Below are 72,089 nucleotides of genomic sequence, written 5' to 3' on the forward strand. Positions count from 1 at the left end.
CTTCTCACTCATCATTATTCACGATTCTTTCAGGACTATCTGTAATCATGGTAGCATCCACATTAATGTAGAATTGTTTAGAAACATATTATATTCATATTTACAATAAAAGTGACTCCAAAATGACAATAAATTATTTATCATTAATTTCGATTGGACACAAAATAATCTGAAACAACCAAAACAAACAGGATTCCCAAAAACAGAACAAACTACCAAAAAACTACCAACACAAAATTCTAAAAATAAACTAAACTAAATCAAACAAATTTTCAGTTTTAAAAAATGTAAGAAATCTGATCCCTACACAGGTTCAAGGGTCTTCTGGCGCCAGTACTCCTTGCAAGTCTCAGATGTAAAATCCTGAAGTCCCAAAAACATTTCTGCCGCAGCCACAATAATGTCCAGTTTCTTAGACTTCTTTGAGACTTGTGCCATTCAGTTTACAACTGTGGCAATGAACGCCACAAAATTCATATTTTTAACACACAGGGTATCTTTCGACTGGCAGCAAAAATGTACTATAGGCTGTGGTGCATCCACTACCATATCTTTACTAGCATCACTTGTTCGCTCAATTATTTTAATGACCTCCGCATAGGACATTAAATTGACCGCTCAAACTTTTGTCACCTCAATCTCCTTTACCCTTACAGGGCATTCCAGGAACTCGGGATCATGATCCCCACCACAATTGCAACACTGTTGTCCTTCTACACACCGTTCTTCAGTATACTCTGTCCATCTGCACATACTTGAAACATGGCCAAATTCTTTACAATTCTTACACTGCAGTGGTTTGGGGACGAAAGCCCTTACAGCGTATCTTACATACAGTAACCAAGCTTCACATGAGTAGGTATTTGCTCTTCATCAAAAAACAACAGGACCGACAGACTTTCTTCTTTTTCCCATTCACCTAGCTGGTCAGACGTCGGGCACGAACCACAGGAATTATCTTCAGGTATTCAACCTGTACATGCGTTGTCACCCCTGAGATGACTCCTTTGACGGGTGCTCTACTCCGATGTTCAAAACACAAAACTTCTGTTGTCCGGATTCTTTTGAGGCTCACTGCAATCATCCTCTGTTCTTCAGAAATACAATTAATCAAAATAAAACCACTCCTGATCACTCTGACAGAACCCACTTTTCCCAACGCATACTTCACCATTTGACACCTCAAACGGGTCTCCCACATATGCATCCTTACTCAAACACATCCCAACAAGAAGCGATTCATTCACACGTATCCTCCACTCCAATTTTAGACAATCTCCTTTTTGTTCCAGTTTTCGATACTACTGTTGTCCATTCAGAACATTCGTCTTCACCAACTTTGCTCGACGCGCTGCTTGATTCGAACTCAGCATCCACTTCCGCCATCTTTCTCTACCTATCCTCCAGGCTCCTCTGTCCACCTCTCAAAATGAATGGGGAAAGAATAGGGTTTTGTAATAAACGCCGAAAATAAGGTCTGAGGTTACCACAGACCGTATTTTCGGCCTTTATCCAAAAACCCTACAAAAACTGCATTAATTTTCCCATAGACTTTGTTCAACGAACCATGGCGGAATTAGTGCCTACAAAACGACACCATTACTATTGCTCTCTATTACTCCTCATCAAAACCTGCTGCTGCCCCCTAGGGATGGGATGTGGAAGTTTACTGTCTACCTGTGCCAAATGAAAGACACATGAAACAAAATGTACCTTTTATTTTCACCTCTTTTGGCAGTAGTTCAGAAAAACAAACCATACAATGTTGACCATGGTCATTTTAGATTTTATTCTGTCTCTCACTGTTCAAATAAACCTACCATTAAAATTATAGACTGATCATGTCTTTGTCAGTGGGCAAACGTACAAAATCAGCAGGGGATCAAATACTTTTTTCCCTCACTGTATAAGAAATCCCGCTATGCCCTCTGACGAACCATCAAACAGGCAAAGAATCAATACAGGCATAAGATTGAATCCTACTATACCGGCTCCGACGCTCGTCGGATGTGGCAGGGCTTGCAAACTATTACGGACTACAATGGAAGCCCAGCCGCGAGCTGCCCAGTGACAAGAGCATACCAGATGAGCTAAATGACTTCTATGCACACTTCGAGGCAAGCAACACTGAAGCATGCATGAGAGCACCAGCTGTTCCGGACTAATGTGTGATCACGCTCGCCATAGCCGATGTGAGTAAGACCTTTACACAGGTCAACATTCACAAGGCCGCATGGCCAGATGGATTACCAGGACGTGTACTCCGAGCATGCGCTGACCAACTGGCAAGTGTCTTCACTGACATTTTCAACCTGTCCCTGGCCGAGTCTGTAATACCTACATGTTTCAAGCAGACTACCATTGTCCCTGTGCCCAAGAACACTAAGGTAACCTGCCTAAATGACTACCGACCCGTAGCACTCACGTCTGTAGCCATGAAGTGCTTTGAAAGGCTGGTCATGGCTCACATCAACACCATCAGCCCAGAAACCCTAGACCCACTCCAATTTGCATACCGCCCCAACAGATCTACAGATGACACAATCTCTATTGCAATCCACACTGCCCTTTCACACCTGGTCAAAAGGAACACATACGTGAGAATGGTTTTCATTAACTACAGCTCAGCGTTTAACACCATGGTGCCTCAAAGCTCATCACTAAGCTAAGGACCCTGGGACTATACACCTCCCTCTGCAACTGGATCCTGGACTTCCTGACGGGTCGCCCCCAGGTGGTAAGGGTAGGCAACAACACATCTGCCACGCTGATCCTCAACACCGGGGCCCCTCAGGGGTGCGTGCTTAGTCCCCTCCTGTACTCCCTGTTCACCCATGACTGCGTGGCCAAGCACGACTCCAACACCATCATTAAATTTGCCGACGACACAACAGTGGTAGGCCTGATCACCGACAACAATGAGACAGCCTATAGGGAGGAGGTTAGAGACCTGGCAGTGTGGTGCCAGCACAATAACCTCTCCCTCAACGTGATCAAGACAAAGGAGATGATTGTGGACTACAGAAAAAGGAGCGCCGAGTACGCCCCCATTCTCATTGACGGGGCTGTGGTGGAGCAGGTTGAGAGCTTCACGTTTCTTGGTATCCACATCACCAACAAACTATCATGGTCCAAACACACCAAGACAGTCGTGAGGAGGGCACAACAATGCCTATTCCCCCTCATGAGACTGAAAAGACCTAGCATTGGTCCTCAGATCCTCAAAAAGTTATACAGCTCCACCATCGAGAGCATCCTTACTGGTGCATCACCGTCTGGTATGGCAACTGCTCGGCCTCTGACCGCAAGGCGCTACAGAGGGTAGTGCGTACGGCCCAGTACATCACTGGGGCTAAGCTTCCTGCCATCCAGGACCTCCAGGCGGTGTCAGAGGAAGGCCCTAGAAATTGGCATCATGATGAAGGAAAAGTAGGTGGATATATTGAAGCAACATCTCAAGACATCAGTCAGGAAGTTAAAGCTTGGTCGCAAATGAGTCTTCCAAATGGACAATGACCCCAAGCATACTTCCAAAGTTGTGGCAAAATGGCTTAAGGACAACAAAGTCAAGATATTGGAGTGGCCATCACAAAGCCCTGACCTCAATCCTATGGAACATTTGTGGGCAGAACTGAAAAAGCATGTGCGAGCAAGGAGGCCTACAAACCTGACTTCGTTACACCAGCTCTGTCAGGAGGAATGGGCCAAAATTCACCCAACTTATTGTGGGAAGCTTGTTGAAGGCTACCTGAAATGTTTTGACCCAAATTAAACAATTTAAAGGCAATGCTACCAAATACTAATTGAGTGTATGTAAACTTCTGACCCACTGGGAATGTGATGAAAGAAATAAAAGCTTAAATAAATCATTCTCTCTACTATTATTCTGACATTTCACATTCTTAAAATAAATTGGTGATCCTAACTGACATAAAACAGGGAATATTTACTAGGATTAAATGTCAGGAATTGTGAAAAACTGAGTTTAAATGTATTTGGCTAAGGTGTATGTAAACTTCCGACTTCAACTGTACATATTACCTCAATTACCTCAACTAACCTGTACCCCCGCACATTGACTCGGTACCGGTACCCCCTGTATATAGCCATGTTATTGTTGTTGCTCTTTTATTTGTTTATTTTATTTAGTAAATATTTTCTTAACTCTTATTTTTCTTAAAACTGCATCGTTGGTTAAGGGCTTCTTAGTAACCATTTCACGGTAAGGTCTACACCTGTTGTATTCGGCGCAAGTGACAAATACAATTTGATTAGATTTTTGTGAGTGTGACACATTTCTGGGATATTTTGTTTTCGCTCATGAAACATGGGACCAACACTTTACATGTTGCGTTTATATTTTTGTTCAGTATACTTTGCACTTAATATTATATGTTTAAAGTCGAAATAGAATGCAGTGTGCACTTAAAATTAAAGGTATTCATTAGCTATTATGTTAGGTGGGCTGCACTACTAATAAATAACCAGGTATCAAACATTGAGCACCCGAGACCATCGTCTTGGTGCTTTTATAAAGTAATTATCATATCTATACAAATGCAGAGTAGGCAAGGAAATTATGAGATTGAGAAATTATGAAATGACAACCAAAACATTTAAGGATTATGAAAATATATGAATGGAAAGAATATGAACGATAGTCCAGAAGTAGCAGGCACTGTGCATTAACCTGGTTACCTCTCAGTAATATAAACTCACTGTAAACTTGTGCCACCATTACAAAAAAAGGCCCTGTCACTACTATCCCAATGATTGGCAGTTGAATACAGATTGGCCAAGGGCAAATCCACACATTCAAAAATCAAATCAAATCAAATGTTATTGGTCACATACACATTTATAGCAGATGTTATTGCGGGTGTAGCGAAATGCTTGTGTTCCTAGCGCCAACATTGCAGTAGTATCTAACAATTCACAACAATCTAAAAGTAAAAGAATAGAATTAAGAAATATATAAATATTAGGATGAGCCATAACAGTCAAGCCATAATGGTAATTAATAGAGTTTATTATAAAAAATAAAATTTACTGACTTATGAATGATACAACAGCATCGTATTGCTACTTGATATTTCTTAAGCATTCCCTGGTGAAAACAGTGATATTGGTCACAAACCGGACAGATTTGGAGAACTACACTACTCTGAGGAGTCATCTCTCTCTTTCTCCCTATTTCTCTCATTCCCTTTCTCTGAAAACACACAAATAAAAACAAACCAAACAGAGTCAGTGATCAGTCCTCATCTCTTTGCCCTCTTGGAGTGTGTGGGTGGGATCAATTATTGATTCATCCAGTTTATCAATAGAGATTTACCATTCAAATAAATGACTGCCATTATGTTGTTATGTAGTTACATTGGTAAAAACAAAGTCAAATTAATTGATTGGATAATTGATTCATTAATGCATTCATGGCTGTCTGAATAATTTGACATCAAATTTCAAATGTAATGATATTGAACTCAAAACGTGCCCAACGATTGAGTAGAGCAGTTCCTGAGTTTATCTGTCTGGATCAAGTGCCATTCTGTGACTTTGGCTAATTGTCACGACTTCCTCCGAAGCTGCCTCTCCTCCTTGTTCGGGCAGGCTTTGGCGTTCGTCATCACTGGCCTTCTAGCCACTGCCGCTCCATATCGCATCATTCCATTTGTCTTGTCTTGTCAATTACACACACCTGGTTCATATTCCCCTCATTAGTACATGTATAAGTGTTCCTTCTGCCCCCCTTGTCCTTGTGGGTGATTGTTATTTGTGAGTTGAGTGTAGCTCGGTTGAGCTACCCGTACCTTGTATTTCCGGGGATATTGTTCCCCGTGTGCCTGTATTTTGTTGTCGCTATCCAGCGTAACTGTGTCCTACGGAATAAACTCTGTATTCGGTGATTTACCCTCCTGCGCCTGACTCTCACACTAATACAGCTTTTTTTGCTGTCGTATCGTTAAGGTGTCATTTTGGTATAGAGTATCGTGATGGTATTGAGTATCGTGATGCTAACCCTTTTATCGTTATTGAAGTCAAAATTCTGGTATCGTGACTACACTTCCTCAACCTATCCAGTAAGAACTCATTTATTTTTTAATTTTAAAACGTTTAACAGCAACTCTGGAGTAAACAACCTAAACACAGAACACTGGGTTGGGATGAAGCGTGAGGCCTATAGTAGAACTAAATATGACAACTCATAGGACCATGATCCAGAGCTTTTCTTACTCTCTCTCCTTGACCTCCTGGCTGTCGTTCACGTCAAACACCTGGTAGGGCTGGATGGGCCAGCCGAAGTTCGCCCTTCTCTCTGCGGTCTCACTGAAGAAGGGAACAAACACTTAATATTTAACACAGTTATTTTTACCACAATATTTTAACACTTAATTTCTTAACACTTATTTTTGTAACACTGAATGTTTTTTTTAACACGTAATATTATTGAACACTTAAAATGTAACACTTACTATTGTTTACCCCTTAATGTTTTTTAACACTTAGTGGTTAACACAACACTTTTACTCAATGACAGGTGCACTACATTGGAATTACATATGGTTTAGAATCTCTCAAGCTTTAGGAACATGAAAACACGACAATAACTACACCATTAGTTCCTATCGAATAATGACAGTGTGTTTAAACGGGGAGGGAGGGGGAGGGAGCCTACTTGTCGGTTTTGAGGGACTTGTGGTAGATGTGCTTGGAAGGGAACTCGCAGATGTTGGGGTGCATGCGGTACTGGTAGCTGAGGAAGCCCACTGAGCTGGGCATCTTGTTCTCCTTACAGGAGTGATGCAGGTTGGTCACCAGCGGAGCCTTCAGAAACTGGCTATACTTCAACTCCCTCGCCCTCTGACAGAGGAAAAACCATAGATATAAATGCAATTACATTAAGTTAGTTCTATGGAAAAAACAAACACCCAGAAGAACACACTGTCATTATTTCATTATCAGTCACAATCATTAAACTGTAAGCATCTCTTGTAGGTGTATTGGAATTTAGAATGTTAATGTTTTGAGTTGGTATTCTAAGGAATTTTCTCGTTTTATAGTTCAACCAAATTACAAAATGACCATTGTTTCCATAGACTGCAATTATTTTGCAATTTGGGTGAACTACTCCTTTAAAAAAGTAAGACCATGTTTGGAGATGTTGACATGTTCAACATGTCAACATACTGAAAGTGAGAGCTGCAGTACCTGGGAGATGACAGTAGGGGGCAGCTGATCGGATTCTCCCACAAGGATGAGGGATTTGCAGCGGTAGAGCATGGGAATGAGTGTCTCCGTCTCGGTGGTCTGCCCTGCCTGCACACAGTGCCATGGGGACACAGCAAACACAAAGGCAAGTGGTTGGTCCTCACAGTCATACAGAGCGAGTAGAGGAGATGCAGTCAAACTGGGTAAGACTGGGGTTCCACAGGGCTTGCAAGCTTTTATTCCAATCAAGTACTATACACCTTATTCAACTAACCATCAAGCCATCAGTTCGTTGAATCAGGTGTGTTACAGCACTGGACAAGAACAAAAGCTTGCACACCGTGTATCACCATGACCACATGACTATTTAAATGCAGCCAAACTAAAGGAGCTACAAATTCTGACCTCGTCCACGATGACGCAGCTGAAGGGTTCATGTCCCAGGCACAGGGCTGGGTCTCCTGTTTCCTAATGCGAGACTATGGGAGAAAGACAGGGAAGGAAGAAGAGGAAAGAGGTCAAAAAAAGAGAGACGGGAAATAGAACAGAACGCGAGAGAGCTGAGAGAAAGAGGCATTTCTAATGAGATTTCTCTCCCCAAAGCAGTTTTTTTACATCCCCTTCAATTCTGAATAATAATATCTCTCCTCTTATCTGATAAGCCCTTATACGCATGACAAAGTTGCTAACATCTGTATGCATATAATGGTAATGTGGTACAGTGCCTTACCTGTTTGAGCTCGTGGCTGAGTCTGTCTCTTTCGGAGCAGTCTGGACTTTGCTCTGCCAGCTCATGGTACTACACACCAGCCAATAAGGGAGGGAGGAAATGAAAGAGAGAAACCATGAACAACAACTCTGAACAATGCAAAACCAAGTATTAGGATATTAATGGGATTTGCAGTTCCTAACACATGTCTGAGCCGAGGTCCACATTGATTATGAGTAAGACCAAAGTGTATGACTAGAGCTTTGAATAGTTTTGGTAACTGTAGGTCGGTGGCTAGCCCTCTAGCGGCCCCTGCTGGCGAAAGCCTGTGGTTACCATTTGCTCAGTCTGGCAGTTTGGGCAACATCTTGGAGATCTTCTTGATGCTCTCAACTAGCTGCACTCTGCGTTGGTGGACGTCTGCGTCCTCTGACATCAGTGCTTTGATTATACAGAGGAACACAGGGAAATTATATCAATGTTTATATTTAACAATGCTTTTAGCCAAGGTTGTGTTCAGTAGGAAAGGAACAGGAGCAAGCTGAAAAAAATAGAAATGTCCAGAAACAAGACAAACAGCGTACCTCAGAGAAAAGATTTTGCAGCAGGCCCACAATGGTTTTGCTCTTTCCTGTTCCTGGGGGTCCGTGTATCAGGCAGATTTTAGGGGTGCGCTGCTGGTTTCTGATGATGGACATACTGGTTCTCACCGCCCTCATCTGGCCTGGGTTGTAACCCTGGGACAAACATATCATATAGACGTATTGCTTACATACAATTACTAGGAAACCTGTATACAAGGCAATTATAACACATGCATGGGCCACCTGATATAAAAACAAAACATTTGACAGATTTACAATTGGCCATGTCATATTTACAAGTAAAGAAACAACGCAAATTCCAATTATTTGCATGTCGATAAAGACTCACTGGAGTCACACAAATCCTCTCTAGTTGGTTACCCAATAGTTCCACAAGGGAATAACTTAACTTTTAAAAAACGCCAAACTCTCCCTATTGTAGGGGGGAAATGAACATATTTACCTGCCTGTTTACTATATATCGATAGATAACAACTATATGCTTAAACATTGGTAAAGAGGTTTTCATAACTTGCAATACTGTGCTTCTGAGAAAGGATGGTTCTCTCTTTCTGCTCCCTGCAGCTGGTCTGGGCCTATCGTCAAGGACATGGGGCGACTCAGAGATAACCTGCCACTCGAGATAGAGATAAACTTGAGGAACAGATAGACCTGTATTGTTTCTATTTCTCTTTGCTTCTGAGTAACCTGGTCACACGGCATAAGACAAAGAGCCTCTGAGAAGTGACCACAGTGTCTCAGCCCATCCTGTTTCTTCTCATACAGTGGGGAGAACAAGTATTTGATACACTGCCGATTTTGCAGGTTTTCCTACTTACAAAACATGTAGAGGTCTGTAATTTTTAACATAGGTAAACTTCAACTGTGAGAGACGGAATCTAAAACAAAAATCCAGAAAATCACATTGTATGATTTTTAAGTAATTAATTTGCATTTTATTGCATGACATAAGTATTTGATCACCTACCAACCAGTAAGAATTCCGGCTCTCACAGACCTGTTAGTTTTTCTTTAAGAAGCCCTCCTGTTCTCCACTCATTACCTGTATTAACTGCACCTGTTTGAACTCGTTACCTGTATAAAAGACACCTGTCCACACACTCAATCAAACAGACTCCAACCTCTCCACAATGGCCAAGACCAAAGAGCTGTGTAAGGACATCAGGGATAAAATTGTAGACCTGCACAAGGCTGGGATGGGCTACAGGACAATAGGCAAGCAGTTTGGTGAGAAGGCAACAACTGTTGGCGCAATTATTAGAAAATGGAAGAAGTTCAAGATGACGGTCAAGCCAAGCCAGCGCATGTCCAGGCCCGTCTGAAGTTTGCCAATGACCATCTGGATGATCCAGAGGAGGAATGAGAGAAGGTCATGTGGTCTGATGAGACAAAAATATAGCTTTTTGGTCTAAACTCCACTTGCCGTGTTTGGAGGAAGAAGAAGGATGAGTACAACCCCAAGAACACCATCCCAACCGTGAAGCATGGAGGTGGAAACATCATTCTTTGGGGATGCTTTTCTGCAAAGGGGACAGGACGACTGCACCGTATTGAGGGGAGGATGGATGGGGCCATCTATCGCGAGATCTTGGTCAACAATCTCCTTCCCTCAGTAAGAGCATTGAAGATGGGTCGTGGCTGGGTCTTCCAGCATGACAACGACCCGAAACACACAGCCAGGGCAACTAAGGAGTGGCTCCGTAAGAAGCATCTCAAGGTCCTGGAGTGGCCTAGCCAGTCTCCAGACCTGAACCCAATAGAAAATCTTTGGAGGGAGCTGAAAGTCCGTATTGCCCAGAGACAGCCCCGAAACCTGAAGGATCTGGAGAAGGTCTGTATGGAGGAGTGTTCCAAAATCCCTGCTGCAGTGTGTGCAAACCTGGTCAAGACCTACAGGAAACGTATGATCTCTGTAATTGCAAACAAAGGTTTCTGTACCAAATATTAAGTTCTGCTTTTCTGATGTATCAAATACTTATGTCATGCAATACAATGCAAATTAATTACTTAAAAATCATACAATGTGATTTTCTGGATTTTTGTTTTAGATGCCGTCTCTCACAGTTGAAGTGTACCTATGATAAACATTACAGACCTCTACATGCTTTGTTAAGTAGGAAAACCTGCAAAATCGGCAGTGTATCAAATACTTGTTCTCCCCACTGTATCTTCCAAGGGCACAGCTGTGGAGGCTAGCTTGGTAGAGAAAGGAGTAATGGAACAGCCGTTTTCACTTGTTTGTGGCTATAACCTCACACACCCAATACACCTGGCCACAAGAAGAAAACAAGATAGCTTATGATGCCCTGATCTTCCGGGGAGGGGTGGAACCAGCCATGACTAAGCATTTCTAGGTCTGCTATACAAGGCCCTGTATTCTCTGTATGATTTTAAGCCTCGGTCTCATGCTCAAGAGTGTGGGGTCGACCAGCTTCCTTATTGCAATTCGTATAATAAAGTATTGATTGGTTGATGAATTAACAAAGTCTCTCCTTATTGGTTAGAATTTCCACAACATCCTTCAAATGCCTATTATAATGAAGTTCAGGTTGGGGAGTATGAGACCTGTGGGATGAGGAGGGGTGGGAGTATGGAGCTACCTTTGAGCAAACAGATAGCCCTGTACTCCCTCATGGTGCTGACCAGGGAGCTCACCACGTCACAGTGCACCGCCTGCTTGTTCACCGACGTCACATTGCCCCGGGTCCTTATCATCAGGTTCAGGGTGGGGCACTGGCCTGAAGGGCAGCAGAGAAATACATCACACCAAGCTTTAAATAAAGTGCATTTAAAATTCTCAACACACTAACAGTGTAAAACAATACAATATGTTACATACAGTACAGCATAACAATACAATATATACGTCCATATACAGTACCAGTCCAAAGTTTGGACACACCTACTCATTCAAGGGTTTTTCTTTATTTTTACTATTTTCTACATTGTAGAATAATAGTGAAGAAGTCAAAAGTACAGGGGGGGGGGGGGGGATAGCCCTATTTGGTAAAAGACCAAGTCCATATTATGGCAAGAACAGCTCAAATAAGCAAAGAGAAACGACAGTCCATCATTACTTTAAGACATGAAGGTCAGTCGATACAGAAAATGTCAAGATCTTTGAAAGTTTCTTCAAGTGCAGTCGCAAAACCATCAAGCACTATGATGAAACTGGCTCTCATGAGGACCACCACAGGAATGGAAGACCCAGAGTTACCTCTACTGCAGAGGATAAGTTCATTAGAGTTACCAGCCTCAGAAATTGCAGCCCAAATAAACGCTTCACGGATTTCAAGTAACAGACACATCTCAACATCAACTGTTCAGAGGGGACTGTGTGAATCAGGCCTTCATGGTTGAATTGCTGCAAAGAAACCACTACTAAAGGACACCAATAGGAAGAAGAGTCCTGCTTGGGCCAAGAAACACGAGCAATGGACATTAGACCGGTGGAAATGTGTCCTTTGGTCTTGAGTCCAAATTTGGGTGTGGGTGAACGGATGATCTCGTCATTTGTAGTTCCCACCGTAAAGCTTGGTGGAGGAGGTGTTATGGTGTGGGGGTGCTTTGCTGGTGACACTGTCTGTGATATATTTAGAATTCAAGGCACACTTAACCAGCATGGCTACCACAGCATTCTGCAGCAATACGCCATTCCATCTAGTTTGGGCTTAGTGGGACTATCATTTGTTTTTGACCCAACACACCTCCAGGCTGTGTAAGGGCTATTTTACCAAGAAGGAGAGTGATGGAGTGCTGCATTAGATGACCTGGCCTCCACAATCCCCAACCTGAACCCAATTGAGATGGTTTGGGATGAGTCGGACGGCAGAGTGAAGGAAAAGCAGCCAGATGTGGGAACACCTTCAAGACTATTGGAAAAGCATTCCAGGTGAAGCTGGTTGAGAGAATGCCAAGAGTGTGCAAAGCTGTTATCAAGGCAAAGGGTGGCTACTTTGAAGAATCTCAAATATAAAATATTTGAATTATTTCAACACTTTTTTGGTTACTACATGATTCCATATGTGTTATTTCATAGTTTTGATGTCTTCACTATTATTCTACAACATAGAAAATAGTAAAAATAAAGAAAAACCCTGGAATGAGTAGGTGTGTCCAAACATTTGATAGGTATTGTATATGATGAGGATGGAGGAATAGAGTTAACAACAGAAAATAACAAAGGAAGAAGTTAAAGAAACATGACAGTCTTATATGTAGAGGATATTTATATTCAACTTGTCTTTCCATATCAATACAACCCCGTTCCCTCTTTCCATGTAAGCCTATCCCTCCCTGGCCTCTTAAACACAAATGTACACTCACCCACACCTCTGTTGAAGACATTGGATCTCTGCACATAGCCAAAATATTCCTGGGGATCCAGGAAGCTTGTGCCGTTAAGCACCTGTATTCAGGGACAGCCACAGAATGACCAGGTTATACTCCTTAGGGTACAGCTGACGGGACTCATCATTGGCAGTAATGCTCGCGGACAAAAATAAGTTTGTTGCTTGGATCAGCCTTGGGACACAGCATTACAAATAAACACAATTTATATTTTTTGTATCATCAAATTTGTATCATCAACATTTATAGTATGTAGATTCTATTGCAAGCTTCAAGCTTTGTTGTTTTTAAGGTTAGCGTAAGCAATATAATCTGTTACTTTAGTAAGCTTACCTGTAAAAGTGACATTGCAAACACTGTGGCTGTACTCATTTGCGAAAACTTTCAAATTCTGATACCACCTTTCCTGATTCCTTGTTCTTTAGCCATTCACCTGAAAGCTTTGATGAGAGAAAGGAATTTAGCGACTTTAATTTAAGAGAACGATGCTAAGAGATGGCCATTTCCAACAGCTTCATGACTCATTACTCAAAACTCTAAAGTTAGCCAAAATGTTAATGCTCTTTGTAATGCTATATTGACTATCGTTTTCAGTTGCCAATAGCCTAAATGGATCATAACACAACTAAATTCACACCTAAATGAGTTACACAATCTACACCGAACAAAAATATAAACGCAACATGCAACAATTTCAACGATTTTACTGAGTTACAGTTCATATAAGGAAATCAATCAATTGAAATGAATGCATTAGACCCTAATCTATGGATTTCACATGACTGGGAATGTAGATATGCATATGTTGGTTACAGATAACTTTTTTTTAAAGTATGGGCATAGATCAGAAAACCAGTCAGTATCTGGTGTGACCACCATTTGCCTCATGCAGCGTGACACATCTCCATCGCATAGAGTTGGTCAGGCTGTGGATTGTGGCCTGTGGAATGTTGTCCCACTCCTCTTCAATGGCTGTGCGAAGTTGCTGGATATTGGCGGGAACTGAAACGCGCTGTCGTACACGTTGATCCAGAGCATTCCAAACATGCTCAATGGGTGACATGTCTGGTGAGTATGCAGGCTATTGAAGAACTGGGACATTCCAGGAATTGTGTACAGATCCTTGCAACATGGGGCCATGCATTATCATGCTGAAACATGAAGTGATGGCGGCGGATGAATGGCACGACAATGGGCCTAAGGATCTCGTCACGGTATCTCTGTGCATTCAAATCGCCATTGATAAAATGAAATTGTGTTCGTTTTCCGTAGCCACCGCCACCATGGGGCACCCTGTTCACAATGTTGACATCAGCATATCGCTCGCACACACAACGCCATACTGCCTGGTACAGTTGAAACCGGGATTCATTATGTGCAGAAATTCTTCGGTTGTGCAAATCCACAGTTTAATCAGCTGTCCAGCGGGCTGGTCTCAGATGATCCTGCAGGTGAAGAAACTGGATGTGGAGGTCCTGGGCTGGCATGGTTACACATGGTCTACAGTTATGAGGCTGGTTGGACATACTGCCAAATTCTCTAAAGCGACATTGTATGGTAGAGAAATTAACATTCAATTATCTGGCAACAGCTCTGGTGGACAGGCATGCAGTCAGCATGCCAATTGCATGCTCCCTCAAAATTTGAGACATCTGTTGCATTGTGTTGTGTGATAAAACTGCACATTAGCATTCTGGCGCCGACGGAGATGGCGGCCTCGTGACTAGCTCTTAGGAAACTTGCGGAATTCAGTTTTTTTATATTTTGTGTCATTACATACAGCCGGGAAGAACTATTGGATATCAGAGCGGCAGTAACTCACCAGAACTACCAGCATTACGACCAGGAATACGACTTCCCCGAAGCAGATCCTTTGTTCGCTCTCCCCAGAGCAATTTAACTGATTCCAGCGGCCGACCCAAAACATCGCCGGCGGAGGAGAGGCACTCGAGGCAGCCTGCTGGTTCAACTTAGGAGACGCGCACACCACCCACCGCTAATGTTCAGTCTTTGGATAACAAAGTTGATGAGCTCAGGGCAAGGATTTCTTTCCAGAGAGACATCAGGGCCTGTAACATACTTTGTTTCACGGAAACATGGCTCTCTCCAGATACTCTGTCAGAATCGGTCCAGCTAGAGGGATTCTCAGTTCATCGCACAGATAGGAATAAATATTTCTCTGGGAAGCAGAACGGCGGAGGTGTGTGTTTCATGATTAACGACTTATGGTGTAATTGTAGTAACATACAGGAACTCAAGTCCTTTTGTTCACCCGACCTAGGGTTAGGGTTAGGGTTAGGGAATACCTCACAATCAAATGCAGACCGTATTATCTCCCAAGATAATTTTCCTCCGTTATAGCCAAGGCCATGTACAGTGGGGAAAAAAAGTATTTAATCAGCCACCAATTGTGCAAGTTCTCCCACTTAAAAAGATGAGAGAGGCCTGTAATTTTCATCATAGGTACACGTCAACTATGACAGACAAAATGAGAATAAAAAAAATCCAGAAAATCACATTGTAGGATTTTTTATGAATTTATTTGCAAATTATGGTGGAAAATAAGTATTTGGTCAATAACAAAAGTTTCTCAATACTTTGTTATATACCCTTTGTTGGCAATGACACAGGTCAAACGTTTTCTGTAAGTCTTCACAAGGATTTCACACACTGTTGCTGGTATTTTGGCCCATTCCTCCATGCAGATCTCCTCTAGAGCAGTGATGTTTTGGGGCTGTCGCTGGGCAACACGGACTTTCAACTCCCTCCAAAGATTTTCTATGGGGTTGAGATCTGGAGACTGGCTAGGCCACTCCAGGACCTTGAAATGCTTCGTACGAAGCCACTCCTTCGTTGCCTGGGCGGTGTGTTTGGGATCATTGTCATGCTGAAAGACCCAGCCACGTTTCATCTTCAATGCCCTTGCTGATGGAAGGAGGTTTTCACTCAAAATCTCACGATACATGGCCCCATTCATTCTTTCCTTTACACGGATCAGTCGTCCTGGTCCCTTTGCAGAAAAACAGCCCCAAAGCATGATGTTTCCACCCCCATGCTTCACAGTAGGTATGGTGTTCTTTGGATGCAACTCAGCATACTTTGTCCTCCAAACACGACGAGTTGAGTTTTTACCAAAAAGTTATATTTTGGTTTCATCTGACCATATGACATTCTCCCAATCCTCTTCTGGATCATCCAAATGCACTCTAGCAAACTTCAGACGGGCCTGGACATGTACTGGCTTAAGCAGGGGGACACGTCTGGCACTGCAGGATTTGAGTCCCTGGCGGCGTAGTGTGTTACTGATGGTAGGCTTTGTTACTTTGGTCCCAGCTCTCTGCAGGTCATTCACTAGGTCTCCCCGTGTGGTTCTGGGATTTTTGCTCACCGTTCTTGTGATCATTTTGACCCCACGGGGTGAGATCTTGCGTGGAGCCCCAGATCGAGGGAGATTATCAGTGGTCTTGTATGTCTTCCATTTCCTAAAAATTGCTCCCACAGTTGATTTCTTCAAACCAAGCTGCTTACCTATTGCAGATTCAGTCTTCCCAGCCTGGTGCAGGTCTACAATTTTGTTTCTGGTGTCCTTTGACAGCTCTTTGGTCTTGGCCATAGTGGAGTTTGGAGTGTGACTGTTTGAGGTTGTGGACAGGTGTATTTTATACTGATAACAAGTTCAAACAGGTGCCATTAATACAGGTAACGAGTGGAGGACAGAGGAGCCTCTTAAAGAAGAAGTTACAGGTCTGTGAGAGCCAGCAATCTTGCTTGTTTGTAGGTGACCAAATACTTATTTTCCACCATAATTTGCAAATAAATTCATTAAAAATCCTACAATGTGATTTTCTGGAGAAAAAAAATCTCAATATGTCTGTCATAGTTGACGTGTACCTATGATGAAAATTACAGGCCTCTCTCATCTTTTTAAGTGGGAGAACTTGCACAATTGGTGGCTGACTAAATACTTTTTTTCCCCACTGTATGTATACATTTATTAGATCCATCTTCTGCTAAAGTGAGGCGTGAAGGATTGGTAGAAAGCACATATAATTCTCCAACATGCTTGGTTGAAACAATAGCTAATGGAAAGGCAGTCTTGGACTGAGCACTCACATAGCTCAAGTGAAGACAGGAGCTCAAATGGTGATGGCTGCCATATACACTTTCAATGTAGATGGGGATATCCCTGCAGCCATAAGCTCCTGGAGAAAAGTAAAAAAAAGCGAAGTTGCGCAGGAATATGGTGATTCTGCATGATCAACACACCACTTCCTGAACACATTCCACTTTTAGGAATACAGCGTTCACATTGAGGATGCCCTGAGTGCCTGACTTGTATCAATTACCAAGGAGGGCAACCCTGCATGTACAAGGCGGTCAAGTTCAGGGGCCACACTCACAACTTCAGTATGCTGGGTTTGTGGTGCCAAAGCTTGCCGTTCGCTTGTGACAGGAAGTCCGCTCAAAGAGGGAGTGAACATAGTTGGGAGGTTGTCAGCTGTACAAGGTCTGAAAACCAGTGATGCTATGGCCAATGTGGAGCAACAAGTAGAAATGACGCGCTCTCAAGACTGATCTTCCTCAAGACCTGAGGGAGCAAGGGAATTGGTGGAAATGAATACAGCAGCCCCTTGGCCATCTGTGTAATACGGTGTCGACCCCGAGTGGGCCTGCTGCACCCTTTATGGAGAACCAAATAGGACAATGGGTTGAGTCTTGCGATGCGAACAAATCGCAGATGGCCGTTCCGAATCATGCCCAGATCATCTCCACTACTGTGGGATGTATCCTCCAGTCTGAAGGAAGAGGGCCTCTGGAGAGGTTGATGTATGCAACCACGGTTGTGTTGTCTGTTTGTATCTGTAAAAATGGCCCCAGCTCATCTCCTTTCTAAGACCCCAACTTTCTTTTGGTTTTCTTAATGAAATAAGGTCACGTCAATCATCCTAATTTTATTAGCCAATCAGCAGCCTTTTTTCCCGGGACTTACTGTAATACCCGACCAGGCAGGGCCTCAGGCAGCCTGTAGTTTCCACTCTGATGACCAACATGTTTTTCTCTCCTGCTTAGTCTACCTCCTTAGCTTTTCTTTCTGATGTTTTATTGTGCGTGCAGGTAAATGTAACTGCCAAATCCTGATGTTTTTTTGTTAAATAGTTAAATAGTGTCTGTTGTAAATATGTACCATTACTATTTAGCATGCTTATTAGCGATTAGCATTTGTTAACATTTGTCTGTGGTGCTAGGCTATTTTCGGTTGTAGATCGAAAATATTTTATAATGTGTAGATATTTCTACATTGCTATTGTTTCTTTGTGCATCTAGCATGTGTTTGGGTCCACATAGCCTGTTTAGTTTGTTGACATGCAAATAGGCATATTTTTCACATACTGTGCTATAGCCTAAGTTATCCTCTTCTTCACAGAACCACAATTAGTATCAGAGAAAGTGGTTTTGTATATGTGTGTGTGGATCTTCTTGAAACCCTTGAACTGGAACTAATGCTTCCTTGTGTTCTGAATGAACACCCAGTGGTGGTTGCTACCGGTCTAAAATCCAGCACCTATGTTTTTTATCCCTTTTTATTGGTCCTTTGAATTCATAAACAACCCATATTTTTCATGGTCTTTCGAGCCGGATGCAGTAACTGCCAGAGTCCAAGGATGCCAGTCACCAGAGAAGATCCTCCACAAGTTGTGGTTCATCCCCGCCATTAGACTCGCCCCCCACATCGTCTGGTCGACTATGAGGTAAGCTACGAGTCAAGGCAAACACCACACACAACAACACACCACTCCAACAAAGGACCACGAGCAGAGGGCGCTGTAAGTGGAATAAATTACTCTCACAACAAGACCAGCAGCAGCTACCCTCCTGTACAAGATGAGAGAGAAACCCGTTCTTCTTCCAGAACATGTGCCTGAAGCTGATAGGAGAGGAAACTAAGGCACTGCATCTCAGTGCTTGAGGTGCGTCACTACTTGAGGCGGCCGTGATTGGGAGTCCCATTGGGCGTCGCACAATTGGCCCAGCGTCGTCCAGGTTTGGCCGGTGTAGGCCGTCATTGTAAATAAGAATTTGTTCTTAACTGGCTTGCCTAGTTAACTAAAGGTTAAATAAAATAAATAAAAATTACAAATACAGTGCCTTGCAAAAGTATTCATCCCCCTTGCCGTTTTTCCTATTTTGTTGCATTACAACCTGTAATTTAAATGGATTTTTATTTGGATTTCATGTAATGGACATACACAAAATAGTCCAAATTGGTGACGTGATATGAAAAAAAGAACTTGTTTCAAAAAAATTCTAAGCAATAAATAACAGAAAAGTGGAGTGTGAATATGTATTCACCCCCTTTGCTATGAAGCCCCTAAATAAGATCTGGTGCAACCAATTACCTTCAGAAGTCACATAATTAGTTAAATAAAGTCCACCTGTGTGCAATCTAAGTGTCACATGATCTGTCACATGATCTCAGTATATATACACCTGTTCTGAAAGGCCCAGAGTCTGCAACACCCCTAAGCAAGGGGCACCACCAAGCAATTTGAACATCCCACGGAGCACCATTAAATCCATTATTAAAAAATGGAAAGAATATGGCACCACAACAAACCTGCCAAGAGAGGGCCGCCCACCAAAACTCACGGACCAGGCAAGGAGGGCATTAATCAGAGAGGCAACAAAGAATCCAAAGATAACCCTGCAAAGCTCCACAGTGGAGATTGGAGTATCTGTCCATAGGACCACTTTTAAGCCGTACACTCCACAGAGCTGGGCTTTACAGAAGAGTGGCCAGAAAAAAAGCCATTGCTTAAAGAAAAGAATAAGCAAACACGTTTGGTATTCACCAAAAGGCATGTGGGAGACTCCCCAAACATATGGAAGAAGGTACACTGGTCAGACAAACATTGAGCTTTTTGGCCATCAAGGAAAACGCTTTGTCTGGCGCAAACCCAACACCTCTCATCACCCCGAGAACACCATCCCCAAAGTGAAGCATGGTGGTGGCAGCATCATGCTGTGGGGATGTTTTTCATTGGCAGGGACTGGGAAACTGGTCAGAATTGAAGGAATGATGGATGGCACTAAATACAGGGAAATTCTTGAGGGAAACCTGTTTCAGTCTTCCAGAGATTTGAGACTGGGACGGATGTCAAAATTTGAGACATCTGTGGCATTGTGTTGTGTGACATAACTGCACATTTTAGTGGCCTTTTATTATCCCCAGCACAACGTGCACCTGTGTAATGATCATGCTGTTTAATCAGCTTCTTGATATGTCACACCTGTAAGGTGGATGGATTATCTTGGCAAAGGAGAAATGCTCAGTAACAGGGATGTAAACAAATTTGTACACAAAATTTGAGAGAAATACACTTTTTGTGCACATGTTAAATTTCTGGGATCTTTTATTTCAGCTCATGAAACATCGGACCAACACTTTACATGTTGCGTTTATATTTTTGTTCAGTATACTTGAAAAGAAAGTCTACTGAATTGAGACTTTGTCCTTGTGTTTCTTGGGTATTTACATTGTTTTGTTCAAAACCTAGGTTGTTTTTCAATGTTTGAGTTTCAACTGCTAAGGAAGAGAAGCAACCCATATACTAGTCAGAATCTCACAGGCACAAACATGACTCAAGTCACGTTACCACGGTAAACTCCCGCAATTTTTGTCTCATCTGTGATATTTTGGTTAAAAGACTCCGGTCACAAAAATGTTTATGAAATTAAACAATATACCACATTACGTCTTACTAGTAATACATTTGTTTTAGAAACATTACAAAGCATGCTCATAAATTTGTTTTGTGTTTTGTTGGTGTAATTTTAGCAGAAACAGTGGCTGGTGGACCAAAAAGTTCATTTTACGCCCTGTTCATGGTCATGCTGGTCATGGCTATGAGGGCTCCAGCTTTTGTCAAATTAAGGTCAAAAGTTGACATTTATTGTATTTTAGCTAACCCTAACCCTTTTCCTAACCTTAACCTAATTATCCTAACCTGCTACGTTAATTCTCCTAACCTGCTGCGTAAGTTCGCCGAACCTGCTACGAAAAGTCAAATCTGCTGAGAAGTGGACCTAATTGATAGAAAAGTGGGCCTGACATTTAGTACTCCGACTCAGGGATTTGTTCTTCATTACACAAATACACATGAGAAAAACAACGACAGAATAAATATCATTCATGATGACATGTCCAAGTAAATTGATACATTGACAACTAGGGCTGAGTTCCCCAAAACCATTGTAGCACTAAGCTCATTTAGTTTAAATGGAATTAAGATGGACGAAAGATGTGATCTTAATGCTACGATGCTTTTGGGAAACAGCCCACCCTGCCAACCTCTTCACCCCTTGACACATCACATCAAGATGGGAAGACCATGATCATTTTATAGAGTGCAAATTTGATAACAGGCAAGGTGCAATTCAGGTTTGATTCATGCAAATTGTTCACTGGGGGATTTGAATTTGATTGGCATAGTAGATGATTGGGCCGCAAACAACCCCTGGTCTAACAGCCATAATGTGGTTTCTTACAGTGCATATCTCCTGAACATAGTCATGTTAACAGGAGTTGAATATTTGTATTTCTGTGACATGCTTGTATATGATCTCTGTGCAGGTAGGTTCTACCTAAATGTCCAAATAATCCAAAATGACCTCCAGGATTTCCTAATGATTCTTACATGGACCACCTTTTTAATTTACTATTATTCACTGAAGGATTGGAAGGGGGGGAAAAAGCATACAATTGTAGATAAACACTTTATTCAGCCTGATATGGGTTACACAAAATGATCATCTAAGAGAACTACTTCCCTTTATGGAGCTAATGACATGACAGTTCCAAATCAACTTTTAACCCTCACCAGACAGCCTCAAACATAAGCTCTTGCATTTACGACAAACACAGCATTATCACATGCTACAGATTGACCTGAGGTTAAAAAATCAAAATAAAACGGGTCCCCTCAGCAGTCATATCATTTGTTTTTTCACCAGATGATATGGAATGTTGTTTTGAAAAGGCAGGTAAAAAGAAAAAGTTAAGAAAGACAAGTGTTAAGCCACTGTTTCATGTTCTCTAGAACCGCAAATAATATAATAATAAATAAATACAAGTCCCAGGTTTCTGCTCCTGTCAGACATACAGGGAGAAAGGGGTTCAGAAAACACTCCTTCACTCCCTTTGTGGAAGAGGAGCGGGAAAAGAATACAGCCCCTTGTGTTATGGCTCGTTTCTCTTCTTCTGCATCATCTCAAACAGAAATCCAGACCTCGATGCTCAAGTTGTACAGAAGGTACACTTGTACAGTATGTGAGGGCTTAAACGCCTGCAAGTCCATTTTGGAACCGAATACATTGGGCTGACAGTCATATGCAGTGACAGAGGCAAGAGGTATCAGAGGGGGAAACGGGGGTCTTTCAAATGTAAATAGTGTTAAACTTCCCCCCCCACCACCACCTTTTTCTATAATTTTAACAAAGTGCACATTTTTGTTTATATATTACATGTTTTACCAGAGTTTTAAAAATAGTTATATTTTCTGTCATTCAAAAAAAAAGATTTAAAAAAGGGTTTACCAAAAATCTCATATTTACCCCCCCAGCAACCCCAAAACTAAAATAAAAGAATCACAAATTTCATGCTGTATTAACACCAGCCAATGTTTTGTTACTTGACAGAGCCCTCTTTGTTGGCTTTCTGAAAATCTATTTCTTACAGTACACGGTTAATGTCTGTGTGTGTGAGTTTACAGTTAAAATATATATTAATTTATCATTAAATAGTATGTCTCTTTTACGGTCTTGCATGCGTCGGGGGAGCATTTGGGCAAGCTGTACAAGAAGGAGAGGCATGTGGACGGACTTGCTCAGGCTGTAGGCTCCGGGCCGATTCCTGGCACTCTTTTGGTCCACCTGTAAACGGGTTGGCCCTTTTTTCATCGCAACCAGGTCAGTCCAGAAGATGATTCTCCAGTGTGTTTTTTTATGAGCGAGTGTGTGTGTGTGTGCATACGTGTGTGGTCCTTTACTCAGTTTCACCAAGGAACTGCTACGATCACTGAAGTTTTGTACCAAGCTTCCGTTGTCTGTTTCTGGAGGATAAGCAGACATTCAAACCATTACTAAACATGTGAACATAGTTGAAAACATCTCAATATGGAGTTACACAGATTGGCTTCCCACGTAATGTGGTGATTAAAATATATAACTCACCTTGCCTCTGATCTGGTCACCGTGTACTCAAACCACAGGATGTTGGGGATCAGGCTTGTGTCCCTCACCAGAAAAAACTCTGATATCGGCCTGTCAGCAGTCAGGGTTTTTTTTTTTTTGGGAGAGAGGTGGGACAAAGTTACAAATGGAGAAACAATAGAAAAAGTACATCATATCAAATGAAAAACATCAGAGTCACTGAGAATATGTAGCTACAGTGCATTCTGCCCAGATCTGTGCCAGGCTCTGATGGCTCACTTCCTGCTAAGCCTGTGTGCCCCCCTGAGAGATGTCCCGGTTCTTTACCATGCTGCCATCTTGGGGAATAGCGGTGTCAGCACCTCCTGTGTGAAGACGAACCAGACTACTCCAATGGTGCTACCGGTCACTCCCCCATAGAATACCTGACTCCAGGTGTGGTACAACAGGTAAACCCTGAGAAGAAGAAAAAAAACACAATTTAGTCATTGAGCATTGTTTTGATAAATATTCTTGTGCAATTTTTGGGTTGAGCTAGTTACGACAGTTATTAACGGCAAAATGATTTGAGGAGTTAGGACCAAATTGAGCAACTGTGTCATGCTCTAAAAATACATTCAACTCAAGAAAAAAGGTAATTATTTTATTTTTACACTAAGTCTCACCCTCCCCTCCATTGTCCTCCCTCCCTCCCTCACCTGCTGTATGACACGGATAAGGCCAATCCCAACAAGGTGATGGACAGTATGTGTCTCCACAGCAGCTCCACACAGCGAGCGTTGTTCGTTTGATGCATTCTAGACACGGGCAAAGTGCGTCAGCCAACATCAAATGTCATGTATGCAAAATGACTATGGAAAATAATCACTTTCGTGACCATTGTTATCATTTATTTTTTCGAAACATAGTCTGGGAGAGAACAGTCACTCACCTTAAATAAAGAAAAAGAAAGAAATAAACAACAAAAAACCAGATGAACTGGGAATGACTGGAGGGCATCCCATACTCCGTGGTCAGGGTTGCGTGAGCTCCTGGAAAAAGATTGGGGAAGAGAATGGACATGAAATTCATCACAAATAGCCGCTTTAGGCAGACATATGGATGATATTAAACGGATGAAAAACACAAATGCCTTCGTCAATGTCCATTATTGTCCATCAAAAGTTTAATTGAACTTTTGATGGACAGTCGGGTGAGTTACGCATGTTTTAACAACGGGCAAAACTGTGGATACTTCCTATTCCCTCCACTGTCCATCAACATATAGGCACCATAGAAAACCCATTGGCTCATCTGTGTTAGACAGATACAAAATCTGTGTCTGGCCGCGACCTAGTGTATATTTGATGCACAGACAGACACTTATTATTGGTGTATGTACTAGGTCACTACAGTAAGTGGCTTGTCACTTTCCTCACCTTCACATGGGCGGGGCTCCCTTAAAATATGCTTCAGCAGCCAGTTCACCCCTTCGTTCAGTACGAGCCCACCAAAGAAGGAGATCTATGAAAGAGGAATGGGAAAAGGATTAGGTGTCCACACTGTGAATGGATACAGCTTTTAGAAATGTGCTTACAGTAATGTATCTTGCAATATTACCCTAATCTTTCATATTAATGGCCAATAATAATCTCATCTATATGACCTTGTACAAGCATTTCTTTAGGTAGAGGTTTAGCGTGCGTCATGTGTGAGTGTGACACGTGTCCTGTCCTCATTTAGTAGTCCAGCATGGATTTGGATAGCCCCATTTGGGACCTCCTTTCTGGATTTTTGTAATAGAGTACCCATATGGGGCAAGGATCTGGGTTACATTACTTACCGTGTGCAGTTCACGCTTGAACACTATGAGGGTGACAAAGCCCACAAGGATCGCTATTGGTAGCAGGCTGGTGTAGGCCAACAATTGTCCTGTCAGATCACCTTTGTGTAAAAAAATACAATATACACAATCCCTTTGCAAGACAGACAATTTGAACATTCAGGGGAACATGCTGCGGGGCATGGGGGTATATAGGTTGTGGGGTGGCTACCTATCTAGTTATGACTCTCAGGTGGAAGGTGAATATGCTATGGCGAGTTCTCATGCCTTTACCTTTCCAATGCACTTACTGTCAGATCAGTTATGATTGAAGGAGAATGGGCATGCATCAAGCAGCAGTTACATTCTCAATGCCTGGATCTTATACAGCTAATTGTTAAGTTAATATTCAAACACCATACATTTAGCTAGTTTAATTGCATGATGAGATTCATTTTGTATCGATACCACCGGGTGCAGGGTTAGTTTGCCAGCTAGCTAGTTGGTTGGTTACTACTATAGCGAGCTAACTTAGCTAACTAGGTAACTAGCTAACGTCAAAGTGTGTGTACATTACAAATTATCAATTTGCGTGATAAAGGTAACACTATCCACATACGTTTTGTCCATTTTTAGGCTTGGAAGGCGTAACCTTTACTAGCCAACTTACTACCGTACAGTGTCTTTCAGCTAACTAGCTACTTTGCGATCAATAAAAACTAGTTGGCTATACTGGGCCAGTAACTAGTCAAGTAGGAAACTATACGCGGCAAACTACATTTTATTCTGGCCATACGCTGTTTCATGACCATTTAAATGCAACATTGTATGTAGCAATGCAAGCTCGAAGTAGTTATCTTTGCATTGTGGACAATTTTTCCAACTGCGCATGCGGAACTGTCACACTATTTGGCAGTTAATGTTAGCTACGTTCCCTGCGAAGCTGTGTCTACGCTTTTTATTGTCTCACTATTTGGCAGGTCACGTCGGTCGTGCCCATTCAGTTGCAAAACATCCCACGATATCTTGCACATTACCAAAGCATCGAGCATTTATCAGACAAATGTAAAATAAGAATGATTAGTCAATACACTTACCAGCAGGGAACTCTACGTGGGTTAACGATATCGACCGCCATCGAGGTGGTACCGAGCAGTGTTCTTCCGACGCCATTTTACCCGGACACCGGGCAATGTGGATCGACGAATCAAAACGTAATACCAAAGTCCGTCTAACCAATACGAAACACGGTCCCTTCAGTCATTCACGAGAGTAGAAAAAAACCTGTACTGGAATATAAAGGAGGAGTTATCGTCCAAAGAGGGGATTCGATTAATCCCGTCCGGGGCCCGTGTAGTCGTGTTTTGCATCTGCTGAAAGTTGATAGCGTTCGATATGGAACCGGGCTGCTTCCTGGAAGTGAGCCAGGTGCGCTGTTCACAGCCCATCGCGAAGTCGGCTCTAAACAAAAGTGACGTAATTAAGCACGTGTAGTAATGCCGCATTCAAAACCACTGGGAACTCAGAAATCTCGGGAAAAAACGAACCATGACTGGCAAAATTCGCTTTGGTCATACATCTCGGAATTCCAATTCGGGAACTCTGGGCACTTTCTAGAGCTCGACTTTCTGACCTGAAGATCACTGACATCATGGTTCAACCTTGTTATTTTTTATGAGTTCCCAGTTGTCTTGAAAGCACCATTATTACTAGGATCCCGTGTTTCCCATGCAAAAGGGATTGCTTTTGTTAAAAACGCTTTATCTGTCATCCCAATGAAAACGAGTTACTATATGGAAACATTTATTATATGGAAAAGTGATGTATGTTTCTGGACGATGCACCATGCTGCCTTGTGACAGAGCGGTGCAGATTATTGTTCGATTTGAGAAGGGTGCGCCTCCCTCCCCACTTGCGCTCGATGACGTGACAGGCCTATGCCCAGGGCCCCAGGCTCAGCATAATCAAATCCGCCAAATGATCATGGTGCTATTGCTCGAGTCTTGTCCAATCACAGGGGCACAACTTTCACTGGGGACAGGGGGGACATGACCCCCCCCAGTTTTATAATTGTACTGTGAAACAAAACACAGCTCCAATGTGTTTTAGGACCATGCGGATGCCGCAGAGCTGTCGGGTAGGCTGTTTTCCGGCAAAACAGAGCATGCGGACAGGCTGTGTGAAGGCAAAGCTTCTGAAAGGCTGGTGTATAAGACCAGCACGGGAGAGATTAATAGAGGCAGCTGCTGTCTGTGTACTTGCGCTTTTCTCAGAGTTGTAAAAGCAAGCAGAGCAGAAACTGGCTACTCTTCAGTTGACTGATCTAGCTGGCAAGGTAACTGCTATTTGACAGAAAAAAAAGACCGATATATTCTGACGTTTCTTCAGTGTAATGTGAGTTTCTATTAGTCAGTATAGCAATGTAACGTTATTGATCTGTCAGTTTCCCTAGCTAATTCCCTACCTTTCACACTGACACAGTATAAATAGCTCTACAGGCTTCACTGTCATGGTGCACAGTCAGTACAACATTATGCTCCTCATGTCTTACATTTTAGTCATTTAGCAGACGCTCTTATCCAGAGCGACTTACAGTTAGTGCATACATTATTTTATTTTTTTCATACTGGCCCCCCCGTGGGAATCAAACCCACAACCCTGGCGTTGCCCATGCTCTACCAACTGAGCTACATCCCTGCCGGCCATTCCCTCCCCTACCCTGGACGACGCTGGGCCAATTGTGCGCCGCCCCATGGGTCTCCCGGTCACGGCCGGCTACAACAGAGCCTGGATTCGAACCAGGATCTCTAGTGGCACAGCTAGCACTGCGATGCAGTGCCTTAGACCACTGCGCCACTCGGGAAGGATTAGATGGTGACAGGTGTCCCTGCCTGGTCAGACAGCCAGGGAAGACCAGTCTACGGAGCGCAGGTGAATTTTGCAGTATATTATAACAATCAGTGAATGGATACGAAGTTCCATCTTGAGTTGATGTAGGCTACAGTCTGGGATCTGGGAATAATGGTCATTTCAGTTAGTGAACCATTGATTCTATTCTTGGATAATATCATGTATAAATGTACAGCAAGGTATTTCTTTATCATGCCTCATCTGAGCAGGATCAGATGGTGACAGGGGGGTCCAGCAGGGTCAGGCAACCAGGGAAGTCCAGTCTGTGACGGCGCTGAGGTGAACATTTGCCGATACAACAATATTCTCTCTGTGCAAACAACACTGGACAAGCAAGAAGCTTCAAAAGATTGAAAACATTTATATATAGTCTGACAAACCTCTAAAGTTGATTTCCAAACTGTATCAAGGGTTGATAGTGGCTTTTCCTGATGACAAAATATGTGAGGAAGACCTGGGAGACACTATTGATGATGATGAATGGATACAGATATGTTAGAATGCCCCGTCGTGTTAACATAATTTCAGACATACATGACTGCAGTTTAAGACCATCCATTGAACTATATGCCAGTTAAACTGAATATCATGCACTGTTTCATGCTGGAGGTGTAAAACACAAAAAGGGGACATATTTGCATATGTTATGGTCTTGTGAAGGCTGGCTGAATTCTGGTAAATGCATTTCTTAGCCGCTATAGATGCTAGGTTACACAGTTTCTTCTGATAAGTCTCCAGTATCAACATTTCCAAGCAACCAAGCTTGGAAATGTTGATACTGGAGACTTATCAGAAGAAACTGTGTAACCTAGCATTTATAGTGGCTAAGAAATGCATTGCCATTAATTGGAAGGTTGATTATCTTCCCACAATGGATAGCAGAAATGTCAAGTTATGCATCACTAGATTTGATTTATTACAAGATTAAGGGTATACTGTGCAATTTTCATATGGTCTGGATTCCTTATATGGAATACAGTATGACTAAAGGAGTCTGTATTGAAAACATGCCCATATCAGGGGAGATACCTATTTAGGCAATCCCTAGCTGCTAGGCTGCTCAGTCCTGGCCCTAGGGGGTCTGTTGTCCTGTGGGTTGTCACTCTGGCCTTGGCCTAACACACCTGAAACCATAATTAATGTTTCACTAAGATCCTAAAGCTGAGTGGGGTGTGTTGGGTTGGGGACCTGCAGGGCCGTGGACCCCTATGGGCAAGGCGGGGTGACCCAGCTATATTGTGTGCAAGTAAAAAAGAGCTCTACAGTACTAATAGGCCTTTGATATTAATTATATGGAGGATGTACTGTTTCTGTGTGTTAATGTGTAGGAGGTATATGTGTGTGTTTTTATTCAACTTTTGATTTCCAAACCTTTTCTTTGAGACATAAAAAAAAAAGATGGGAAGGAAGTTGTGTTGGGGAGAGAGTTGAGTTATTGACTATATTGGTGGGGGTCGGGCGTACAGGTGGCTCAGGCTGGCTGGGGAGTCTGGCTGAAATGTAATATAGGGGATGTCTTAATAAAGACAATCAAAAGTTAAGTATTTGTACTTCATTTGTAAGGGTTGTTCATTTGTTAGGCTATTGGTTAAAGGTGGAACACATTATTGAATTATCATTGATTTAGTCCAGTCTTATCACTTAAACATATTTAATAATGATCTCTTACCTAGCTTGATGACTGTGGGCATTTTTACTTACTTTTCGTTGTGTGGGTCATGAGCTTTAGATGCCCACAAAAATGGGAGGATCCCCAGCCCCCCCCCCCCCCCCCGCCAAGTTATGTCCCCCCCCCACTTCTAAAAACCAAAGTTGCACCCCTGTCCAATCATGTGTCACTTAAAGAAATATGAAAATTAGTTTTATTCATAAATTTACATTTTAGTCATTTAGCAGATGCTCTTATCCAGAGCGACTTTACAGTTTTTTTTCATAAATGAGTGAATGGGAAGTGATTCTTGCCCCAAAACTATTTGGTGATAACTAAATACATATGCCTTGGTTGGGTTTTTGTTGCCTTCAGTTCTTGACACGCACCCAACCAAGGCATATGTATTTAGTTAATTATCCTAAAATAGTTGTCTGACCCCATACTTTCATGTACAGTACAAAGGCTACAGCAAAGAAATGTGAAAGTAGATGTAATCATAGAATTGTCATTCACACTTGACTATTGACTTGAAATATTGATTAATGTCTTTTAGGCAATGCAATGCAAAAAGCCAGACAGTCATCATTTGTGTCTGATTGGGAAAAGGCAAATAGATATTTTTTAAAAATAACGTAAAACATGTTTACAGTTTGTGCTGGCTTTGTAATTTCACAACCAAAAAGACAACAAAAAGGCAAGAATATGACAGTGTACAACAAGTAATTTCATACTTAAAATGAAGACTTCTTACTCTGTGCTCTTTGGCCATTTGAAATCATCATAAACCTACTGTTTCTTAATGCTGACCGTTAAGAGATTGAATAAACAAAGCCTGTCTCAGCATACTGTAAGAGTTCCTATACCTGAATTCTGAGGTTGAAGTATAAGCCATACAGAATAAACAGTATTAAGGAGTTATAATCGTGAAGAGTTATCACTAAATCTGCTATTTTCTGTGTTGATCTCAATTGTTTCTAGTTTTGATAACACAATTACTGATAATTAAGGGAATTAATTGGGAATGAATTAAAGGAAGTCACAGGGCATCTAATGCAATCCAACACTATGCTGATTGATGGGACACATGAACAAGAAGCAAACAGCAGTACATGTATGACAAGAATCCACATGCAAAGGCTGCTGAGGATAGTGTGATTCTCTGAGAATACATCTATTGTTTGTTCAACATAAAAGGAAACCAATCTCACAACCCAAAGGCCACCGTTTGGGAATCTGAGCAGTAATGAATAACTATTACATTAATCTCCCATTGGGATGTGATACATACTGATCGATTCATACAGTACTTCATATCATATACATTTGATAGTAATTGGAGCTTAGAAGACTAAAATAGGCAGGACAGTTTTCATTCGTCAATCAATTGATGTAAGTCATCCAACAGAAATATCTGATTACAATTTAAGTCTGAGGGATAATTAGCAAAAATTATGGTGTGTTCGTAAATTCACTCTGTAGAGCCAGAGCGCGCTCTGGGCGTTCGTAAATTCAGAGCATTGTCTTAGTCCGTTCCTAAATTCAGAGCGTTTCGCTATCTGAGCACACACTAGACGCTCTGGCTGAGGAGTAGGGTTGATCCGAGCGTTCTGACCTCACAATGGCAGTCAAGCACCCAAACTAATTGGCTAAAGTTGGCTAGCTACTTCCAGACACAAATGAGAGGACACATTTCACTCTGACCATTTTACTCACCTTAGCAGAGCTGGTTAGGCTGTTTTCATGTTATCTAGAGCGCTGGTGACTGTAACTGTGCTGCTGGCAACAATTTAATTAGCTGAGGTTTTTTTGCGACATTTACTGACACCTGTCATATTCAAAATGTGTTGCACGTTTGTAAATTCATCAGTTATTCTGCACTCTGGCACACTCAGACGAGAGTGCTCTGAAATCTAAGTAGATAGCTAGAGTGAATTTACGAACGCACCCTTAGACCAACAAATTACATGTAAAAAAAGAATAAACATTGAATACATTGTCTGCCAATATTACAATGGTTATACAATAATGCCTACCAGTCAATGACCTATGCCTCAACCATGCTATCCAACAATTTTGATTTAGAAAATTGGGTTAGAAGAGCAATTAAATATTTCTTTTTTTAAGTGCAAAAAAGACAAACGAGGTCTTTCATGTGCCAAAAAACAAGACAACAAAACTGGTTATAGAAAGGCTCCATATACAGTAGTCGGTATTTTTAAGTTAGGCTTCAAGATTGACATAAAATATGGGATATTAGCCTGGAACCAAACAGATATGCTCCGTTTCATAATTGTTTCACCACCAATATATGGATTTGGATTGCACTGTTTGGATTCCATGCGAACAGGATACCCCTAAAGCACTGATTCTGAATATACAGCTACATTATACTGAAATCTTTAATATATCAAGATCACACTTAACCGTATACTAAACGTTGCAATTTTAACGTACCTAGATTGTCATCTACTCTTGTCAATCCCCATTTCAACAAAATGTGAGTGTTATTCAACCAAACGTGTGGCATAGAGCTCAGTACAAGGTAGCTGTGAATTCAAACATGTAAAGTAGAATAGGTCCTGTCTTTCGTTGAGGGCAGAGGGCATGTGGGAATACTAGTAATGGGAAGCAATTCAGAAACACAATGCTTTTCTCAAAAACAGCTAAATTAACCTTTTCAAAAAGTCTGAAAATGGCAACATATCCTCCCATTCCATTAGGCTTGAAAATTGGCACCGGTCAGTTGTCCTGCAGAAGAAAAAAATCCCATTGCAAATATAATGCTTTTTTGCCTATTCATTGATGGAAATACCAGTTGATGGAACTAAATTTGACCGGTCATGCTTATCTGTCTAAAGGTTAATTTGCATAATTCAGTGGAATGAAATTGGCGCTTGTATTTTCATTAGTCGTTATGATTCTTATCACACGAGCACAGCATACAGATACAGAGTTTCAGCTGAAAATCTGGCAGACAGCAAAAAAGCTGCTGCTACAGCTCCTGTTGCTGCTGGAGTGATACATGCTTTTATAAGCCCAATCATTGTGCAAAAATTCTAATAGCAAACACGTGTTAACTGTTTTGATGGCCACAATTAAAAAGAGCTACTATTTTTTTTATTCTCAATTGGTAATTGAAGCACTTCCCATTCACCTTTCAAGCGCTTGGGCAAAGGTAGGCAGGCTTCAGCGCGTCACACACCACTTTGCAATGTGAGCTGGAGGCAGTAAGCATTTTGAAAACATACTTCATTGTGTGAAGCCTTAACGTTTTACTTCATATTATGAGGCATGTCTTGCTTCAAAGTAGCCATGCCAAAATCAGTTTCTATAAACGTGGAGGCAATTATTTTATAAAGACTTCCATATGTGAAATTGCCATTGGGGATTGGGGGAGGGATATCGCCCCCAATATTCAGAACTGGTCGATTGGTCCCCCCCCCCCCCCAATAGCATATTAAAGCGTCATAAACAATGGCAACATTTGTAGAATTGCAGGAAATTAGCTTTAACGGTCGACTTTGGCCACGAAAAACAGTCCAACTCCTCCTCTCTCAATTTTCAAACAGAAATGGGGTGTGTCTTTGGTGGTTCATCGGTGTCATATTGGTCATGCGCACCGCGACTGACGTAGATAGTTCGTTAGCTAAGCTAGACACTGTAGCTAGCCAGTAACTCCTCCAGTATGTGTCGACTTCATTTCACAGGATTTGTTTTTGGACGGAAGCTGTAGAGATCAGTAAGAAATGACACTTCTGTAGCCCAATATATTATTCATAAAAAATGTGAACCATTAAATGACCTGGTATGATGGTGCATTGATCAGTTATACAGTTTAAAGCCATTATGTGCGTTTTTGCCCAACCTTTAAAGTGTCCAGTGTTTCCAGATTTCTATTAAAATATGACCTATAATTAATTACAATGTTATTTTGATGTACTGGTTGTATGAATTTGGGATCTATTGTCCCACAACTGTCCCAGAGTGTTTGGAATAGGCTATTTCTAGGTAAACTTTTCTACTATGGTAGTAATTTTAAGCTAGTGATTTTGCTGTTCGTTACTCGTCCTGTTGGCTGAGGAAAAGTAAATGTGGATAGTTATTCTAACATCTTCAAAGTGCGCATCGGAAAGCGGTAAGAAGGACTCTTGCTGTTGCTTCCTAGAGTTGCATGTTCTGTTAAGATTAATTACCATAATCTAACTGTGATTTATGTCATTCTGAGCACCGTGGGTGGAAGCAATAACCAGGTCACGCACCCAATGCACATAGGTAAATTAAAATACTGCCGGTCAAATGTCCAGAACCACATTTTCCTAATGGAAACCCTGAGCTGCATATACCAATTTCACTGTTTCTTACAGACAAAGAGTGATTACAGACAATACGAATGATGGATTTCACTCTCTCTCTCATACACCCAACTCGGCAACAATCATCAGAATTGACCATCTCAACATTTCATCAAAGCATGTCAGGTTTTCACAGAGGTAAATGCTACAGTGTAGGATTTCAGTGGATGGCTGCATCCCCTTGCTTGGCATCTTTGCTACACCACAGTACCTCGATACTATGACAATATCATTATATTGTAAGTATGAGGACAAGATGGGGATATCAGTGCACTTTTTCTGTACGCACAAGTGTCTAACAGTCCAATGCCCTGCCCCTGACCTTAAGTACAGTATTAAATATTTGTATTACACGTTCTCTTGGATGGGGGACTGTTTCATCAATCAGGCTCCTAGCACTATCAGAATAAATACGCTAAGTTAATGGATGATCGATTGATGGATGGAAAACAGAGTATAGACAGAAGCAAGGAGGTCCTTCAACAGACAATGACATCACATCTCAGTGCAAGTTATTTTGGCTAAGGGTGTCAGGATGATAGTCAAGAGGGGATCGCTTTGGATCCCCTGCCCCAGAATACACACTTACAGTACATACATGACATAGACACAACAAACATATTCTTGCCGGTTGGATCATCACACACTGGAAGAAAGGGATTAGTATGGAATGATCTCGAACTTCAGATCATCCAACGTAAGGGGAGAGATGGAATCATGAGGTCCCTCTTTTATGTAAGGTCCAATACAAGCGATGCTGCAGTTCAAGCTCGTGAATGACACCTCTCCTAAATCTCGCCTGTGAAGTCCGGTTTAGACCAGCCCAGTCCAGTACCTTCCAGCTAAGTCAGACACAGGGTCGTACTCATCAGGCCACACAGTAGCGAACCACTTTCCAACTGAAAATGAAAATCTGTGTTCTTATTGGACAAATTCAGTTAGTACCTCCCCGTTTCACTCTGTTTTTATAATGTTTTCTCCCTACCCTTGTCTCAGTGGTGGTTGGAGCGGCCGGGGCCGGCTGCTGCATCTCCTTGGGGTAGGGCTCCGTTGGGCTCCAGCAGGCTGTCGATGCCCAGGTAGCCCAGCAGGATGTCACTGCGGCGGTGGGACAGGCTCAGGAGGTCCTCGGCCAGAGACTGGGCTGAGGTGAAGCGCACCTTGTCGTGGTCAAACATGTCCTTCAGGTACTGCACTATTTGTTGCTGTGGAGTAGTAGAGAGGGAAGAAAGAGAGGGTGAGATATGCAGTCTTTCCAGGAGTTCAGTACATTGGTGAGCAATGTCCTCATGAGATGTAATTTATTTCTAAGAAAAATCAAGCTTGTTTTCTACATGCATTTCACTCCTGAAAATCTGGGTAGACTGTCTACAGGAATTACGATACTTGAGAGATTAAGGCATCACTTTGATTCAACTTGTTATTTAAGGTGAGCTCTATGCAAGAATCAAGGTAACACCAGGACAGACAGACAAACAAAGCACAAACATGACATTCTTTGCAAAATCATGAGTAAAAGAAGAGTAAATGAAAATATAAAACAAAGAAGTGACGTGTGACCTCTAAATACTAGTAGTAGATAAATCAGGGACAAAAGGTCAGGGACAAAAGGTCAGGGGGAAAAGTCCAGATTAAAACTCCAACCTTGAAGATGGTGCACACTTCACTGAGGTGCTGTCTGGGACCGAGGAAGCCAAAGGCCAGGACAGGGCTCACGTGTTCTGATATGGCGTAGAAGTGGGAGATGAAGCCATCTGGAACCATCAGCAGACGCCTCTTGGCCTTCAGAACGGACCAGCACGCAGTAGCCAGGGCCTGACAAACACACACACACACACACACACACACACAATGCATGATTTATTACATTTCAGGATATTTTCACCAATGGTATAGTTGAAGTGAATGCAATAGACCCTGTTGTCCAGCATGTCAGCCTGTGTAATTATGTGTTATGTTTATATTACAGTTGTTATTGAGCCTGCTAGAATCAATATAGCATGATGACTATAGGAGTGTGTGTGTGTTTTTCAGTGTGTGTGAGAGAGATTCTGTGTGTGTGGTCTCACTGTCTCCTTGAAGCTGTCGGAGAGCCAGCGGTTCCTCAGCACGGCCACCACCGACAAGGGTGGGCTCTCCAGGTCCTCGAAGGCATCCATCAGGATGAAGTCCAGCACGATGTCAAAGAAGTTCATTACCACCACCTGGCAGAGGTCATAGGTCATACAAGGTCAGGAGCTTCAAACAACGTATATTCATTAGGGCACACAATAGCAAAACAAGCTTTTCTTATTGGTAGAAAATAAGTTCAGGTACTCCCTCCCTGTTTTAGTAGTTTGGTGTGCAATGAATCTGGCCCAGCTCTACACCACATGTAAAGTGTGAGTTCGTGAATTGTCACGCACTAGTCAATCTACTCAGAGCGATTTATAGACACTGATTCTAGCTATAATTATCTTATGAAAGAATCACTCGAATTTCTAGAAACTTCCATTTATGTTTGAAGAGAGAAGGTTCAAAAAAGAGAAAACAGGGAAATAAATAGGAAAAATATCTCACCCCTCGTCCCTCTAGCTCCATCTTGCTGACCAGCCAGGTCTCCTCTCTCTGGGTGTAGAGAAGCATGTCCTCATACGCTTCCAGGAAGGCTTTTGGACTCTACAGGGAACAAAGAGGAACAAAACAATGAAGATACAACTCGAGACAGTGTGTTAAAAAGTAACAAACATGTTCAGAGAGATAGACTGTTAGTGAAGATACAGGGTTGTTGGGGTGAGGATATAGGTCATATACACTATACAGTGGGGAGAACAAGTATTTGATACACTGCCGATTTTGCAGGTTTTCCTACTTACAAAGCATGTAGAGGTCTGTAATTTTTGTCATAGGTACACTTCAACTGTGAGAGACGGAATCCAGAAAATCACATTGTATGATTTTTAAGTAATTAATTTGCATTTTATTGCATGACATAAGTATTTGATCACCTACCAACCAGTAAGAATTTCGGCTCTCACAGACCTGTTAGTTTTTCTTTAAGAAGCCCTCCTGTTCTCCACTCATTACCTGTATTAACTGCACTTGTTTGAACTCGTTACCTGTATAAAAAGACACCTGTCCACACACTCAATCAAACAGACTCCAACCTCTCCACAATGGCCAAGACCAGAGAGCTGTGTAAGGACATCAGGGATAAAATTGTAGACCTGCACAAGGCTGGGATGGGCTACAGGACAATAGGCAAGCAGCTTGGTGAGAAGGCAACAACTGTTGGCGCAATTATTAGAAAATGGAAGAAGTTCAAGATGACGGTCCATCACCCTCGGCCTGGGGCTCCAAGCAAGATCTCACCTCGTGGGGCATCAATGATCATGAGGAAGGTGAGGGATCAGCCCAGAACTACACGGCAGGACCTGGTCAATGACCTGAAGAGAACTGGGACCACAGTCTCAAAGAAAACCATTAGTAACACACTACGCTGTCATGGATTAAAATCCTGCAGCGCACGCAAGGTCCCCCTGCTCAAGCCAGTGCATGTCCAGGCCCGTCTGAAGTTTGCCAATGACCATCTGGATGATCCAGAGGAGGAATGGGAGAAGGTAATGTGGTCTGATGAGACAAAAATAGAGCTTTTTGGTCTAAACTCCACTCGCCGTGTTTGGAGGAAGAAGAAGGAGGAGTACAACCCCAAGAACACCATCCCAACCGTGAAGCATGGAGGTGGAAACATCATTCTTTGGGGATGCTTTTCTGCAAAGGGGACAGGACGACTGCACCGTATTGAGGGGAGGATGGATGGGGCCATGTATCGCGAGATCTTGGCCCTTCCCTCAGTAAGAGCGTTGAAGATGGGTCGTGGCTGGGTCTTCCAGCATGACAACGACCCGAAACACACAGCCAGGGCAACTAAGGAGTGGCTCCGTAAGAAGCATCTCAAGGTCCTGGAGTGGCCTAGCCAGTCTCCAGACCTGAACCCAATAGAAAATCTTTGGAGGGAGCTGAAAGTCCGTATTGCCCAGCGACAGCCCCGAAACCTGAAGGATCTGGAGGTCTGTATGGAGGAGTGGGCCAGAAGGTCTGTATGGAGGAGTGGGCCAAAATCCCTGCTGCAGTGTATGCAAACCTGGTCAAGACCTACAGGAAACGTATGATCTCTGTAATTGCAAACAAAGGTTTCTGTACCAAATATTAAGTTCTACTTTTCTGATGTATCAAATACTTATGTCATGCAATAAAATGCAAATTAATTACTTAAAAATCATACAATGTGATTTTCTGGATTTTTGTTTTAGATTCCGTCTCTCACAGTTGAAGTGTACCTATGATAAAAAATTACAGACCTCTACATGCTTTGTAAGTAGGAAAACCTGCAAAATCGGCAGTGTATCAAATATTTACATTTTTTGTTTGTTCTCCCCACTGTATATACAAACATATGTGGACACCCCTTCAAATTAGTGGCTTCGGCTATTTCAGCCTCACCCGTTGCTGACAGGTGTAAAAAAAATTTTTTAACACACTGCCATGCAATCTCCATAGACAAACATTGGCAGTAGAATGGCCTTACTGAAGAGCTCAGTGACTTAACATGGCACCGTCATAGGATGCCACCTTTCCAACAATGTCCATTTTCTGCCCTGCTATAGCTACCCCGGTCAACTGTAAGTGCTGTTATTATGAAGTGGAAACGTCTAGGAGCAACAACAGCTCAGCTGCGAAGTGGTATGCAACACAAGCTCACAGAATGGGACCGTCGAGTGCTGAAGCGCGTAAAAATCATCTGTCCTCGGTTGCAACATCCACTACCGTGTTCCAAACTCCCTCTGGAAGCAACGTCAGCAAAATAACTGTTAGTCGGGAGCTTCATGAAATGGGTTTCCATGGCCGAGCAGCCGCACACAAGCCTAAGATCACCATGCGCAACTCCAAGAGTTGGCTGGAGTGGTGTAAAGCTCAGCGCTATTGGACTCTAGAGCAGTGGAAACGCGTTCTCTGGAGTGATGAATCACGCTTCACCATCTCGCAGTCCGACGGACAAATGTGGGTTTGACGGATGCCAGGAAAATGCTACCTACCCGAATGCATAGTGCCAACTGTAAAATTTAGTGGAGGAGGAATAATGGTCTCGGGCTGTTTTTCATGGTTCAGGCTAGGCCCCTTAGTTCCAGTGAAGGTAAATCTTAACGCTACAGCATATAATTACATTCTAGACGATTCTGTGCTTCCAACTTCGTGGCAACAGTTTGGGGAAGGCCCTTTTGTTTCAGCATGACAATGCCCCCGTGCACAAAGTGCGGTCCATACAGAAAACGTTTGTCGAGATTGGTGTGGAAGAACTTGACTGGCCTGCACAGAGCCCTGACCTCAACCCCATCAAACACCTTTGGGATGAATTGGCACGCCGACTGCGAGCCAGGCCTAATCGTCCAACATCAGTGCCCAACCTCACTAATGCTCGTGGCAGAATGGAAGGAAGTCCCCGCAGCAATTTTCTAGTCCATCTAGTGGAAAGCCTACCCAGAAGAGTGGAGGCTGTTATAGCAGCAAAGGGGGGACCAACTCCATATTAATGCCCATGATTTTGGAATGATATGTTCGACAAGCATGTGTCCACATACTTTTGGTCACGTATTGTATGTATCGGTACGGATATAGGTGAGTGTTGTCACCTTGTTTGCCTTGGTCATGAGTCCTGTGATCATCTGCTTGCCGGTCTCCATGAAGAACGTCCGGTGAGTTTTGTCTAGCAACAGAACCTGTCGAAAACAACAACAACTGAGCACTGCGGACTTCAGCAAAGACCCATCTTGGTCACATCAAATCCACAGTGACATTGTCTATATAATCAATAAGGTACGAGGGGGTGTGGTATATGGCCAATATACCACGTATAAGGGCTGTTCTTATGCACAACGCGGAGTGCCTGGATACAGCCCTTAACCATGGTATATTGGCCATATACCACAAACCCAAGAGGTGCCTTATTGCTATTATAAACTGGTTACCAACGTAATTAGCACAGTAAAAAATATTTTGGGGTCATACCCGTGGTATACGATCTGATATACCATGGCTTTCAACAAATCAGCGTTCAGGGCTCGAACCACCCGTTTATAAATACCAATCTTCAGTAAGTATTTCAGACCTGGAAGGCTTGTCTCACACAATGGAGCTTGGCTAGGAAGTCCTGGTCACCGTAGCATTCTAGCAGCTCAGTTCTGAGGGACGGAGAAGGGGGAAAGATGAGAATATGAAACGGGAATAGACATCATTTAGTTTTATGTCGGAAATATATGGTTATGAGTAGGGATGTGGCGGTCACGAAATTGTGTCAGCCGGTGATTGTCAAGCAAATAACTGTCGGTCTCACGGTAATTGACCGTTAATTAACAAACACATTTAGCATCTCCTAGCTTCCACACATAGCCTACAAGCCATTTAAAAAAGTCTAATAAATCCATGTAATATAGCCTACACCTTCACAATAAATTCATTATTTATTTTAGACAGGTCTAAAGAAGCATGAAAATAAGAGTTGTCCTTATGTTAGGTCCTGATGTGGCTATGCCATATGGCTGTGGCCTACACTAGTTCATTTAGCAGACAAGATTTGCTTATAATTCCATGGCATTATTTTATAGTATGAAGAATACAATTGAACAAAGCTGAATAAAATATAAATATTTTCTCCGAACGATTTGAGGGAGTGCGCACATGCGGCTATTCTGTGTTGAGCGGTTAACAAAGAAATAGGTACTCCTATATGCTTTATTTAGAGTTATTTATGTAACATTAGTTGTTCTACAAACGTTAGGCTATATGTTTAGATTTTAAATACATTTTAAGGCTGCATGATGCGACTAATGATGATTTGAAAAAAGTCGCTTGAAAAGGCATGAGCTCTGCTTAGTTTTTTGCGCAGGCTGTACATACTTCATCAGTCTCTCATTCACAATTTGAAAAAGCACTTGATAATGCCGCGACTTCCACGGCGGCATCCCTTTTGTGGCCGTAATGCACCCTAAAAAAAATCCATGCCTTTTGCGGCCCGGAGTGCTGCGTTGTGCCCTTGTTCCTGAGCGTGCTGCGCAATCCGAAGCGCCTCTCACTTACATGGCTCTCAGTCACGTGATCGGGTCTTTCTCACAGGCTACAAGTGAAGACAGACACATCGGGGACGCAACTGCGCGTGTCCTTATCCAATTCCAAGGTGCATATTGAAGATATTGGAAGGACTGTCCACATTTACTATTCGTCAGCCAACAAGATGAGTAGGCCTAACGAACAGCAAAAGCTCTAGCCTATGTCAATCTACTATCCCCCATAGCACAAAAGTCGACCTAGTCTATTCTGCTCAAGGAAATATTCCAAACATAGTCTGGGACAGTTGTGGGGTGCAATTAATCCCAAATTAATACAACCACTATCATCAAAAAACACTTTTTTACGCAATGTGGCTGACACAACAGATCAGAACGTTTAGCTTAAAATGTTGATAAACTATTAGGCTATTTCTTCACATTATAAGCACAGCAATGCGCACATGGCAGTAGGCTATAAGCGTGAATGTTCCATTAGCGGGAAAACACCATTATCAAAAGTGACCGCAAATGCGATTATGCATGTAATGCTTTTTTATGAAGGTGCATTTTTATGGAGAAAATTATCTTCCCCAACCTTGAAACTCACGTGCTGCTTATGTATGCCAGTTAGGCTCTAAACCCATTGTAAAGCGGATTAATGTGCTTAATGTTAAGAAGTTATTTGGCCACTTTAGTTGTGATACAAACCTTATAAAAACATATAGGCCTATGGGCTAGGCTACATGAGGTGTGCAACTATGATCCGAAAAAGTTGCAAAAAAAAGGCAGTTTCTTATGCTGGGCATCATTCAAAAGTGATAATATATAATTCACAAGTGATAGGCTAATATTGTCACCCATCAGACTATTCTTGATTTAATCTCGTCTTTACATATACTAAATAATGTATGTGTGAAATTTGTTTTGATTTAGAATGGACCATTATCATGCACCTGTCTCGAAACAGGGGCAGCGGGAAAAAATACATGTCGTCTATGCACTTAAATAGCGAATGAAGGATGCTTTCCCTGTGGATCATTTTCATACCAGCCAGGTAGGCTATACTCATGTTGTAAAGATAAACAATGTGCTTAATATTAGGAAAGTTGAGAAATAAATATAGTAGGCCTAGTCTATAGAAAGCTGATGGGATCCTCTTTTTAGTAGAGGCTATCACTCTGTTTTCTCATGCAATTGCATAGCCTATAGAAATGTTGTGCAACATGAGCTCATATGAAGTGTTTGATTAGATTTTCGATTACATTTCCATTGATGTCAGAGTGATTAGAGGGACAATAGATTGCTGAGTACCAGGCAGTTAGCAAGTTTGGTAGGCTACTAATGACCATTAGCTTGGAGAAGCCTAATTACCATGACTAAACGGTCACGTGGAATTCATGACTTCGTGACTCGTGACCGCCGGTGTGGCGGTAATACGGTCACCGCAACAGCCCTAGATGTGAGTAACAGCACTCAAATAGTATTTGTGCTCGATTGATCTTGCCTTTGGCCCAATGGAAGCTATGGAATAGTCCCAAAAGTACGAACCCCAAACCCTCTCCAAATCTATCACTTTAATTAAGCACTCAAAAAATTATTTTTGAACCCAGGTCTAGTACTTAGCTAGCACTTACCGGAGCGCTCGACAGGGCACGCTGCCGTCCTGGACTAGTGACACGGCCTCGTCGTAGAGAGCAGCGGGCCTCAGAGGCTGGTACACCTCATCCAGAGATAGCTGGTCAAACAGCTGCACAGAGGAAAATAGATGGAGAGGCACATTCCTTAGCACACATGTTCATATCATAGGATACATGATAGTCATGAGGATACATAGGATACATGAGACTAGAGTAGTGGTGTATGTGTGTGTCAGATAGGGAGTAGGGGTGTGTGAGGGAGAAAAGTGTGAGTCTGGCAGATGGACTGTGAGTGTATGGGAGAAAGGAAGTGTGTGTGAGTTTGAGTGAGGGGGGAGAGAGAATACGTGCGTGAGAGATGCTGAGTGAAAGAGAGATGGAGAAAGAAAGAGAAACCAACCTCTGCCGCTGAGAAGAAGGAATCGTCCGAAGTGATCGTAGTGGTGTCGTCTTCACACATTCTACTCGCCAAGTTTGGCAGAATGAGCGTTCCCTCACTCTCTGGCAGGACAACGAAGCAAACAGTCTGAGCCACAACACAAGGACTACACCAGCTACATTACCCATTATGGCTGAATGCTAAAGATACTGTCTACGCAGAAAATAAATATTCATGTTAGCAGCATTCTAATAGCTAATGCTAAAGCTACCGTCAACAAGTCAACAGATTTGCATAGCATTCTAATTACCAAAGTCTGCTAGCAGGCTATCTGGGGGAATGTTGGTGCTGAAGTCCTCCTGTAGGTGGTAGGCCCGGTGCAGAAGGGTCTCCAGCTTCTCGGCAAAGACCTTGTTACGCGAATCGGAATGAAACCATGAAAACAAACAAAAATCACTACATTAGTTGATTAATTCAAATCACAGTGGCCCTCCAGGACCGGAGTTGCCCATCATCCTTTCTCTGAATCGTTAAGGCAATGGAGGCTGGTGGAGTGAGAAATCGGAGGATGCTTTTAATGTAATCTTTGATGGATTTGTGAGAGTGTGGCTTCCTCTAGGCCACGGCTCCATTCAAAGAGATTAATATCTCAATGGGACTAACCTGGTTAAATAAAGGATAAATGAAATAAAATACAGAAAAATAAAAGTGTAGCGTACCGTTGAGTGTGAGATAGTTCTGTGGCGTACCGTGGGCAGGTCGGGGCAAGCCGTCTCCCCCTCCAGGGCCAGGCTCGTACTGGCGTTGGAAGCACTGGAGTGAGAGCGGTGGCGGATGTTGAGGGCCTGCTCCCACTTCTGGAGGGCCTCCTCAAACAGCTCCATGCCTGGGGGAGATGAGGATGTGATCAGGATAGCATAGAAAAATCAAGAAAAGCACGATTTTGGCTAGGGGCTAGGTCAGTTTCAATTATATATATATATATGAATGGAGGGAGGATTAATGTTGGAAAAGTAGGAAGTACTGATTGATCAGGAAGAGTGGCATTCCTGAGAGGGGGAAGGGAAGACAGGGGACCTTATTATCATTCCTTACCCTTTTCCCCCAGAGTGTGCAACTCGCCTGCTCACTCTCGCTCATGGATGTAAAAAAATAATTGGATAGTGTAAGCAATGTGGTGGGAACCCATGCTAACATCAACATCCAGTGTTTTTAAGGAAAGAGAGAGCGCAAGTGCACACTTAGAGGAAAATAGTAGGCATAATATTATTGGAACGCAGCCACAAATTAATGGCAGTGGTTGGGAGCATGAATGCATCGTAAAATGCAAGGATGGGTGATGATAATCTGTCGGGTGGTTTAGAAATACCATCGAAGGACTGGGAGGCCTCCCAGACATTTGGTTGCTGAGGAAAGATAACAGACTAGCTGAATTACAGAAATGTCTTTATCCTGTATCAATGAAAAGACCAAGACAAACAGTGCAGGACATACAGTATAGTCAGGCATAACCCTCTATGTCAATGTCCAACTCTCCTTCTACTCAAAGGTCCTTGCACAGTTCTTCTGAATGGGAAATAAGTAACTAATTCAATTTTGGTAAATACTTTTCCTCATTAAAAAGCACATCAAAAACTCTGTCTCAGTTGCATATTGTCTGTCCTCTTTACTGCATCAATATGAGGGGATTTTTTTTTTTTATAATTATTTATATATATATTTTTTTTTGTTGTTGTTGGTATTTTTACCCCTTTTTCTCCCCAATTTCGTGATATCCAATTGGTAGTTAGTCTTATCCCATCGCTGCAACTCCCGTACGGACACGGGAGAGGAGAAGGTCGTGAGCTTGGCGAGGTCCTCCGAAACACGACCCCGCCAAGCCGCACTGCTTCTTGAAACACTGCACGCTTAACCCGGAAGCCAGCCGCACCAATGTGTCGGAGGAAACACTGTACAGCTGGCGACCCAAGTCAGCATGCATGCGCCTGGCCGCCACAAGGAGTCTCTAGAGCGCGATGGGACAAGGACATCCCCTCCGGCCAAACCCTCCCCTAACCCAGACGACGCTGGGCCAATTGTGCGTCGCCTCATGGGTCTCCCGGTCGCTGCCGTCTGCGACACAGCCAGGGATCGAACCCGGATCTGAAGTGACGCCAATAGCACTGCGATGCAGTGCCTTAGACAGCTGCGCCACTCGGGAGGCCAAATGAGGGGATTCATAAGGGCAATTACCAATGATGTAGAGGTTCTCTGCATTTGCGTCCTCCATGGCTCCTGGCTCCTCCTCCACAGGCTCTGCCTCCCAGGGAGTCGAGGGATTGGCCGACTGATTCGGAGAAGGCAGGACTCGCATCTGTGACACAAAAAACTGCCATTGACAACCTAAACCAGGGGTGGGCAAACTACGGCCCGCAGGCCGGAGCCCATTCAATCCGGCACGTGGGAGGTTTGAGTAACAAAATTTTTTTTTACGATTCAAAATAAAGTGGGGAAATTCTGATTTTGGGTTATAAAAATAATAATACACACTCAGGCCACACTTTAACATTTAAAACTAGATAGAAAGTATGTAGAAATTATAATGGACCTATATATTTTCTAGTAACTGACCTTTTTCGGGCCCGCAATTTGATTTTAAGAAACAGATCTGTGCAGCCCACCGTTGAATTTCGAAATCCCGATGTGGTCCTCGAGCCAAAAAAGATTACCCACCCCTGACCTAAACTGATCGCCATTAATGTATATTATAAACAGGATAGTTTGGGTCCTGGATGCTGATTGTCTGAAAGCCAGGTATGACAAACAATTACTTGTTTACTGTTGGTAACCAGTTTATAATAACAAAAGGCACCTCGTGGGTTTGTGGTATATGGCCAATATACCTATGCTAAAGCGAAAAACTCACCAGAAGCAGTTGGGCAGAGCAAGGCGGGTGGAAAGGATGGGACGGGCAGAGCAGTGACTGCGTGCTAGCAGGATAGTTCATATCTCCAATCATCTTTGCTGATAGCGATGTTTCCATAAGTGGATGAATTGGTATAATTTAGCATGTATAGTAAAGCCTCAACTCTTAGCTCTTCCAATTCAAATGAGCTTGAAAAGAAAAGTGAATAATAACAAAAATGTTATTGTTTTGTGTGACTACAGCGCCAGCGATAAAACGCAAAAATAGAGACACGTTCTAATTGAGCGAGGAGTAAAAGTGGACAACCCACTGACCCCGGTTGGGTCATTATAATTCAAAACAATGCATTCTAAAATAAATCACACATGACTCGCATGCTCACCTTGGGTGAGTTTAAGCCATAAGGGCCTTATTGGCCATCTACCACACTTCCTCGTGCCTTATTGCTTAAATATAACCTGCAACATGATGGTCTAAAAAGAGTAGCCTGAGGTAAAGAATACACTAAGAAAGAGGAGAGAAATCAGGGACAAGAAAGAGTGATCGAAAGAAAGTAATGAGTCAAACGTACGGAAGCTATGCTGTGGGAGGATCTTGAGTGTTTGCTGGGGGCCAGAGAGGAGATGCTGCTCATGGTGTCATTACTCCGCGTGCTGGGGCTCATCATCTGTCGCCCAGGAATCGGACCACCTGGGATGGAAACAAGGCTGTTAGCTAACACTTCTATCAACAAGTCATTTGGATCACTTGCAACTGGTATTCTCATCATGATTATACTGAAACAGCTTTCACATAATGTATCCACACAGCCTTATTCAAACACCAGCCTGTCAACGAGCCAATCACTTGACTTAATCCCTTTTACTCCTTGAGGTTAAATCAGCAAATCATCCAGCTATCTAACAAACACATCAACAAATCATGAGCCGGTTTCACAGCCTGATTAAAATCACCAGCAATCACATTGATGCAAAACTCACCTCTCTTAAGGGATGACGGCCTCCCCAACCGGAGCAACACCTCTGGTATTCCCACCTGCTTCGGCTCAACTTTTGCAGCTGTTGCCTGTTTCTGTTTCCTCCCTCGCCTCTTCATGTGATGGGCGGTGAGGGCCAGGGCTACGCTCCCCAGAGCCGTGGCAAACAGCACCTTCTTCAGACTTGGAGAGAGCTTCAGCTGAGAGAATATGGACTGACAGGGAAAAGAGTGAGGGTGAGAGATCACAACAGGCCTAATCACTGTATCAAATGTGTATCTTCTGTGAGTCAAACATCATATTTGTGTGGAAATAAGCTTTGTATGCATTTGTTTTTTTGGAACAGATTCTTACACACATACTCTTAGACATATTCCATACTTTACTTGAAAGTGTCGTCTTGGGGATGTTGCTTACCTGCCCAAAGGTGGAGTAAAGAAACATGGGGATTTCAGCCACAGTCATGGCCAAGGCCTGGGCGATGGACATCCTTTCGGCTCTTCTGATTGACATTTCAGTAGGAGAATGCCCACAGAGACTCCACCAGCCCCTTTACATCCACCTCCTAAGGGTCTTCCTTCCCTGTTCTGTTCGGAGACCAGCCAGCACAGTGCCTGAATGGGCTGTGGTCAGCCACTTCTGAGCCTGGGTGGGTCCACCACTGTTCCAGCTTCAGACTGTAGCTGCAACAGAGTACTGTCTTTGGAGGCAGCCTGTCCACACTGGTTTTCGTGCCCCGTCTCGCTACTTCACTTATCCAAAGGCACCATGTTTCTCGAACTGTGTAACCTGGTGGTGGTAGAGGGGGGCAATGAAGTATGTCAGTTTGTCTGTCAGAGAGAGTAAAATATGACTACTTCAAACATTTAATGAACTGAAATTAACTGTGACCTTAGACAGATAACATTGTCTCGGGGCTATATAAGGGCACACAGCATCCAGAACAGAGTGAAGTGGACAGATATTGCACAGGCCACAACGACAGCTGCAGTTACACTTAGCAGCTAACGTTAACTAACCTGGAGAATAAGTAGGAACAACAAAATGTCGGCGCCGACAAGCTTCCTTCAAAAGCTAGCTTATACAAATATTTGTATTTTTGACTGCAAATTAACCCTTCCAATAACTCACAGAGACAGCCTCAGCCTAGCTAACTGTCAAAGTAGCATTAGCATCATGCTAGCTAGCAAGCGGACAAGCCCTCACAGCTAGCTATCTAGCAAGCCACTAGTTCACACCAATTACCTAATAACAAGAATCATATGATAGACACTCACCTTTGTAACATTAATAAACATACATAGTTTCCACCTGTGAATGGAATATTACAAAACTGCCCTGTCTTGATTGCTGACAAACCCCACAACCCCATATTTTAGTTAGTTAGCTAGCTAGCCTGCTCCAACTTTTGGATTCGGGCATGTTACTGGCTGCAATCTAACCTGGCATCACTCAATTAACGGAGGGCTACTAAAAGCTGTCTATATGTCTATTCAAGAGATTGGTATATGTAGCTAACACTTTGATGGATAAGAAAGATAGCTACATAGAGATCCTATTAAATTACTAATGATATGCCTAGCTACATCCACAGCCGCTAGCTAGCGCATAGTAGTGGCATCCAAAGTGCTGTAGAAGCGCATTCTCAGCGCGGCATTTCACAATCTAGTACAATTAAAGGGGCAATCAGCAGATGCTACATACATTTTTGGATTTATAAATGAATGATTTGTACCCATTGATTCTTGAAGAATATAACTTATAAATGGATCATGAGCTTAGTGCAACTGTCGTACCCCTTCAGAACCTAAAATATAAGATTGTTTTAATCCAATGTTTGTAAATCTAAACCAACTGTCTGTATAGCCTAAAAACATGGTTAAAACTATCATTTTAATATCATGGGTGGTCAGTCCTTGCATCCATAGTTCGGTCTTTGAATTTGTGAGTGGTTTATATTTCTCTAAACCCCCAGCTTTTTACCGAAACAGTGGTGGGGAGACGCTTTATTCTTTTAACTACTGATTGCCGCTTTAAGGAATCAAAGACAGACACTATGACCTGAGTGGGTGAAAACGCGCTTTGGTGATGAAATTTCACTTATGTTTCAAAATAGATTTTACCAAGACAAATGATTCTTCATGTTCTGAATCATTCAGTGGGGTCTTTCTCTAACATATCATTAACATTTATATAATTTAAAAAACTCAAATTTCATAACCTAATACATCCGATAATATGCACCGAGCTCTGTTGACAGAGCGGTGCGACTTTTGACAATTTTACATGGGCGGGTGCTATCCTTGGGACATCTCTACCTCCTTTGAAGTTGAAATTTAAAATGGTTAAGGTAACGGTTAGGCAAGGGTTAAGGTTAGGGTAGCGAATTCCCAAGCATCCGTGTTTGCGCTGACCATTTTACATGTTGTGGTCTTCTGCAAAGTTGTTTCCGCAGGTCGCAAAAAGCAAAATTAACATGACATTAGCTGAATTCAATATAAAAAGCTTGTGGTACGCTCAGTGCTCCGTAGATATTTCACAGAGATACACTTGTTTTTCTGAGAAAAAACTATGGAATTCGCATTAATATGAAAAACTTATATTAAAATATAAAAACACAACATGTCATGTCTCAAAATCGATATCGGTCTCTTACCTCTATATTGTTTTATGTCCTCCGGATTCGAGAAGAAAGATGAGTTCAATGGTGAGCCTGTCAGTTTGCCTTAATTCTCGCACAGCATCCAGCCTAACTGACCCAATGCTATTTTCCTGATTTTGGACCACTTTTTTTTCTCTGGCCTCCATTGATTTAGTCACCCTAATCTTGGCCATCCTACAAGGGTAAAAACTCCAATAACGTTTGAACTGATTAGAGACATGAGGTTTGGACCATTGGTTTTGTTAGAGGAGTAGCTACACAATTAACATATTATTTAACCCATTGGTCAAAATATGCGTTTTTAATTGGACACCCTACTATTTAGTTATAGAATGTAAAATACCATCAATGCAAGCTGTAAAATGACTCCCAACTTAGAACACAACAATCTTAGTAATGTAGCTAGCTTGCTAGTTAGCTACCTATATAGTTACAACAAGTAGATATGTTGCTAGCTAGCAGGAGCAGATAGCTTTATCAAATATGTTTTATAACTAACCAAGATAGACCAGAGCTTGTCGCATCCAATGGGAGCAAATGAATCATAGTGGGCAGAACAAGCAAGGAGGTGGGCAGAGCCAAGCACGAGATAGTGAGATCCTATTGGCGCGTTCTAGCATCAATTTGCATATTTCCGTTAAGGAACGCCTGCTCTGTGAAGTGTGCATGTGCAATAACTCAATTCACCCTTGCACTCCTTCTAAACAACGCAATTTTTTTGAAACTTTGGTAAAGGGTAAAGTCTACAAAACGCAGTCCACTCTATTTGTTACAGATTCTAGTTTTGGAAACAGAAAACTGTATGGAGATCAAATGTTTCATCATGAGAAAATTAGCAGAATGTCGGCCAAAGGGATGCTTCACATTTATACAAAGGAAAGTATTCAGACCCCTTGACTTTATCCACATTTTGTTAGGTTACACGCTTATTCTAAAATTAATTACATTGTTTTTCCCACCCCTCATCAATCTACACACAACACCCCATAAAGACAACGCAAAAACTGGTTTCTATACATTTTTGCAAATGTATTAAAAATAAAAACCGGAAATATTACATTTACATAAGTATTCAGACCCTTTACTCAGTACTTTGTTGAAGCACCTTTTCGCAGCGATTACAGCCTTGAGTCTTGGCACACCTGTATTTGGGGAGTTTATCCCATTCTTCTCTGCAGATCCACTCAAGCTCTGTCAGGTTGGATGGGGAGAGTTGCTGCACACTATTTTCAGGTCGCTCCAGAGATGTTCGATCGGGTTCAAGTCCGGGCTCTGGCTTGGCCACTAGGACATTCAGAGACTTGTCCCGAAGCCACTCCTGCGTTGTCTTGGCTCTGTGCTTTGGGTCGTTGTCCTGTTGGAAGGTGAACCTTCGCCCCAGTCTGAGGTCCTGAGTGTTCTGGAGCAGGTTTTCATTAAGGATCTCTCTGTACTTTGCTCCGTTCATCTTTGCCTCGATCCTGACTAGTCTCCCAGTCCCTGCCACTGAAAAACATCCCCACAGCATGATGCTGCCACCACCATGCTTCACTGTAGGGATGGTGCCAGGTTTCCTCCAGACGTGACGCTTGGCATTCAGGCCAAAGAGTTCAATCTTGGTTTCATCAAACCGGAGAATCCTGTTTCTCTTGGTCTGAGAGTCTTTAGGTGCCTTTTGGCAAACTCCAAGCAGGCTGTCATGTGCCTTTTACTGAGGAGTGGCTTCCATCTGGCCACTCTATCATAAAGGCCTGATTGGTGGAGTGCTGCAGAGATGGTTGTCCTTCTGGAAGGTTCTCCCATCTCCACAGAGGAACTCTGGAGTTCTGTCAGAATGGCCATCGGGTTCTTGGTCACCTCCCTGACCAAGGCCCTTCTCCCCCAATTGTTCAGTTTGGCCAGGTGGCCAGCTCTAGGAAGAGTCTTGGTGGTTCCAAACTTCTTCCATTTAAGAATGATGGAGGCCACTGTGTTCTTGGGGACCTTCAATGCTGCAGAAATTTTTTGGTACCCTTCCCCAGATCTGTGCCTCAACACAATCCTATCTCAGAGCTCTACGGACAATTCCTTAGACCTCAAGGCTCTGACATGCACTGTCAACTGTGGGACCTTAAATAGACAGGTGTGTGCCTTTCCAAATCATGTCCAATCAATTGAATTTACCAGAGCTGGACTCCAATCAAATTGTAGAAACATCTCAAGGATGATCAATGGAAACAGGATGCACCTGAGCTCAATTTCGAGTCTCATAGCAAAGGGTCTGAATACTTATGTAAATAAGGTATTTCTGTTTTTAATGTTTAATAAATTAGGACAATTTCTAAAAACCTGTTTTCACTTTCAACAAATTTGTTTACATCCCTGTTAGTGACCATTTTTACTTTGCCATGATAATCCATTCACCTGACAGGTGTGGCATATCAAGAAGCTGAGGGACAATAAAAGGCCACTCTAAAATGTGCAGTTTTATCACACAACACAATGCCACATGTTTTGAGGGAGTGTTTGGCATGCTGACTGCAGGAATGTCCACCAGAGCTGTTGCCAGATAAATTAATGTTGATTTCTTTCCATAAACCACCTCCAACGTCGTTTTAGAGATTTTGGCAGTACGTCCAACCGGCCTCACAACCGCAGACCACGTGTAACCAGGCCAGCCCTGGACCTCCACATCTGGTGTCTTCACCTGCGGGATCGTCTGAGACCAGTCATCCGGACAGCTGATGAAACTGTGGGTTTGTACAACTGAAGAATTTCGGGACAAACTGTCAGAAACTGTCTCAGGGAAGCTCATCTGCATGCTCGTCGTCCTCACCAGGGCGTTGACCTGACTGCAGTTTGGCGTCGTAACCGACTTCAGTGGGAGAATGCTCACCTTCGATGGCCACCGGCACGCTGGAGAAGTGTGCTTTTCACAGATCCACAAATCCCGGATTCAACTCTACCGGGTAGATGGCAGACAGCGTGTATGGCATCGTGTAGGCAAGCGGTTTGCTGATGTCAACGTTTTGAACAGAGTGCCCCATGGTGGCGGTGGGGTTATGGTATGGGCAGGCATAAGCTACGAACAACGAACACAATTGCATTTTATCCCAGTTTTTCCATGGCCTGAATACTCACCAGGTATGTCACCCATTGAGCATGTTTAAGATGCTCTGGATCGACGTGTACGACAGCGTGTTCTAGTTCCTGCCAATATCCAGCAACTTCGCACAGCCATTGAAGATGAGTGGAACAACTGACTGGTTTTCTGATCTACGCCCCTACCTTTAAAAAAAAAGGTATCTGTGACCAGCAGATGCATATCTGCATTCCCAGTCATGTGAAATCCGTAGATTAGAGCCAAATTCATTTATTTCAATTGACTTATTTCCTGATATGAACTGTAACTTAGTAAAATCTTTGAAATTGTTGCATGTTGCGTTTATATTTTTGTACTTTATAGTGGTTCTTCCTTTAAAAGTTGCATCATACTGCAGCACTGCTTGCAGGGTGCCACAGAATTATATGGCACGTTATTTAACTGTCAGCTATTGTTGCCATTAATGTTAGTTTATGCTAGTTCAACCACCAGAGGGCATCTTTGAGAAGCTAAGTTATTGAAATGACATGGAGCTGTAGGCCTAAGAGTCCTGTTTACTGTAGCTGTTTTAGTGTAACTTACTTATTGGCATAATGTATACTTTATAGGCCTATATAAAGCATACAAGTCATCCGTGTCTTTAAATACAGTCAAGCATTTTAGTTATAAAACGAGATAACAAAGGGAGCCTTGAATAATTAAACAATGAATAAACCGCAACATGTCGGCTAAAGCGATTGAATTCACGAATGCATTTGACTGTTTTTAATATTGGCTGTACTAGAGACTTTTAAATGTTTTTTTGTTATAACAGACTATATGGGATTGATTATCATTTTTTTTTTTAATTATTATAGTATTTGTTTGGTCAACATTTACAGTATTTGTTGTGCTGTTTATACTGTTAGAAATTTAGCTTAATTAAATTGATTAATATTATGGGGTTTCTATTCCAAGAAAAACGAAAATGCCTCAGGGTTTCCGTTAGGAAAATATGGCGCTGTACCATGTGATAGGCCTAGCCTACTAAGTGACTGCGAGTGAAGAGCAAAATAATCCTAACATTTCCACACCCTAATTGTAGGCTAACCAATACCCAAACGGAGATTCAGTGAAAATAAAAATCTGATTAATTTATCAAGACCAGTCCCCATGCTTGTCTCAGAGCAGCGCGAAACAGTGCTGAAATAGTTGACCACATGCAGGTAGGCTATTTCTTTAAATCCTATTATAACAATTGGATGACTTTGGGTGTTTCAGTAAGCAACAATTTGTTGCCTTCATTAGCCTTCTTTATTCCAATATTTCTGTCATTCAGTGATATTTATTCCCATAGTAATTTGTTATGGCTCCATCCAGATGTGGTTAGAAAACAGTGCATTTGGTGGGCTATGTAAAAGAATGGGAGAAGTGGCATGCCTCGCAAACATCCATTAATACATGTGGTCCTCTGTAGCTCAGCTGGTAGAGCACGGCGCTTGTAACGCCAAGGTAGTGGGTTCGATCCCCGGGACCACACATACACAAAAATTTATGCACGCATGACTGTAAGTCGCTTTGGATAAAAGCGTCTGCTAAATTGCATATCATATTATTATTATATTTATTTAAAGTTCCTAAACTTGGTAAGAGTCTATTGTCCTACTGATAGCCCATCAAGGGTGGATGGCTTCCTTTGTATTCTTAAAAGAACTCCAGCACAGAGAAGAGAAAGGATCCTTGAATAATTAAACAATGAATAAACCGCAACATGTCGGCTAAAGCGATTGAATTCACAAATGCATTTGACTGTTTTTAATATTGGCCATCAACCAAAAACACAGCATCTACCGTGGTAGAAATATGTTATTGAATTCGACAAAAAATAAAAAACAATTTCAAAATGCATATATTTATTAGGCTACTGTGCAGTGTCTTTAAATACAATGCTCTTCCTACCCTCCTTCTCGATCTCCTTCTTGGCAAGAGTCTATTGTCCTGCTAATAGCCCATCATGGGTGGATGGCTTCTTTTGTATTCCAATGTATTGAATGAATGTATTAATTACAGTAATTTACCATTCTCATTCTCGGAGTGTAAATGTTGTTTGCAGAGTTCACAACCTGCTACTTTTCAAAATGCCTCCAGCTGTCCATCACTACTGTAAACCGAGAACTGTATTCTAAAAATAAAAACACAGCATCTGCAGTGGTACAAATATAAAACTGTTTTAAAATGTATATGTTTATTAGGCTACTGTGCAGTCTGACAAAAACCAACAGGACAATGAGATGTTTACTGTAGCCTACATAGTAAACATAGTAAAGTGCCTAATTCGTTACGTAAGGGAGAGCAGGCCATGTCCAGACTTTCTCGGTGACCTCAAGTACTCATTAACTCTGTCTTTCTTGCTGTTTCGGGTTGCATCACTCATGGACAGAAACTTCTGAGACACAGTATTAATGATGAACACTCGGAGGTTCACTGGTAAGCCACATTTGCCTCGGGATCCATCCCAGTTGGTATTCTGTGTCCACTTGTAGTATCTCTCGTCGGTTACACATCCTTGGAATTGCAGAACAGCATAATGGTCCGGACGGCCCTTGCTGTGCCTGGTGAGCAGTTTGTCAAGTTGCAACAAATACAGTGGGGAGAACAAGTATTTGATACACTTCCGCATGTAGAGGTCTGTAATTTTTTATCATAGGTACACTTCAACTGTGAGAGACGGAATCTAAAACAAAAATCCAGAAAATCACATTGTATGATTTTTAAGTAATTAATTTGCATTTTATTGCATGAAATAAGCATTTGATACATCAGAAAAGCAGAACTTAATATATTTGGTACAGAAACCTTTGTTTGCAATTACAGAGATCATACGTTTCCTGTAGGTCTTGACCAGGTTTGCACACACTGCAGCAGGGATTTTGGCCCACTCCTCCATACAGACCTTCTCCAGATCCTTCAGGTTTTGGGGCTGTCGCTGGACAATACGGACTTTCAGCTCCCTCCAAAGATTTTCTATTGGGTTCAGGTCTGAAGACTGGCTAGGCCACTCCAGGACCTTGAGATGCTTCTTGATTGAGTGTGTGGACAGGTGTCTTTTATACAGGTAACGAGTTCAAACAGGTGCAGTTAATACAGGTAATGAGTGGGGAACAGGAGGGCTTCTTAAAGAAAAACTAACAGGTCTGTGAGAGCCGGAATTCTTACTGGTTGGTAGGTGATCAAATACTAATGTCATGCAATAAAATGCAAATTAATTACTTAAAAATCATACAATGTGATTTTCTGGATTTCTGTTTTAGATTCCGTCTCTCACAGTTGAAGTGTACCTATGATAAAAAATTACAGACCTCTACATGCTTTGTAAGTAGGAAAACCTGCAAAATCGGCAGTGTATCAAATACTTGTTCTCCCCACTGTACGTGCTCTGGGGTCCTGAGAGGAACATGAGGCAGGATGGGAAAGGGCAAGTTTTTAATGCCTTGCTGAAGACGGCCAAGAAGTAACCGCAGTTCAAAATCTACATGGTGACTCGGAGGAAGATTAATTACTGTGACTGTTTTTCAGAACGAGATGGGGAAAAACAGGTAATGGCCTCTCCAAGCACTCTAGATCAGGGTTGTGTTCATTTGGCACAAATAGGGAGGGACTAATTGGATTTGTCCAACAAAAAAACACTAATTTTCATTTTCCGTTGCAAAACATTATCTGTTGTGTGCCCTAATGAACACGATCTCAGTGTTTCAAAACTGAAGTTATCAGAGTGGTTTGATGGAAATGACGCTCTTCTTACGAATATGAGTTTTCTATCTTTCAGAATGAAGTCAGGTGCTTTTCTCAGTACTGGTTTCTTCACCATGATCCTGGCCATGGACATGTGTGACAGTATGGGATGATCAACGATAACTACTGCAAGCGAGCAATCAGAAAAAGACAAAGTTATGGAATAAACTACCTGTGTAATAGCACAGTTATTCCTGGTTTAATTCACATACTACAAATTTAATAAAATAAAAATAAACAGGACCCCTTGTGTTCCACCACATTTGACTAAGAGTTGTTGGGGTTGATTTAGATGTACAGTATTTCTAAGGGATAATCAACAAGGGGCTGTGGAGTCCTGTGGAAATAACCAACAACGGTTGGGGTGTAATACAGACCCGATGCCCAGTGGAGGAGTGGGTTAGTTATTAATGATACTGTCTAAATGTATTACCTAATATGCATACTGTCATGACTTGCTCTCATGGGCTGAGGATCAAAGATGCCAGCTAGGCAAAGGTTTGAACACCCCCTCTCCTGGGAGCCAGTTTTATGAACGGTTGTAAATTCCTTACAGAAACTTTCTTTTCCATGCCATGCAGTATTGGGAGAGGGAATTTCCCTGTGGAACAAAGGAAGTCTTCCCGCCAAGACTCCAACATCCAAAAGTGGATAATGAAACAATATTCCTACTTCAAAAAATGTGGGAAATGGTCATTGGGGACTTAAAGAACAATCACGTCAAATTCGTTACTATGTTGTGTTGTCATTACAGAGGGTGGAACAACATAACTGTATCTCTGGGGGTGTACACTTCCCAGTTATGAGGTTTGCATCTAATTGTTCTATAAGACGAATGATTAAGTATAATAATACTTTTGTGAAGATAACAATGTGATTTTAGCATTCTAGATGAGATTATGGTTTTCCATATTGATTTGTTCTCAGTCAGTGGCCACGCCCAGGTGAGCACAAACATGATGAAACGCCCCCTTTTCTACTCAAGTATAAAACCCCTCATGACGAAATTCACCTCAGACCAAGCAGATTACGGTATAAGCCGGATGCTGCAAATGGTTGAATTTCTACCAGACCAGGAAGCGTGAAGCTGAAGCTACACGGCTTAAAATGGTTAGACCAGGAAGCCCCACGGCTTAAAAGGGTTGACACGCTACAGACCAGCAGCACAAGCTGAATATGGCAAAATGGTGAAACTCTCAACCTACATGAGGTGAAGAAGAAGACAACGCACTAGACCTTATCATTTCAGTCTGCAGCTGGCATGTATAGTCGTCTAGAGAACTTTCACTAAAGACACGAGTTGGGAAGGACAATCCCTTTCAGACAACCGTTGGTACATCTGAAGTATCTGTCCTAACAGATCAACTCTACGAACTACAGGGTACTCTGAAGTATCCATTCTAACCACCACTACGACCAGAAACTCTACAAGGACATTGGGATTTCTGGTGGGCAAACCAGAGTCCTACATCATCAACTCAACTATCGAGGACAGCTTCACGTAAATACATGTTGCATTTCTAATCCGAATGAGCGGGTGCTAAACATTTGAATTTCCGTGAGCGTAGTTTCCACAGTATCAACGATAGTTTGAATCTCTGTCTCTCCCTTCCAAGCATTCATGCTATTGTTAGTCCAGTCCACTAGGGACCTGTTTTCATTGTATTATGTTAGTAATCAATAACCTATGTGTGTTTGTGTTTGTATTGTGTTATTATTTATTTAGTTAATAAATAAATAATTAAGCCAATTTGTGTATTGCTGATTCATCAATAGGGTTAGGGTTCTTGCAGGTTCAAGGATTATGCGATGTTCAGAATGAGACTGATAAGAGGTAATTATTTAATAAGTGACTGTTATCGATATATAACATATACAATGGCTTGCGAAAGTATTCCCCCCCCCCCCCTTGGCATTTGTCCTATTTTGTTGCCTTACAACCTGGAATTAAAATGGATTTTTGGGGGGTTTGTATCATTTGATTTACACAACATGCCTAACACTTTGAAGATGCAAACAATTTTTTGGGTGAAACAAACAAGAAATAAGACAAAAAAACAGAACTTGTGTGTGCATAACTACCCCCCCCCCCCCCCTACTTTGTAGAGCCACCTTTTGCAGCAATTATAGCTGCAAGTCTCTTGGGGTATGTCTCTAAAAGCTTGGCACATCTAGCGACTGGGATTGTTGCCCATTCTTCAAGGCAAAACTGCTCCAGCTCCTTCATGTTGGATGGGTTCCGCTGGTGTACAGCAATCTTTAAATCATACCACATATTCTCAATTGGATTGAGGTCTGGGCTTTGACTAGGCCATTCCAAGACCTTTAAATGTTTCCCCTTAAACCACTCGAGTGTTGCTTTAGCAGTATGCTTAGGGTCATTGTCCTGCTGGAAGGTGAACCTCTGTCCCAGTCTCAAATCTCTGGAAGACTGAAACAGGTTTCCCTCAAGAATTTCCCTGTATTTAGCGCCATCCATCATTCCTTCAATTCTGACCAGTTTCCCAGTCCCTGCCGATGAAAAACATCCCCACAGCATGATGCTGCCACCACCATGCTTCACTGTGGGGATGGTGTTCTCGGGGTGATGAGAATTGTTGGGTTTGCGCCAGACATAGCGTTTTCCTTGATGGCCAAAAAGCTAAATTTTTGTCTCATCTGACCAGAGTACCTTCTTCCATATGTTTGGGGAGTATCCCACATGCATTTTGGCGAACACCAAACGTGTTTGCTTGTTTTTTTCTTTAAGCATTGCCTTTTTTCTGACCACTCTTCCGTAAAGCCCAGCTCTGTGGAGGGTACGGCTTAAAGTGGTCCTATGGACAGATACTCCAATCTCCGCTGTGGAGCTTTACAGCTCCTTCAGGGTTATCTTTGGTCTCTTTGTTGCCTCTCTGATTAATGCCCTCCTTGCCTTGTCTGTGAGTTTTGATGGGCGGCCCTCTCTTGGCAGGTTTGTTGTGGTGCCATATTCTTTCCATTTTTTAATAATGGATTTAATGGTGCTCCGTGGGATGTTCAAAGTTTCGGATATTTTTTAATAATCCAACTCTGATCTGTACTTATCCACAACTTTGTCCCTGACCCGTTTGGAGAGCTCCTTGGTCTTCATGGTGCCGCTTGCTTGGTGGTGTCCCTTGCTTAGTGGTGTTGCAGACTCTGGGGCCTTTCAGAACAGGTGTATATATACTGAGAGCATGTGACAGATCATGTGACACTTAGGTTGCACACAGGTGGACTTTATTTAACTAATTATGTGACTTCTGAAGGTAATTGGTTGCACCAGATCTTATTTAGGGGCTTCATAGCAAAGGGGGTGAATACATATGCACGCACCACTTTTCCGTTATTTATTTTTTAGAATGTTTTGAAACAAGTTATTTTTTTAATTTCACTTCACCAATTTTGACGATTTTGTATATCTCCATTACATGAAATTCAAATAAAAATCAATTTAAATTACAGGTTGTAATGCAACAAAATAGGAAAAACGCCAAGGGGGATGAATACTTTTACAAGGCACTGTATATATCTAAGAGTTTTTAATTCGGGAGATGGTAACTCGTTAAACAACTTCTTCCATGGTGCCCCAAATTCCTAATGAGTTAATTGTTACATGATTAATTTAATCGAGTGACAATTAAACATAGTAAGTTGATTCGATAAATAACAGTCATACATTAAAGTAAGTCACGTCACGACAATACCTTTGTAAATATTTTTTTAGAAATATTGTCAACTGTGACTCACCCATTGATTGTTAACTAATTGTCTAATTGAAATTACTAATTGTTGCCACCTGTTGTTCACTTGAACTTGTATGAATAAAGACTGCAGGAGTTTGCTCAAACATCATACCCTTGAAAGGTTGGGTGTTTATGTGCTGGTCCTAAATAAATGAAAATACTAAGCATATACTGTAACTCTCATTTCCTGTGTGTGCTTTTCCTTTCAGAAAGTATTCACACCCCTTGACTTTTTCCATATTTTGTTGTGTTACAGCCTGAATTTAATATGTATTACATTTTAGATTTTGTGTCACTGATCTACACAGAATACCCCATAATGTCAAAGTGGAATTATGTTTTTAGAAATGTTTATAAATTGATTAAAAATGAAAACCTGAAATGTCTTGAGTCAATAGGTATTCAACCCTTTTGTTATGGCAAGCCTAAATAAGTTCAGGAGTAAAAATGTGCTTAATCAATGCAGATGTTGTCACGCCCTGGCTCTGGGGACTCTAATATGTTGAGCCAGGGTGTGTATAGTCTATGTGTGTTTTAGGTTTCACTTTCTGGTTTTGTAGATCTATGTTGGCCAGGGTGGCTCCCAATCAGAGACGGCTGTAGCTCGTTGTCTCTGATTGGGAGTCATACTTAGGTAGCCGTTTGGCACTCATTCATTGTGGTTTCTTGTTCGTATTTGGTTTGTGTATGACCATTGACTGTCACGTCATCGTTTTGTTGTTTTGATCGTGTGATCATTGATATAATAAATATGTTCGCTTTCAACGCTGCGCCTTGGTCCTCCTCTCTCACCGACGATCGTGACAGAAGAAACCACCTAGATTTGACCAAGCAGCGTGTCCAGGAGCCATCGCCAGGGAGATCTCTAGCAGATCTCCTTCGCCTCCTCGACTGGGTCAAGCCGAGTGAGGAAGAGAAGGGCTTGACAATGTGGCAGAAGGGCGAAAGGCTGGCGAGGGACATGGAGACCTGGTCCACGGGTAGGAGAGACGCCCAGAAATTTTTTAGGGGGGGGCTAACGCCGTGGACGACGGGCCAGCAGGAGACCGCGGCAGAGCGGCCCAGCGGATTGGCAGAGGAGGCCGCCAGGTTACGGGGGCCACTGGTCGAAGAGGGGGTGGAAGGTGTAGAGGCACGGCGAGAGGTACTGGGGTGTGTTACCAGTCCGGTCCGGCCCATTCCAGATCCCTGCGTAGGACCAGTGGTGTGTGTCCCCAGTACGGTCCGGCCTGTTCCTGCTCCCCGCACCAAGTCAGTGGTGCGCTTCGTCAGCCCGGCTCGGCCCGTTCCTGCTCCCCGCACCAAGTCAGTGGTGCGCTTCGTCAGCCCGGCTCGGCCCGTTCCTGCTCCCCGCACCAAGTCAGTGGTGCGCTTCGTCAGCCCGGCTCGGCCCGTTCCTGCTCCCCGCACCAAGTCAGTGGTGCGCTTCGTCAGCCCGGCTCGGCCCGTTCCTGCTCCCCGCACCAAGTCAGTGGTGCGCTTCGTCAGCCCGGCTCGGCCCGTTCCTGCTCCCCGCACCAAGTCAGTGGTGCGCTTCGTCAGCCCGGCTCGGCCCGTTCCTGCTCCCCGCACCAAGTCAGTGGTGCGCTTCGTCAGCCCGGCTCGGCCCGTTCCTGCTCCCCGCCCCAAGTCAGTGGTGCGCTTCGTCAGCTCGGCTCGGCCCGTTCCTGCTCCCCGCACCAAGTCAGTGGTGCGCTTCGACAGCCCGGCTCGGCCCGCTCCTGCTCCCCACACCAAGCCAGTGGTGTGCGTCGTCAGTCCGGCACGGCCCGTGCCTGTTCCACCGGTGGCTGGTCCGGCACCGGTCAGATGCTTCACGCCGGAGCTAGAGCAATCCGCTCCACCAGTGTGCAGTCCAGCTCCGGCCAGCGGGGCCAGACCGGACCAGGGGTACTTTGGGGGGTTGGAGAGGAAGCGGGGATCAGGCCCGGAGCCGGATCCGCCGCCTAAGCGGAGTGCCCACCCGGTCCCTCCCCTGTGGTGTTTGGTGGGCGCGGTCGGAGTCCGCGCCTTTAGGGGGGGGGTACTGTCACGCCCTGGCTCTGGGGACTCTAATATGTTGAGCCAGGGTGTGTATAGTCTATGTGTGTTTTAGGTTTCACTTTCTGGTTTTGTAGATCTATGTTGGCCAGGGTGGCTCCCAATCAGAGACGGCTGTAGCTCGTTGTCTCTGATTGGGAGTCATACTTAGGTAGCCGTTTGGCACTCATTCATTGTGGTTTCTTGTTCGTATTTGGTTTGTGTATGACCATTGACTGTCACGTCATCGTTTTGTTGTTTTGATCGTGTGATCATTGATATAATAAATATGTTCGCTTTCAACGCTGCGCCTTGGTCCTCCTCTCTCACCGACGATCGTGACAGATGTAGAAGCACGGTGGCGAGGAACAACTCCCTAGAAAGGCAGGAACCTAGGAAGAAACCTAGAGAGGAACCAGGCTCTGAGGGGTGGCCAGTCCTCTTCTGGCTGTGCCGAGTGGAGATTATAAGAGTACATGGCCATTAAGGCCAGATTGTTCTTCAAGATGTTCAAACGTTCATAGATGACCAGCAGGGTCAAATAATAATCACAGTGGTTGTAGAGGGTGCAACAGCTCAGTACCTCAGGAGTAAATGTCAGTTGGCTTTTCATAGCCGAGCATTCAGAGGTCGAGACAGCAGGTGCGGTAGAGAGAGAGAGAGAGAGTCGAAAACAGCAGGTCCGGACAAGGTAGCACGTCCGGTGAACAGGGTTCCATAGCCGCAGGCTGAACAGTTGAAACTGGAGCAGCAGCACGACTAACATAATAAGTTGCATGGACTCACTCTGTGTGTAATAATAGTGTTTAACATGATTTTTAAATGACTACCCCATCTCTGTACCCCACACATGCAATTATCTGCAAGTTACCTGAGTTGAGCAGTGAATTTCAAGCACAGATTTAACCACAAAGACCAGGGAGGTTTTCCAATGGTTCGCAAAGAAGGGCACCTATTGGTAGAGGGGTGAAAAAAAAGCAGACATTGAATATCTCTTTGAGCATGGTGCAGTTATTAATTACATTTTGGATGGTGCATCAATACACCCAGTCACTACAAAGATACAGGCGCCCTTCCTAACTCAGTTCACAGAGAGGAAGGAAACCGGTCAGGGATTTCACCATGAGTCAAATGGGGATTTAAAAACAGTTCGAGTTTAAATATAAAATCCCCTGTTTCGACAGACATTTTCGCTTATAAATCGATCTGTGGACACCGTAGATCAAAATGGCTTGCATTCAGTGATAGCCCTGGTTCACAAGACACAGTAGTATATTTTATTGTGTGACGTAGAATGTGAAATCTGCAACCACTTGAAGCTGGGATGTCCCTCCTACCACTGACAAAGCACATCCCTGCAACCTTACATCGTACCGCAGCAGGAGAGAGTGGTTTCATCACTATAACACATTCACAGATCGATTTATAGCCATTAATCTAAATTAATGAATAGATCTTAAACAAAAAACACTTTCTGTTTGTCATAGATAGACAATATCAATATGAGATGAAAGGCGAGTTCCTAACGAGTTCAGGAAGGCACGCTAGAGCTCTGTGTGATGTTCACAGCGATGGGGGCAGATGTTTTGATCAAGAGAGACCTTTAGAAAATATGCAACATTTTTCTAACATTAAACAAACAAATATGTATTTTACAGTTATAAAGATGGTGAAATCTTATAGTTAGTGGTTTTATAATTTGATTATACGATGTATATTTAGAAAGCATATAAGTCAGTTCAGGTCTTATTCATACAGTTTTGTAGAATAGGAAATACGTTTTTACAAAGAAAACAAATTTACTGAGAGATAATGTAAACACCCATTATTCTAAACAAGCTATTGTCCAATGGATTGATGATCATATTATGAGCAAAAAAACTGCTCTTAGTCTACCATTGGTCTTAATAGAGGAGGTGTTAAACCTATTGAAGTCATTACCCAATGGTAAATCTACAGGTTATGATCTTATGGACAATTTTTTACTTCGCTATGCTGCTCCCCAGATTGCAGCTCCACTGAAATACATATTTGATTGTTCACTGGAAAAGGAGAAATCTCAAAATGTATGGAAGCATGCTAAATTGTGTCCAATCCCGAAAGACAGCAAAGAACCCCTGCCAATAGTCGACCAATCAGTCTACTCCTTTCACTCAGTAAGATATTGGAGGGTATTGTGAGTAGACAAACATGGGAGTATATGGAAAAGAATGATCTGATCACAGCCAATAAGCATGCTTATCGCAAAAAAACATTATACTACCACTGCATTGGTTGACATGACTGACCAGTGTGTCACGACCGTCGAATACAGTGGACCAAGGCGCAGCGTGATGAGTGAACATACTCTTTTTTCTTAGAGTCACCACACGAACAAAACAACAAACGATACGAAACGTGAAGTCCTATGGTTACACAAACCAAACGGAACAAGATCCCACAACACACTGTGGAAAACAGGCTGCCTAAGTATGGTTCCCAATCAGAGACAACAAGCAACAGCTGATACACGTTGCCTCTGATTGAGAACCACACCGGCCAACATAGAAACAAATTAACTAGAAAATCACCCTAGCACACAAAACACATAGAAACAATACACCCTGGCTCAACATAACAGAGTCCCAGAGCCAGGGCGTGACAGTACCCCCCCCCAAAGGCGCGGACTGCGACCGCGCCAAACATAAACCGAACAGGGGAGGGCCGGGTGGGCATTCCTCCTCGGAGGCGGTTCCGGCTCCGGGCATGACCCCCACTCCCTCTCTAACCCCCCAAAGCGCCCCTGGTCCGGTCTGGCCCTGCTGGCCGGAGCTGGACTGAACACTGGTGGAGCGGATTGCTCTAGCTCCGGAGTGGAGCAGCTGACCGGTGCCGGACCAGGCACCGGTGGAACAGGCACGGGCTGTGCCGGACTGACGACACGCACCACAGGCTTGGTGTGGGGAGCAGGGACGGGCCGAACCGGCCTGACGAAGCGCACCACTGGCTTGGTGCGGAGAGCAGGAACAGGCCGGACCGGGCTGACGACGCGCACCATTGGCTTGGTGCGGGGAGCAGGGACGGGCCGAACCGGGCTGACGAAGCCACCACTGGCTTGGTGTGGGGAGCAGGAACGGGCCGGACCGGGCTGACGACGCGCACCACAGGCTTGGTGCAGGAAGCAGGAACGGGCCGGACCGGGCTGGCGACGCGCACCACTGGCTTGGTGCGAGGGGCAGGAACAGGCCGGACCGGGCTGGCGACGCGCAACACAGGCTTGGTGCGAGGGGCAGGAACATGCCGGACCGGGCTGGCGACGCGCACCACTGGCTTGGTGCGAGGGGCAGGAACAGGCCGGACCGGGCTGGCGACGCGCACCACAGGCTTGGTGCGAGGGGCAGGAACATGCCGGACCGGGCTGGCGACGCGCACCACAGGCTTGGTGCGAGGGGCAGGAACATGCCGGACCGGCTGGCGACGCGCACCACAGGCTCGGTGCGAGGGTCAGGAACAAACCGGACCGTACTGGGGACACACACCACTGGCCCTACGTGGGGATCAGGAACGGGCCGGACCGGACTGGCAACACACCCCAGTACCTCTCGCTGTGCCTCTACATCCTCCTTCCCCCTGGTGACCAGTGACTCCCGTAACCTGGCGGCCTCCTGCTGCCCCGTCGTCCACGGCGTGAGCCCCCCCCCTAAAAAATTTCTGGCCGTCTCTCCTCCCCGTGGGCCAGGCCTCCATGGCTCTCGCCAGACTCTCGCTCCTCTGCTCCCAAGTCCAGCCTCTCTCCTCCTCCCGCGGCTTGACCCAGTCGAGGTGGATATCCGCTAGATTCACCTCTGGCGTTGGCTCCTGGACATGCTGCTTGGTCCAGTTAGGGTGGGATCTTCTGTCACGACCGTCGAATACAGTGGACCAAGGCGCAGCGTGATGAGTGAACATACTCTTTTTTCTTAGAGTCACCACACGAACAAAACAACAAACGATACGAAACGTGAAGTCCTACGGTTACACAAACCAAACGGAACAAGATCCCACAACACACTGTGGAAAACAGGCTGCCTAAGTATGGTTCCCAATCAGAGACAACAAGCAACAGCTGATACACGTTGCCTCTGATTGAGAACCACACCGGCCAACATAGAAACAAATGAACTAGAAAATCACCCTAGCACACAAAACACATAGAAACAATACACCCTGGCTCAACATAACAGAGTCCCAGAGCCAGGGCGTGACAGTACCCCCCCCCAAAGGCGCGGACTGCGACCGCGCCAAACATAAACCGAACAGGGGAGGGCCGGGTGGGCATTCCTCCTCGGAGGCGGTTCCGGCTCCGGGCATGACCCCCACTCCCTCTCTAACCCCCCAAAGCGCCCCTGGTCCGGTCTGGCCCTGCTGGCCGGAGCTGGACTGAACACTGGTGGAGCGGATTGCTCTAGCTCCGGAGTGGAGCAGCTGACCGGTGCCGGACCAGGCACCGGTGGAACAGGCACGGGCTGTGCCGGACTGACGACGCGCACCACAGGCTTGGTGTGGGGAGCAGGGACGGGCCGAACCGGCCTGACGAAGCGCACCACTGGCTTGGTGCGGAGAGCAGGAACAGGCCGGACCGGGCTGACGACGCGCACCATTGGCTTGGTGCGGGGAGCAGGGACGGGCCGAACCGGGCTGACGAAGCCACCACTGGCTTGGTGTGGGGAGCAGGAACGGGCCGGACCGGGCTGACGACGCGCACCACAGGCTTGGTGCAGGAAGCAGGAACGGGCCGGACCGGGCTGGCGACGCGCACCACTGGCTTGGTGCGAGGGGCAGGAACAGACCGGGCTGGCGACGCGCACCACAGGCTTGGTGCGAGGGGCAGGAACATGCCGGACCGGGCTGGCGACGCGCACCACTGGCTTGGTGCGAGGGGCAGGAACAGGCCGGACCGGGCTGGCGACGCGCACCACAGGCTTGGTGCGAGGGGCAGGAACATGCCGGACCGGGCTGGCGACGCGCACCACAGGCTTGGTGCGAGGGGCAGGAACATGCCGGACCGGCTGGCGACGCGCACCACAGGCTCGGTGCGAGGGTCAGGAACAAACCGGACCGTACTGGGGACACACACCACTGGCCCTACGTGGGGATCAGGAACGGGCCGGACCGGACTGGCAACACACCCCAGTACCTCTCGCCGTGCCTCTACATCCTCCTTCCCCCTGGTGACCAGTGACTCCCGTAACCTGGCGGCCTCCTGCTGCCCCGTCGTCCACGGCGTGAGCCCCCCCCCCCCTAAAAAATGTCTGGCCGTCTCTCCTCCCCGTGGGCCAGGCCTCCATGGCTCTCGCCAGACTCTCGCTCCTCTGCTCCCAAGTCCAGCCTCTCTCCTCCTCCCGCGGCTTGACCCAGTCGAGGTGGATATCCGCTAGATTCACCTCTGGCGTTGGCTCCTGGACACGCTGCTTGGTCCAGTTAGGGTGGGATCTTCTGTCACGACCGTCGAATACAGTGGACCAAGGCGCAGCGTGATGAGTGAACATACTCTTTTTTCTTAGAGTCACCACACGAACAAAACAACAAACGATACGAAACGTGAAGTCCTACGGTTACACAAACCAAACGGAACAAGATCCCACAACACACTGTGGAAAACAGGCTGCCTAAGTATGGTTCCCAATCAGAGACAACAAGCAACAGCTGATACACGTTGCCTCTGATTGAGAACCACACCGGCCAACATAGAAACAAATGAACTAGAAAATCACCCTAGCACACAAAACACATAGAAACAACACACCCTGGCTCAACATAACAGAGTCCCAGAGCCAGGGCGTGACACAGTGGTTCATTGCTATGGATAATCGCAGGCTTGTGGGTGTACTATTTTTAGATTTCAGTGCAGCATTTGATATAGTGGATCATGAAAGAATTTTGACAAAATTATTGCATTATGGGTTTAAGGAGGCAGCATTGAATTGGGTACAGTCATATCTAACTGACAGAACACAGTCCACCTATATCAATGGGTCGTTTTCTTCCCCTCATGCTTTAAACTGTGGAATACCACAGGGCAGCTGCCTTGGGCCACTTTTTTACTTAATATATACCAACGACCTTCCGTATGCCTTATCTGAAACTCAAGCTACTATATTTGCAGATTATACAATTTATACAGCAAGACAATCGGTTCAACATGTACAGCAAGCTCTACAAGTAGATCTGGGAAATATCAGGGAGTGGGTTTGCCGGAACAAACTTGTTTTGAACACCAAGAAAACCAAGTTTATGTTGGTCTGTTCCACCAGGAAAAGGCAAACACAGCATGGGATGCAATTAAGCATGGGGGGAATTAAGCATGGGGGGAGTACAAATTCAGGAAGTGGCAGAAACCAAACTACTAGGGGTGCAGCTAGACAACTGCTTATCATAGTTGTCTCAAATAACTGATCTATGTAAAAATATATATATACACTACCAGTCAAAAGTTTGGACACACCTACTCATTCAAGGGTTTTTCTTTATTTTTTATTTTTTATTTTTTTTGTACAATAATAGTGAAGACATCAAAACTATGAAATAACACATATGGAATCATGTAGTAACCAAAAAAAGTGTTAAACAAATCAAAATATATAAATAGCCACCCTTTGCCTTGATGACAGCTTTGCACACTCTTGGCATTCTCTCAACCAGCTTCATGAGGTAGTCACCTGGAATGCATTTCAATTAACAGGTGTGCCTTCTTAAAAGTTAATTTGTGAAATGTATTTCCTTATTAATGCATTTGAGCCAATCAGTTGTGTTGTGACAAGGTAGGGGGGGTATACAGAAGATAGCCCTATTTGGTAAAAGATTGAGTCCATATTATGGCAAGAACAGCTCAAATAAGCAAAGAGAAACAACAGTCCATTATTACTTTAAGACATGAAGGTCAGTCAATACGGAACATTTCAAGAACTTTGAAAGTTTCTTCAAGTACAGTCGCAAAAACCATCAAGCGCTATGATGAAAGCAGAGTTACCTCTGCTGCAGAGGATAAGTTCATTAGAGATAACAGCCTCAGAAAATGCAGCCCAAATAAATGCTTTACAGAGTTCAAGTAACTGACACATCTCAACCTCAACTGTTCAGAGTAGACTGTGTGAATAAGGCCTTCATGGTCGAAAAGCTGCAAAGAAACCACTACTAAAGGACACCAATAAGAAGAAGAGACTTGCTTGGGCCAAGAAACACAAGTAATGGACATTAGACCAGTGGAAATTTGTCCTTTGGTCTGGAGTCTAAATTGGAGATTTTTGGTTCCAACCGCCGTGTCTTTGTGAGACGCTGTGTGGGTGAACGGATGATCTCCGCAAGTGTATTTCCCACCGTAAAGCATGGAGGAGGAGGTGTTATGGTGTGGGGGTACTTTGTTGTTGACACTGTCTGTGATATATTTAGAATTCACACTTAACCAGCATGGCTACCACAGCATTCTGTAGCGATACGCCATCCTATCTGGTTTGGGCTTAGTGGGACTATCATTTGTTTTTCAACAGGACTGTTGAAACAGGGTTGTTTTAAGGTGGAGATGTGATTATTCTGTTGTAGTCATGCACAATACTCTTGGGCGATCAGCAATCAACAAAATAATTGAACGAAAATGCTTATTTTATTTCACAATTCACACCATTTAAAATGGCCAAACTCCATTCACAACAGTATTCAGTTGGTAAGAGACAGACATTCAGTCAAACTACGAACAGATTATCCACCATCTATGTGTTATCCCAGCAGAAAATAGAAATAGGCAAAATAACATTTAGACTCAGAGCAATAAAGAAATGGAATAATCTACCTGAGCAAACCAGAAACCTTTCAATATATAAATTCAATCAATACTTTAGAACCATTTAAATATAATACATTGGAAGGTTGTGCAGGACTATGGTAGATGAAGGAACCAATCTATCTTTTCAGACTGTTAGAGTATTTATCTGGTCAATATGTGAGTGTATTATGTCTGTTGTTTGTAACAATGTGTTATATGTGAAAATGTTATTGTATTATAAATTGTATTTTAATGTTTAAGGACTCTTGGAAGATTAGTCAAAATGAGGACTAAAAGAGATCCTATTAAAATAAAATAAAATCATATAAAATATTTCATATTTTTATCATATTTGTACTGTGTACTTGAGCTTGTGTTCTAAAAAGTGACTACACCTCAGCAATGTATAACTCTTTTTAACAGAAAGGTGAGATGTTAACCTTTCTTGGAGTATGCAGCATTACTAGTTATTGTTTATGGTCCTCTCATGATAAATAATTACTTTTGTGGATTACGTAGATTACATTTTAGATTACATGTAGTTACATTTAAGAGGTTTTAATGGCTTTGATAGGAGATAACTGAGAATGAATCAACATCATTGTAGTTGCTCCACAATACTAACATAAATGACAGAGTGAAAATAAGGAAGCCTGTACAGAATAAAAATATTTCAAAACATGCCCCCTGTTTGCAATAAAGCACTAAATTAATACTGCAAAAAATGTGGCTAAGAAATTACGTTTTTTTTCCTGAATACAAAGTGTTATGTTTGGGGCAAATCCAACACATCACTGAGTACCACTCTTCATATTTTCAAGCATGGTGGTGCCTGCATCATGTTATGTCTATGCTTGTCATCAGCAAGGACTAGGGAGTTTTTCTAGGATAAAAATAAATGGAATAGAGCTAAGCACAGGCAAAATCCTAGAGTACAACTTTCAAACAGACACTGGGAAACAAATTCACCTGTCAGCAGGACAATTACCTAAAACACAAGGCCAAATATACACTGGAGTTGTTTACCAAGATGACATTGAAAGTTCCTGAGTGACCTAGTTACAGTTTTGACTTAAATCGGCCTGAAAATCTATGGCAAGACTTGGCTGTCTAGCAATGATCAACAACGTCTCCTGAGTGGCGCAGTGGTCTAAGGCGCCGCATTGCAGTTTTAACTGTGCCACTAGAGATCCTGGTTCGAATCCAGTCTCTGTCGCAGCCGGCCGCGACCGGGAGACTCATGGGCGGCGCACAATTGGCCCAGCGTCGTCCAGGGTAGGGGAGGGGATGGCCGGCAGGGATGTAGCTCAGTTGATAGAGCATGGCGTTTGCAACGCCAGGGTTGTGGGTTCGATTCCCACGGGGGGCCAGTATAAAAAAAATATATATATATATGTATTCACTAACTGTAAGTCGCTCTGGATAAGATTGTCTGCTAAATGACTAAAATGTAAATGAAAAATGTAAACCAACTTGACAAAGGTTGATGATAGATTAATTATTAATGACTAATTATTACACCCTGAAACTGTGTATAATGTGTTAGAAATGTGTGAGTGTAGGACCAGTAAAGACTACTATTTAGCAATGTGAGTAAGAGTTAGGCTAGACAACAAAGGACAAGGAGAAAGGCTACAGGCAACTGAGAAACCAAGATAACTGAGGAATTTAGGGAGGAGAGAAACTGTTATGAAAACATGGTGCAGAATATTGTGAGAATGGCAATAACTGAGGAATGCAGGGAGTAGGCTATGATAAGAATGTGTGTATGTACAGTGAGGGAAAAAAGTATTTGATCCCCTGCTGATTTTGTACGTTTGCCCACTGACAAAGAAATTATCAGTCTATAATTTTAATGGTAGGTTTATTTGAACAGTGAGAGACAGAATAACAACAACAAAATCCAGAAAAACGCATGTCAAAAATGATATAAATTGATTTGCATTTTAATGAGGGAAATAAGTATTTGACCCCGTCTCAATCAGAAAGATTTCTGGCTCCCAGGTGTCTTTTATACAGGTAACGAGCTGAGAATAGGAGCACACTCGTAAAGGGAGTGCTCCTAATCTCAGCTTGTTACCTGTATAAAAGACACCTGTCCACAGAAGCAATCAATCAATCAGATTCCAAACTCTCCACCATGGCCAAGACAAAGAGCTCTCCAAGGATGTCAGGGACAAGATTGTAGACCTACACAAGGCTGATTATTCGCAAATGGAAGAAACACAAAAGACCTGTCAATCTCCCTCGGCCTGGGGCTCCATGCAAGATCTTACCT

General features: G+C 43.3%; 3 protein-coding genes across 7 annotated transcripts in view; all 3 read right to left on the reverse strand.

Annotated features, from left to right (window-relative positions):
- The window catches only part of LOC311100030 (putative helicase senataxin), a 19,689-nt gene extending 11,695 nt beyond the window's left edge, over positions 1-7,994 (reverse strand). For 4 of the 5 annotated variants that reach the window (XR_014609778.1, XR_014609779.1, XM_084140763.1 and 1 more), the window contains exons 1-5: positions 7,940-7,994; positions 7,615-7,688; positions 7,210-7,317; positions 6,677-6,861; positions 6,235-6,327 (exon numbers count right to left, since the gene is read on the reverse strand). Coding sequence is in view for 3 of the 5 variants with exons in the window: in XM_084140763.1 (XP_083996889.1) it covers positions 6,235-6,327; positions 6,677-6,861; positions 7,210-7,281 (350 nt within the window). In the remaining 2 variants the exon portion in view is untranslated. The remainder of the gene's footprint in view (positions 1-6,234; positions 6,328-6,676; positions 6,862-7,209; positions 7,318-7,614; positions 7,689-7,939) is intronic. The other variant, XM_084140762.1, reaches the window with a different exon arrangement.
- A 14,887-nt stretch (positions 7,995-22,881) lies between these two features.
- LOC311099918 (dolichyldiphosphatase 1-like) lies at positions 22,882-26,068 on the reverse strand. Its single transcript, XM_084140635.1, has 8 exons — positions 25,981-26,068; positions 24,905-25,005; positions 24,501-24,585; positions 24,014-24,113; positions 23,781-23,879; positions 23,410-23,538; positions 23,104-23,193; positions 22,882-22,982 (listed from the first exon to the last, which is right to left on the reverse strand). Exons 1-8 carry the CDS (start codon positions 26,054-26,056, stop codon positions 22,946-22,948), a joined length of 717 nt encoding a protein of 238 aa, XP_083996761.1. The 5' UTR covers positions 26,057-26,068; the 3' UTR covers positions 22,882-22,945.
- A 3,569-nt stretch (positions 26,069-29,637) lies between these two features.
- On the reverse strand, positions 29,638-48,370 carry LOC311099995 (mitoguardin 2-like). The gene is made up of 15 exons (XM_084140723.1): positions 48,053-48,370; positions 47,193-47,564; positions 46,780-46,990; positions 46,371-46,489; positions 45,127-45,247; positions 43,644-43,780; positions 43,205-43,304; positions 42,916-43,016; positions 42,513-42,625; positions 39,942-40,014; positions 39,466-39,552; positions 36,356-36,454; positions 35,866-36,000; positions 35,441-35,611; positions 29,638-35,001 (listed from the first exon to the last, which is right to left on the reverse strand). Exons 2-15 carry the CDS (start codon positions 47,286-47,288, stop codon positions 34,789-34,791), a joined length of 1,776 nt encoding a protein of 591 aa, XP_083996849.1. The 5' UTR covers positions 47,289-47,564; positions 48,053-48,370; the 3' UTR covers positions 29,638-34,788.
- Positions 48,371-72,089: the final 23,719 nt, after the last annotated feature.

Source organism: Coregonus lavaretus, assembly GCF_964263955.1.
Source record: "Coregonus lavaretus genome assembly, chromosome: 24".
Classification (NCBI taxonomy): domain Eukaryota; kingdom Metazoa; phylum Chordata; class Actinopteri; order Salmoniformes; family Salmonidae; genus Coregonus; species Coregonus lavaretus.

Coding starts and splice junctions, on each gene's coding strand:
- LOC311099918 (XM_084140635.1), bottom strand. CDS start 26,056: ATGGCGTCGGAAGAACACTGCTCGGTACCACCTCGATGGCGGTCGATA. Junction 25,006..25,980: donor CCACGTAGAGTTCCCTGCTG/GTAAGTGTATTG, acceptor TTTTACACAAAG/GTGATCTGACAGGACAATTG. Junction 24,586..24,904: donor TCAAGCGTGAACTGCACACG/GTAAGTAATGTA, acceptor CCTCTTTCATAG/ATCTCCTTCTTTGGTGGGCT.
- LOC311099995 (XM_084140723.1), bottom strand. CDS start 47,288: ATGTCAATCAGAAGAGCCGAAAGGATGTCCATCGCCCAGGCCTTGGCC. Junction 45,248..46,370: donor CCTCCCACAGCATAGCTTCC/GTACGTTTGACT, acceptor TTTGTGTCACAG/ATGCGAGTCCTGCCTTCTCC. Junction 35,002..35,440: donor AAGTGTGCACCATCTTCAAG/GTTGGAGTTTTA, acceptor ACTACTCCACAG/CAACAAATAGTGCAGTACCT.